We start from the raw sequence: 70,358 nt of genomic DNA on the forward strand, positions 1-70,358 counted from the left end.
GTATCATCCTAATAAAAGCAATCTTGTTCGAAAAACTATAAGACATTAAATGTGAAAACCTCTCATAGTGAGGATTCAACCCTTGATTCATCATGTTATTAGAGATGAGGCTCTTCTGCTAAATTCAACCCGGTTAGGAGGTGGAGTTTTGACTTTTGACTAGGGAAGCTAACGTTTAGTTTGTTTTTGTAATCTATTTTGATTGCAGATATCCAATATTTATTTCCCAAAAAAAAAAAATCGCATTAAAAAACCCCTGAAATACCAAAATGAGCACTTCAATAAAGAAAATTGCTTGAAGAGACCAGATCTTAACTAGAAATTATGAAATGTTGCCTAAAAGACCAAAATGTCATTCTTCTCTTCTACAATCATTCCGTCTATTTCTCTTTCCTTTTTGTCTCTCTCTTTGTCATTCTCCTTACTCATTGTAATATTCGAATTTTAGGCCTAAAAGTATTAAAATTAGCTTGAAATGGATAGGCTACTAGACTTTTTTTTATAGGAGTTTAGAAGTGTCCTAGAAGGATGAAAAAATTCCTAAGGGCTAAATCACAAAAAGTTTTCTAGAACTACGAGACAAGTAAGTTATGGACTCTGATGAAGTCTTAAGATTCGAATATGAGAATTGGAGATAATTAAGAGCCAAAGGTGGTGTTGAGAGCGTCAGTGAGATGATTCTTGAGACTAAACTCGAGAAGGAATCTAATTTTAAATTCAGAATGTTTCAAGCTGGAAAGTAGGCCAAAAAATTTCAGAAAATTCTAAAAAAAAAATAGAAAATGAGGTTATGTGGCCCGTATAAGGCTAAAAATGACAAAATACTCTTAGAGCAAATTCATGAAATTCTCAAGATTTTGGATAATTATAAATATTAGTCGAAACTGAATTATTCAAAATATGAGGAGGCCTCAGATAATTGAAAAAAATAGGAAATATATGCTTGAGTAATTATTACATGTTTTGAAAATGATTTTGTCCCTAGAAAGTGAAGAAGTTGGCTTTATTAGAATTTAAAGCCTATTATATATTATCCAGGAAAGTCAAAATAAATTGTTTATGAGTTGACTTTTAACATAAAAAAATTAAAGAAATTTCTCATGATAAAAAGGTAGTATTGATACTCCGAAACAAATTCTTAGAGTCATGGACCGATAGAAAGAATTCAGTCAAGTTTACTTTGAAATAAATATTATTTAAATGTTTTAATGAAAGAATAAAGGGAAGAGCGTCCCTTTCCCGTATGCATGTTATCTAATGTCATGTTAGGTTATTTGAGATGAGAAAAAGGTGCCAAAAACATATCTCAGGCTTACCAAATAAGTCAGGACCCGAAAAAGTATATGATACAATATAAAATTGTAAAATAGGAGGAATAGTCAAGGGTAAAGGGGAGCACAAAGTTCTCCCTATTTTAATGCAAATTTGAAGAGGAGACATGGATGAAATAATGCAAATTGTTAAGGGGCATGTTTAGAAGCAATAGAATTATTTAATATAATATTATGTTTTACCACATGTGTGATTAGGTGGCTTGCATGTGGCATGATCTTGAAGAAGGAAAATATGATCAAGACACCTAAAGGATTTACATGACGTGGTTTAAACAAATGATATGTGTTATGGTAAGATAAATTAGATTAATCAAAATAAATGGTAACTTTTGCATTATAAATACCCCATCCCCTCCTACATCGCCAAAATTTTCGGCCCACACAAGAGAAGAGGAAGGGAGGCCAAAATTTTGAAGGAAGAAAAGAGGAAGAAGAAGATCAAGACAAATCATGCAAGATCAAGTTTCAAGACAAGGCATGACTATGGTTTTTGATGTAGTTTATCTTGCCATTTATCTTGTTGGGCTTAGGCATGGTTTTGATGGATTTTGAAAGCTTGAAACCCTAAGTTGAGATGCTGTCCAATTATATTTAAACCTTGTGAAAGATTGTTTGATGATAGATTAATGATTAAGACGAAGAAAGGAGTTGGTAATCAAGTGATTTTGTGATGAAATTGAGAAGAATCCAACTTCCCCTTATGTACTATAGTATTTCGGCCAAACCTAAGGTTCTTTATAGGATTAGATTTGCATAATTTTGATGCTTCTAATGTATTTGAAATGAAAAATTGTGTGGGGTAAATGTGAGAAAGTATATTTAGAAGCATTGGAATTGAAAATAGAATTTTTTTTCTAAGACCCAACAATGTTCGCCCAAGTATAGTTTATGGGGAAAGAGTTGGATTTTGTTTAATTTGAGCTTAAAAATAGATTCTAAATGCAAAATTATTAAAAAAATAGCGTGTGGAATTAATTTTAGAAAGATTGAAATTAAAGCTCAAAAGTTAGATGTTAAAGTATATTAAAGAGTAAAGTATGAATGTTATTGATTTCATGGCTCTAATAAATAAATGACAATAATGTGCTAATTTTATTAAGGCCATGTAACATCAAGAAAAATGAATGGGAAATGTTGATTAAGCAACCTTGGTGGTTGGAAGCAAAAGAAGCAAGAGGAAATATTGAATATAAAAAGGCTAAAGTTAGCAAACTTTACTCTACTCCTATGTGCTTGGTATTTGCTTACAGGTATGGCATGTATGTATGTTTATGTGATTTTATGAACTCATGTATTGTGAATGTGAATATGCTTAAAGTATACCATAGGCCTATATGTTTTATGATAAATGCATGACGATTTCCAAACATATAGCAAGCATGTTATGAATGTCAAGCTTGTCATGCATGTTTAGGTAGTTATCTGACCCTCTTAATCAACCCTAATAGGTACAAAGAGTATGGGAGAATAATACAATATGTGAAAATGCAAGAATGAAGGGAAGAATTGAAGAATTGAATAAGTTATTGTGATAATTTAATATGATGATCAATGTTCACATATGCCATTAATATTATGTAAAGTGTAAGAATAATAATGGCATATATATTGGCTATGATAATGTATGAGAATGGTTATTACATTGATGTAATCATGATATGCATGAAAAGAATTAATTATATAAATATTATTAAAACAAGTTAGGGGGATAATTTATCCCTAAATAAACCACGAAGTTGTGAAAAAGTGGAAGTAAGTTAAACGATGGAATCTGTCCATGAAATTTAATATGCTTAAAGCACACATCCTAAGTTTTAAAAAAAGTGCTAGATCACTTAAAATAAATATATGTGCTAAAAGTTATGCCTGTTTAAAGTTAGAACAGAGAAACCAGAAAGTATAGTTTTTACCAAATAAATAGTAAACTTCTATGAATTAACTGTGCTAATTAACAAAGGTTAAGTTCATATTTGATTTTTTTCCTTGTAGAGAATTGAAAGAACTTTAAATAAAGATTGGATCATCTCAATACGATTTTTCTATAATTAATTATGAATTTTTAAGGTTTGACCAAAAATATAAATTTACTAGTGAATAGTAACCCGACAATCAAATTTTAAATTGTTCAATCTTTAGACTTATTTCACAATCCGTTTGAATTGTAAACTTCCGGACGTATACTAAAAAGAATAAATGGAAGGATGTTTTACTCATTCTTCCTCTCACTCTGAAGCACCATAGCTTGCGGTTAGGCATGCCATCCAATTTGTGTTATTGCATCCTTGATGCTCGTAGAATGAAAAAAGCATAGAGGAATATTCTTTGACAACCGTGTACAGCATCTATGGATGCCAAGCAGATAGATTAAAGATAAAGAAATAAAAGCCCTTAAAGGGCTTTTCACTTTTTGATGATGATCGCAATTGTGGAGTTTTTGTGGGGACAATTTGGTTTTAAGGTGAGTTAGAGACAGGAAACACAATATAAAACACACAAAAATATCGAATGAAGCATTGTTATTAGAGGTTGGGATAAGACTTGCCTAACATCAAGGGGATGGGAATTTGCTTCATACCATGTTCCAACGAGCGAGGTAGAAATCAGAACCAGAAAGTCCAAATATTTCACCGCCAGACTAATCAGTCGCAAGCTTTTCTTCTTTCTTTTTTAGTTTTTACTCTGTGAGACTAACTGCAACGAATACTTTGCCCCGCTTATCATCATCATCATTCCCACCGCTACATACTAAAATTGCGTTATGCTCTGTGCCTTTCCCTTTTTGTGTTCCGGGTGTTTTTCTGCTTCCGCGCTTTAGGGCCACAACGATTCATCCCCTCTATCTAATATCTTTTGGCTTTTTTATTTAATATGTCTTTGTTTTGTAAGATTAATTATTCGCGTCTAATATGAAGAATTTAATGCTGTCATGTTACATTTACTTAAGTGCATCAAAAAATCATTGCATTTTTTTAGTCCAAAATTATAATTTGACTTTTAAAACTTATTATTTGGTATGTAAGACTTGTCATTGGCAGCTAGATTATGAAAATCATGTAAATTTCTGCTAAAATTTAAATTATTGTGAATAACTTTCTAACACTTGTTACTTTTCACACTAAACTTATCATTGATAATTAAATTGTGAAAATAATGTCAATTTATACTAAAATTTAAGTTATTATAAATAATTTTTTAACACTTGTTATTTTCCATATTAGAGTTGTTATTGGCAACTAGATTGTGAAAATAATGTTAGTTTCAGCTAAAACTTAAGTTAATATAAATAACTTTTTAACATTTGTTATTTTTCATACTAGACTTATTCTTGATAACTAAATTGTAAAAAAAAAATACTAGTTTCTGCTAAAACTTAAGTTAATATAAATAAATTTTCAACACTTATTATTTTTAATATTAGATTTATCATTGGTAACTAAATTGTGAAAAAAATGCTAGTTTCTACTAAAATTTAAATTAATACAAATAACTTTTCAATACTTGTTATTTTTCATATTAAACTTGTCATTGGTAACTAAATTGTGGAAGTAATGCCAATTTCTACTAAAACTTAAGTTACGGTAAATTTAATACTTATTATTTCTTATACTAGACTTGTCATTGGCAATAAAATTATAAAAATTATGCCAATTTCTACTAAAACTTAAGTTAATATAGATTTTTAACACCTATTATTTTCTATACTAAACTTGCTATGGAAAATTACATTATGAAAATAATGCCAATTCATAAAAAGTATCAGTCATATTTTTGAAAATTTGTAATACCCAATTCGTTGGAAAATGGGTCGAGTACGACATTATTGAATTTGAATATGGAGAGGAAATTTGAGTTTATTGCATTAAATGTGGAGCATCATAATTAAATAGTATGTCAATTGGAGGTTTAAATGGAGAAATAAATGAATAATTTTAAATTTTCATCTATTCCTTCTAAATTATGCATCTCGAATTCAATTTCTATTTGAATAAATAAAAAAATCACACTCCTATAAACAGTAAATCTTGAGCTACAGCAAATAATGTAATTTATTATAATTTTAAATCTAATTAAATATGTAATTCATGCATCGCACGAGGGAGAAATTTATAGTTATAATTTATAATGATATGTAAATTAACCAAAAAGCATTTTATAATTTATAATATACTTTTATAAATTGACAAAAACATTTTTATTATGGGTTATACTATTTATAATTTATAAAAATTATTTTTAATCTGTTTAATTTTAACCAACAAATAGTTCTTAATCTATATATCTATACAACTCATTAAAAATTAAAATACCTTTTTGCGCAAGTCTAAAATAGAAAATTATAGGTCTGTAATAGGAAACAACAAGTCTAAGATAGAAAATTATAGGTTTGCAATATAAAGTAATAAGTCTAAGACAGAAAATTATAAGTCTGTAATAGAAAATAATAGGTATGAAAAAATAGGAAATTACAAGTTCGTAATAGAAAATTACATGTCTATAATAGAAAATAACGAGTATGTAATAGAAAATTTAAATATGCAATAGAAAATAAGAAGTCTAAAATAGGAGATTATAAGCTTGTAATAAGAAATATCAAGTCTAAAATAGGAAATTATAAGCTTGAAATATGAAAAATAGGAAAATTATAAGTCTAAATAGAAAATTACAAATATGAAATAGAGAATCACAAGTTTGTAAGAGGAAATAATAGGTCTAAAATAAAAAATTACAAGTCTGTAATAAGAAATTATAAATCTTGAATAGAAAATTACAAGTTTGAACTAGAAAATTATACATCTGAAATAGGAAATTACAAGTTTGCAATAGGAAATAACAAGTCTGAAATAGAAACTTAGGAGTTTGCAATAGAAAATTATAAAGTAAAATAAGAAATTACAAGTCTAAAATAAGAATTACAAGTTTACGTTTTCAAGTCTGAAATAAGATTATAAGTATACAATAGGAAATAACAAGTCCAAAATAAAAATTATAGGTTTGAAATGGGAAATTACAAATTTGTAATAAAAAATAAAAAGTCTGAAATAAAAAATTACAAGTCTACAATAAAAAAGAAAAAAAAGACACTAAAATACCGTTAAAAATGCTAAAAAACAAATTAGAGTGAGTGAATTTTAAAATCCTAAATCAGACTCTTTGTACCATTTTGAAATTTTGAAATACTGTAAAATGATAGTATTGCCCTTACTCCCAATAATTACTTTCACATAGTTATTGACTATTCTAGCTTACTATTATTGACTACTTTTGTTTTCAAAACTTTGGTGACTACTTTAGTATAATTATTGATTACGCAAAAGTAGTAAATAACTAAAAAAAATACTCACTAGATTCTAACAATATTTAATATTTTTTTTTAATTTTTGAAAGTACATGTAGCCAAAGCTCCAGTGGCAAGCCACCGGCTAGGTCGGTGGTGCCAGAACTCCGATGGTTGGAAACTAGCTAAGGGTGATAAGGTGGCAATATTTAAAAGAAAAGGAAAAAAAAAAGACTGAAAGGGCATTTATGTAATTTTGTAAGATTTAAAAATTTCAAAATAGTATTAAGGGTCTAAATTGGAATTTTAAAATTTATCTACAATGATGTGTCTTTTAGCAATTTTAAGATATTTTATTATCTTTTTTCTTAAAAAATAATAAGTTTGAAATAGGATTAGGGGTTTGCTTTTATTAGAGTAGTCAATATATAAGAAAGAGTAGTTACCGGAACTCCGACGACCAGTCATTGGAGTTCTGGTAACATATCGCCGTAGCTTCAGTGGTTAGTAGTCGGCAGGGTCACCGGCATCAGAGCTCTGGCAGCTAGTAGCTGACAGGTTCCCCACGTCGGAGCTCCAGTAGCCAGAAATACTGAGGTGGCAGTATTTAAAAAAAATAGTAAAAAAATAGTAAAGGGCATTTGTGTAATTTTATAAGATTTAAAAATTTCAAAAAGGTACTTGGGCCTGAATTAGATTTAAAATTCACATACCTTCATTTGTCATTTAGTATTTTTCAAGATATTTTACTGTCATTTTTTCAATAATTTTTTTATTCAAATACTTATTTTATTATTTTAAGAGTTTTTTAATGTGATTTTCCCAACAAAAAAAAAAAGGAAGCCCACCCCTGCCGAATATTACCGGAAATCTTTCCAACGGTCAGCCAAATTGTTCAATTATTTAAATCGAAGCATTCTTCAATCAAATCACCTCTCTCCTTTTACCCAATATGCACAATTCGAGCTCGATGGCTTATCTCACTGCAAGTGAAGCTAGCAGCATTATCAACTCCATCCCCAACCCCCTTTCAGGTTTGCCCGACGCGTGAATTGGGGTAGAGATCTTCTCTTTCTTTTCGCCATTTATACCTGTTTTAGAGTAATCAGGTAGCCGAAATTGAGAAATAGGGTATTTTTTGAGGAGTTTGCGTCTTCGTAGTTGTAGGGCAATGCATTTCCTCAAATTAAAACCCACTCTTCCATATTCTCTGAGCAATTTGTCCAGATCCTTTCTCTCTCTGTTCTCTACTATTGTTTCTCCCTATACTCAAGCCTCACCCGAACACATTCCCATCATTGATTACCTAAACAGCAACTTCAAATTCTCCGAAGTTCAGTCCATCTATATCTCAAAGCAACTGACTAAGACTAGGTGCCCTCGCAATCCCTCGTCCGTGCTTAATTATTTTAAACAGATTGGATTTTCTGAGTCCCAGATTCAATCTTTGATTAGTCGTCGACCCCAGTTACTGTTCTCACGAATTGGTAAAACCTTGAAGCCGAAAATTGACTTTCTTCAGCTTCAAGGGTTTGAGGGATCTGAGCTGGGTGAGCTTCTTTCCAAGAATTCACTTCTTTTGACTTATGGTTTGAATGAGAAATTGGTTCCCCTTCTGGAGACTCTTAGGAAAATTGCCTACAATAAGGAAGATTTTTTTAGAGTTCTTTGCAGGTCTGGGTCCTGGAAAATGGCAAATCACCAAAGAATTTTGAACAATGCTGCTTTCTTGGAGAGTTGTGGGATCGTTGGATCTCATCTTTCAATGTTACTGTCACGGCAACCTTTTCTTTTTTCTGCACCGGAGTCCCTGGTTCGAAACTATGTTTCACGGGCTGTAAACATGGGTTTCTCCATAAACTCAGGAATGTTGGTACATGGGCTTCGGACAATTAGTGGTATGAACATTGTTAAGTTCGACAGAAAGTTGGAAATGATTCAGAATTGTGGGTTTTCTAAAGATGAGACCATGCAAATGTTTACAAGAACTCCAGCATTGCTTGACAGATCTGAGAAGAGGCTGAAGTTTAAAATTGAAGTGTTCTTGAATAAAATTATGCTGCCTAAGTCAGTACTGATTAATAACCCTGTGATTTTGATGTTAAGCTTGGAGAAAAGGGTGATCCCTCGATGGAGGGTACAGCAACTGCTGATCTCAAAAAATTTACTTGAGAAGAATCCAAGTTTTTTTGCGGTGCTAAAATTGCGGGAGGAGAAATTCTTGGAGAAGTATATTTCCAAGTTTAGCGATAATGAAGAGGCTTTACTGGAGGCTTACAAGAGCCACCATCTGGAAGATGCTTCTACATGATAATAATCATGAAGTTCTGTTTCACACGCTTCTCTGCTGGAGCCTTTGGATACTATAGGATATGTTTGGATTGAGAAGAACAGAGAGGTAGGTGATTGAAATTAATGCTGACATTTTATTATTTTAGAGTTAATTTTAACAATTTTAACTTTATATATGACTTTTTCTGTATGCTGGCGATGCTATTCCTCAAACATATGCTGGAGGGAAACATAGACAGGTTGTTAATTATTTGATGATGTTGAGCTGCGCAAGAAAATATTGTGAAAATGCTCTGTTGAAGAAGGTACAGATTCTGGAAAGATTTCTCCCTTTTCTACTATCTCTCTAAATTTGGTGATAATGAAGTTCAGTATCCTCAAACAATAATCTCGTGAAGCTATCTGACCTGGAATCTTGTGAAAGATAGTTACATTAAGCTTGTGATAATTGTATAGTTAAACATGCATCTTTCTTTTGATTTTCTGGTTTGTTTTCATATTTAATCTATAATTCCCCGTTTGGTACATTGGAATTAGGTTCATGAAAATGGAAATGGAGTTAAATTAGATGGCTTTAGGTGTTTTTGGTACAGCTGAGGAGACATGGAAATGGTTTCCATGTGGAAGCCAATTCCATCAAAATATATGGAAATGACTTTCCATCATATATCCTACGGATTTCTAAAAATTCAATAGAATTATGCTTTTACCCCCCCCCTTCTAGCTTCGTTCTCTCAAGTCCTCAACCCCTGGTGCCATTCAATCCTGCCGCCAGCAATCTTTTGCGCCGGCAATCTCCGGTCAAGCTATGGCAGTGTCGTCATCGAGAGCCACCCCAACGCAATGGCAACGATGTCGAGCAAGAACAACCTGTGTCTTCTTTTCGGCCTCCCAAAAGCGCAACAACCTTTGTCTTCTCCATTTCTAGTTTATGAGACTGATTGTTTCGGTTTGGATTTTGGAGAGCCAGCCTTCAAGATTCATTGTTCCAGACAGTGGTGTTGATGTTATGTTTTCCTAATTTTTTGTGTGGCAACGTTAAGGTTTTCTATATGAAGAAGGGCATTTAAGAATTTTCATGTAAAAAGTTACAAGTAAAAGAGAAAAGTATTTTCCTATTATAATTATAAATTATAAACATTGAATAAAGATCATACACATTTCGATGCGAAGAGGTTTTATTGGCGGCTTACAAGTGTCACTGTCTATCATCAGTTTCTATTTCATCCGTGCTGGTGGCTTTGGATACTGAAGAATATTTTTGTGTTGAGGAGAACAAAGAGGAAGGGAATTGAAATTTTAGTTGCTTAATTTAAATTTAGATATATTACTTTAACTTCTTTGACCCAGCAAAATTTCTCAAGTACTGCAACCCTACAAGGAAGTTAATACTCGGAATTGTCTAGTATTTGTTGATTTTAATCCACTCATCATAATATAATTGCATAAAAATGGATATATGAAAATGGGAAATTTTCAAGCTGGAGATCATAGAGTTTGAGGATGCAAAGAAGTTGCAGAAAAAGTATGAAAAAGAGGAGTGAATAGAGTACTAGGTATTAAGTTGAAAAACTAGCTTCTGTTTAGAGAGTGAGCTTATAGTTAGATGCTATTTTAGAGAAAATGGCCAAAAGAAAAAGAATAGCTGTTGAATTCCCAAAAAAAAAAAAAGTTATGCTAACTACTCTTATAATGATTTTGACGAGTCAAAACTTATTAAAATTACCTATTTGTCATTTTAAAATTCAATAGGTATTTTTCTGTCATTTTTCTTTCTTTTTAAACAATTTGTTACAAGACATAATATCACACATAGAACATACAATGAACACTCATGAATTTTATATGCTCACTAAAAATGCTATATTCCTCAAACATATGCTGGAGGGAAACATGTAGAAATTGTTAAGGATTTGATGTTTGGGCTGTGTGGGAAAATACTGTGAACTCCTTGTATTTTCATCAAACATTACATCCCTTTTTTATTGAGATATTGCAATCAAGAGGGTTATATACAAGCTACTTGCTTTGGATGTAGTATAATAACCAATAAAAATGCTTCTTTCAATGTTTTCATCAAGCTTCTGACGAAGGTGTGAATTTACCAAAGCATAAGCAACACAGTGAAAAATTTGTAAGTGACTTGCGTTTTCATCTGGCGTCCTTCCATGCCAAGCCTTGTGAGGAGTTATATATTCATGACAACCCTTGTTAGTTGAGAGACTCAACAGGTAAACGAGGGTGCTGCTACAACTTCCTCCTAAAATTGATTTGTGAGTTCTCTTACTTAGCTTGTAACATGCTTGCTTCTTACCATCCCCGCAACGGTTCAGTTCTCCCACTCAGACATTATTTTGCTCCAAAGTATGAGGAGTTAACTCCATAATGATGTCATTTTCTTCACAGAATAAGTTGAAATAATTGGACAGAAACTTTCCTCCTCTATCTATGTGAAGAACTTTGACAGGATAACCACTTTGATTCTCCACCAAAGCCTTAAATCTTTGCAACTTCTCCCCCAAAAAAAAAAAATTACTTGTTTTCTAGAAAATACGCTCATTATGCTACTATAATTATCAGTAAACAACAAAAGATAATGACTCCCCCCTAAGGACTTGTTTAATTTGCATATATAGGACCATGCATATATGTTAGCATGTATTAATTCTAAGCATTTTAGAAGCTCTCCATGCTTCTTCAACGAGATAAGAGTTCCTAGTTTGTTTTTCATAAATGCACTAGTCCAAAAAGAACATATCTTTATAACTTGGCAGTTTTAGGTCCTTCATGTTGAGATGCTCTATCTTGAACGCGGCAACCTTGACTCATCCTTTAACGTGCAGCGAGAGCAAAATTCTCCATATTAGAACCATATAATTAGAACATCTTGTTTGGAATTATGTTGATATGAACCTTTTTGCTGGACTTCTTGTTTGTAATGGTACATGCATTATCATCAAACACAACAAATCATCCAGCAGCGCCATTAAATGCCCAAAGCTCAACAAATTGCATCTAAATCAAGTAAAATGTAAACGTTAACCAACATTATTTTTACTATTCCATGTTAATATCAATATAAGCCATAAAAAGCTTGTTTCTTCTTCGAGGAGCCTCTACTATTATTTCCTAATCTACTTCATCATCACTGAAGTCCTCTTCTATTTCATCATTCAGACCAGCACACATGCATGCTTCAACTTTCATAAGAACAAGAGATATATTACTTAAAGGAGGAGGCAAATCACCTTGAATAGATGTTTCTCCTTGTTCCGCTTCTTGCACTTGTGTGGGTGCCTCAAGTACGGACATTGGAGATTGGATTTGCCTTTCATGTGCAGTAGTGCTTGGGGCTTCTTCTAGATTTTCTTCTTTCCTGAGGCCACGGTGCTCCAAATTTGCCCCTTGATCGCCCCTATAATATGTGGTCCTCATACTCAGTGAAGAGAAATTCAAGTTCTCTTGCCTCCTTTTCTAACTCCTTGGGACATCCATACGTTACCATTTCAACTTCCAATCTATCCCATGCTCCTTTTTTTTATCATAAAGCTCCTTCAAAGCCTTTGTTTATCTATCCATAGTTGCAGTGAGATTCTCATTTCTAAGACGGCACAATCCCATCCGAAATATTTAGAAGAAAATCAGTGCATTGGTTTCTTGAGCGGTAGGAAAAAGGTTCCTATAATTCATATCATTACTTGAAAGATCATGAGAAAACAAAGAAGGATGGGGGTCAAAACTTTCATCATTCCAATTTTAAGTCATGAGATGAATGCAAATTGAAACTCAAGGACACAACTCAAAATCATGCAAACAATGAATAATTTGAATGAGTGCAACAAGTTCTAATAAAATGCAATCATTTAACAACTCCTTTCATTCAAAGAAGGAAGCAGAAATTTGTTAGATACTTAATATATATACCATAAAAGTCAAAGAAACCAACAAAAACAACAAAAGCAATTTCGTAATTAAAGCCGTCAAAATTTGAGAAAAATTCCAGCACCTTAATTCGCCGTCTTGCGCTTTCTTTATTTCCCGAAGTTTACTTTTTTTCCCATTTTGCCCCTGAAATTATTAAAAATACTAAAACAATATCAAGGGTCACACATATCAACTTTTTATATTATTTTTAGTTATAAAACTCTCTGACCACCCATAAAAATATGTAAATAAAGAGCTTCATCAATATTCGTATAATATTCTGTGTCTGCTGTGCAAATTGTTAATGATTATTAGTCTACATAGTATTACGTGCATCAATATAAACTAATACTACCTCCGGTCCTTAATATAAGATCCTGTTTGACTTTTTGTTTGGTCCTAATTATAAGACCCCAATCCATTTTGTCTCTCATATTTATGTATTTTTTTCCAAGATAGTCCTTCTAATAATGATAGTTCTAGCCAATATACTTAATTAACAAGGATATTTTAGGAATGACAACACTTGTTTATTACAAATAACTAACTTAACTTACTTTTTTAATCTCCTCAAATAAGTCAACTGGGTCTTATAATTAGGACCGGAAGTAGTATGACATAGATATAATGTATCATACTATATTTTGCATACTATTTTAATTATTAAGTTTTATTATTAAGAGTAAGATTACGATAACACCAACAAGCATGAAACCAAGATCAATTACATTAGCCAAACAAGTCCCAAGAAATAAGACTGAGGTAACATCACGAAAATTAATCTTTAAAATATTTTTCAAAAAGAAAGTCAACTATTTTTGGTTCTACAAAAGTTCGAAAACAAGTATTTCTCATTCTCCAAGTGGTATCAGCAAATAATTTCTTGATAAAGGACTTAACTTTCTAAGATCTTATAACTGGCAATGGTGATAGTATTTTGCCTAAAAGTATTTCTATCAACAAGCCTCCAGGATTTAAAGGTAAAATAAAACCTTTTTGGCCGCTGATTTTGATCATTTATTAAAAGTCATGAAAAATAATTTAATAGAGACATTTCAAAAAAAAAATTACAAAATTCTAAAATCTGTATTATAAAAGTTGATATTCAATTGGTGAAGATACGAAGGAAGTTGTTTGATCACAAAGGGAAGTTAGACTAGGATCCTTACTCTCCTTACCTTTTTATTATTGTGGCAGATGTTCTCTCTGCTATGGTATAGTATCGTGTGTAATCGTGAATTAAAAGGCTTAAGACTAGAGGATGACCAATTCGATCTCATTGTTTTTGGCTATGATGCACTTTTTTTTCATAAGAGCTCAATGAAAAAAGTGCATGGTTTTAAAGTCTATTTTGAATATGTTTAGTGTGACAACCGTTCTTTTAAAACCCATTTAGATCCAAATTTTCAATCTATTCGAATGATTAAACATGATAAAAAAGAAGAAATCTTAAAATTTTAAAATCGCTATCATGGTTAAAAGAAATAAACTTATATTATGAGCCACATCAATCGTTCACTTGGGCCTTGGACTTTCAAAGTCCAGAAATATCATTCAACCGTTAGTCCAAACCAAACTTACACTTTCAAACACACGAATTGATAAAACATTTTAATATAAGTCATAGAGCTTATTAGTCAAAAGTCAACACTATCAAATGAGTGTAATACGCAAAGTCTTAAATATCTCTGGCCTTCCAATGACCTCCCATCTCAGATAGCAGTAATTAAAAGTATTAGTTTACAACATTAGAGTATATGGGCCCTATGTGGCAATATATAACAAGTCAACACATAAAACAAAAGCAGGGAGGCTATACAAGCTACAACAGCACACTATGCCTCCGGAGCCTTCTCTGATGGGCCACCACCTGAACTATCACCTGAAGATAGTAAAAACCACGGGGTGAGACAAACGTCTCAGTAACCAACTTTCCAACTCATCATACATACTAACATGTGCTCGTGAGATGTCAAGTGGGATAATTATTAAATCTCAATATATATATCAATGAAAATACAAATATGTATATTCAAATAATCTCAATCATCCAAACCCTCATTACGGGGGCTAACACACAAGCCACATAAGTCTATCCCTCACTATAGGGGATCAAACTGACCTATAGGCCTATCCCACACTTTGAGGAACGATTAAGTAGTCACCAAGGTCTATCTCTTATTATAGGCCTATCCCACACTTTGGGGGACGAATAAAAAGTCACAAAGATCTATCCCTTACTCGAGGGATGAAGGAAGAAGCCAACCAATGTGCACCAATGACGGCCTTACCACGTGGTAGGATAGCGCTCAATCCAAAATCCAAATAACAACCAACCATTCACAATATAACAAAAATGTTTCAATCTTTTCCCAGTATAATCCATAAGATATAAACCATATATCTTTTCCAAACTTCTCAATCACAATTCCAAAAATCCCATAAGACAATTTTCATAGCTCAAAAGATATAATTTATCTCCTCGAGTTTCAAATAACAAATCATTATACCAAAATAGTAAAATACTCACAAACAACATATTAGCACATATAACAAGTGGAAAGTGGTTACCTCTCGTCAAAGCAATACTAAGGATTACCACAAGGTCAATCCTTTGCTCGACCAATAATTAATCTACACAATTAATATAACCACATATTAATATAAACTAATTAATTAATTAATTAAACTTCTCTATATTATTTAAATTTCTAATTTAATTAAATTTTTACTCTAAATTCCCGCAACTCTCATAACTCAAAAGTTATTAAGTATTTTAGAAACAACTTAAAATTCCTAAAAGCCAAATTATTTATTTACCACCTCCAAATTATTTACCTTAATAGAAAGGATTTTCCACAATTTCCTAAATATAAAATTATTATGTTCTAAATTCTAAAAATCCCATTTTAAGTTTAAACCTCAAAATCAAACTATCAAAAATTCATTAATACTTGAAGTATTTATAGATAAATAATCTAATCAAAACTTTAATGGTATAACTACCATATATATATATATTTCCATAAATAATAAACTTTTTAGCTACAATAATTATTTTAAAATCTCCAGTCACCCAATAAATAAAACTAAACCGATTAAAATCTTAATAATATGGCAAATGACCCAAATAAATTACTTAACTTGATTTAATCGGTAAAAATATGATATATCCCATAAATAACAGATTTTCAACTAAATAATTTGATTTAAATACTAAAACTAACAAATAGAGAAATCTAAACCGATTAAAATTAACAATCCATTTACTTCTAAATTTTTATAATTATCTTTTGTCAAAACTCAATACTTATATCATATATAAGTCTCAAAATTTTCTCCAATCACTACAATAATAATGTAAATAGGAAGCTCAAAATATACAGGAAATATTCATAAAGAAAGTTTAATAAAAAGAAGTAATTTTATGTACTTAAAATATCTTCAAAGCTTGCCCTCTCCTTTACCGGTATGCTCCTTTCTCTCACACACACTCCAACTCTCTCTCTCTCTCTCTTTTCTTTTTGAACCTGCCGGGGGGGAATGAATTGCTGGGGGTGTATTTAACACCCCCCGCACATTTATTGGGGGGAGGGGGATTTTCAAACTTAACCCCCAACCCCCACCGTCCCCCCCCCCAACTTTCCACCGAAATATCGGTGGAAAGTTGGACTTTTTTTTAAAATAAATATTATAATAAAATATTATTATATTATATCATATCATATTATTTTTTAATTATTTTTTTTGAATTTTTTTTATATTAGGATATTACATTTAGTGCAGCATCTAGTCAGGAAATGAACTTGCATAAATCTTGCATTTATTTTTTCAGCAAACACTACACTAAACGAGGATAGAAATTGAAGAAGCTCTTGCAATGAAGGACACCAGTGAGCTTGGAAAATATCTAGCACTACCAGTGCTTTGGGAGAGATATAAAGTTGCGTTTGGTATGATGTATCAAAAATAAGAGGTAAGGATTATGATTGGGATTGAGAAAGTCATTAAAGAGTGTTTAGTATGAGTAATTTCCTGTTACATAGGATCAGATAATTCCATGTAAGTGGGATTGGGGAATACCACATGCCCCCATAGTATTCTCCAATCCCATATATATGGATTTGTCTAATCCTAAGTAAGAAGCAATCACTCATGATGCTGAATGAATGGGGAAAATGAAATATCTCACTTTCATTACTTGTTTAATCAAGTATTTATACAATTAACCAATACATAACAAAAATTAGTTTCTAACTTAATAACAAGTATTAATTCCTTAACACCCTCGGCAAGCTGAAGCATGAATGTTTTTCATGCCTAGCTTGGATATGAGTTCATGAAATCTAGCTGGATGTAGGGGCTAGGGAAAACATTTGCTAGTTGGTCTGAGGTCCGGACTAGAAGTAGATGAATGATCTTGGCTTGTAACTTTTCTCTGACTAGATGATAGTCTAATTCTATATGTTTTGTGCGATCATGAAATGTAGGATTGGAAGCAATCTGAATGGCAGATTGATTATCATAGTAGGGTAGTGCTAGATCTATATGAGATAAATGGAAATCATTCAATAAGCATATATATAAGCCACTATAGCTCACAAGAAGTTGAGGCTAGGGCTCTGTATTCAGTTTCAGATGAAGATCTAGAGATTGTGGATTATTTCTTGGCTTACCAAGAAACTAAAGAAGAAACAAGGAAGATGACAAAGCCAGTAACAAAAAATAACAAGTGTTGGGACAACCGGCCTAATCAGAGTCACTAAAACTTTTAAACTTCAAGTTTGATGTAGAAAAGAAAAGGAGACTTGCACCAGGAGATTATTTAATATATCTCAAGACCCGATATGCTGCATGAAGATGAATGTCAATTGGGGAGGATATGAATTGACTCAATTGTTGAGTGGCAAGCCTTAGATCAGGCCGACCAGTATTAAAGTACTAAAGTATGCCAATGAGTTTTTGATATGACTGTGGATAGGCTAAACATCGACCCTTGTCTTTGAAAAGCTTTAGATGTGGATCCATAAGAGAAGATGTAGGTTTACATGCCAAATAACTAGTGTCCTTAAGTAACTCTAAGGTAAACTTACATTGAGATAGAAAGATACCATCTATAGACTGTGCAAGCTCAAGACCAAGGAAGAAACGAAGTTCACCAAGGTCTTTAATGGTGAAAGATGCATCTAAACGTTGCTTAACAAGATTAATTTCAATCAACATATACTAGTATAGTAGTGAAAGAATCAAAAAATGCTTTAAAAAAGAGGGAATGGTTAGAAGCTAACTGAACATAGCCATAGGAAATCAAGATAGATGATAATTTTGAATACTACTATCGGCTTGCTTACTTTAAACCATAAAGTGACTTTTGTAGCTTCCACACCAAATTTGGGGAAGAGCGTATGAAGCCCTTTGGAAGCTCCATATACACTTCTTCATGTAGATCTCCATGGAGGAAGGCATTATTAACATCCAATTGGTGCAAAAACCAAATTTTAGCAGTTGCAATGGAAAGTAGTAATCAAAGAGAAGTCATCTTGGCTACTGGTGGGAAAGTGTCGAAGTAATCAATACCCTCTATTTGTGTGTAGCTTGTTGCTACAAGTCCGGCCTTATATTGCTCAACTTCACCATTGGCTTTAAACTTAGTTTTGAATACCCACTTGCACCCAATGGTTCTCTTACCAGGTGGTAAAGTAGTTAAAATCCAAGTCTAATTTTGTTATGGAGCATGAATTTCTGTATTCACAGCATCCCTCCATTTTAAATGTTTAATAGCTTGACTATATGTCTTTAGATGAGGGGTGGAAGTGATAGATAATACAAAGTTATGATATGTAGAAGAAAAAAAAGAATACAATAAAACTGAAGATAGAGGATATCTAGGTGAATTACCTTTGCTTGATGATTGGTCAATAGTAGAGATAAGGGCACAGTGATAATCCTACAAATATGATGGAGGGTTATGAAGTCTAGTAGAACGGCAAAGAGGATAGAAGATAGTGACAAGAGAAGGAGAAGAAATGGATGAATCGGTAGAGATAGAGGAAATAATGGTTGACAAAGTAGAGATGTCAGGTTTAACAGAGGCAGAAGTAGAAGTGGATGAATCAGTGTTGGGAATAGACACAGGGGAAATAGGGATACTATTGACATCATCCAAAAAATTAGGAAGGTCTTGAATTGTAGGATCAGAGGGAGAATTGGTAGGTGAGGAAAGGGGAGTGACCTTGTCAAGTTTGGAGGGAAAAATCAACTCATGAAAAAGAACATCCCTGGACCAAAAAATTTGATTTGTAACCAAGTCTAATAAAATGTAAGCTTTTGCTCCAGAGGGAAAACAAGAAAAATACATTTTCTAGCTCTTGAATCAAAATTTAACCTATGACTGGACAATGTAGATGCAAAACACAATGATCTAAAAACTTTAAAATCAGAATATGAAGGTTTAGTGTTGTATAACTTTTCATAGGGTGTGAAATTATGAAGTATAGGACAAGGCAAACAATTGATGGTAAAAGTAGCATGCATAACAACAAATGACAAATAAGTAATAGGTATGTTAGATTGAAATAACAAAGCACGAGCAACGTTTAAAATGTGTTGATACTTCTTCTCTACAAGACCATTTTGTTAAGGAGTCTCAACACAGGATGTTTAGTGTGAAATTCCTTTAGAAGCATAGTAATCAGGCATAGAAAACTTTGGTCCATTATCAGAACATAAAACTTTAATAGTGGCAGCAATTGTTTTTCAATGAGAGCAAGAAAATTTTTAAGTTGTGTTCTAGCATCAGATTCAAATTCCAATAAAAATAGCTAGGTAAATTGGGAGTAGTCATCAACAATTGTAAGGAAGTACTTATGTCCTTGAATAGAGGGGACAGAGAAGGGTCCCTAAATGTCTACAAGAATCAAATAAAAAATCTTATTGCTTATATTGGAGCTTACAGGAAAAGATAATCATTTTTGTTTGGAAAAATGACAAGTGTCACAAACAAGGGAATAGGGAGTACAAGTAATGTCATAAATTTTCTTATGTAAAATAGATAAGGTTGAATTGGAGAGATGACCAAGGCAGAGATGCCAAAGATTAAAGGTTGATTCTGATTTTGTAGTGGCTTGATGAACCTGAGAAGTAGGAAAGGATGGAAGCATATCTGCATTTAGAAGATAAAGCCCTTTGAAAATTTTAGTTGTACCAATCATCAGTGAAGGTTGGAGCAAGTGTATTTGACATGAGTGAGAATAGAAAATTAGAAAACAACAAAGGGAAAAGGTTAAATGAGAAACTAAGATAATGTTGAAAGCAAAATTCGGAAGACAGAAAATGTTATGCAAGACCAAAGTAGAAGAAAGAACAATAGTACTTGAAATAGAAGCTATAGAATGAGAATCAGTAGGAAGACTCACAGAAATGGGTGAAATAGATTGATAAGAAGAAAATAAATCCAAAGAAAAGCAGACATAATCAGTAGCACCAGAATCGATTATCCAAGTACTAGAATGTTGAGAAGAAAATGATTGACAATTACCTTTAACTAAGAAAATAGAGGTGGAAAAATGATTAACAGAGGCACAGGTGGAAGGTTGAGAAGGACTTAAGAGTGTTAAAAGGTGTTGATATTGCTTAGATGAAAGTTGAGGGAGAATGGATGTTGTTTGTGTTGATGTATATGGAGGAAGAGGCTTACCAGTATGAATTTCTTGAATAGAGGCAGAATCTTGAGTCAAAAAATTATTCACTTTGGCAGGGGAACCATTGCGAAACTTGAAGCCTGGTGGAAAACCATGCTTTTTATAGCATGTTTCTTCAGAATGTCTTGGTTTTCCACAGTAAGTGCATTGTTTGGTGGTGCTCGGTTTGGAACCAAAGAAAGAACTGAGAAGAGAAGGTCATGGAGCCTTGGCAAGCATAATCTTGGACTTAGGTGTAATATGAAATTCATGTTCTTGTTGCAATACAAGAGACAAGGCTTTATTAATGGGAGGCAAGGGATCCAACATCATAAGATGAGATTTGATAGAAGCATATTGCTCATTGAGGCCTTTAAGAAATCTGATGATGTAGTCCTCCTGTCTCTGTTTAGCAGCAGATCCACCAGAGTCACATGCACATGGCTTGGTTGGACATATACTGGAAAGTTCATCCCAAAGAATCTTGAGCCTAGTATAATACTCAGTAACGCTCAAATTTCCTTGTTTCAGACTATGTATTTCCTCCTAGAGGTCGGTAATGCGAAATATATCATACTAAGAGTAATGAGAGTGGAGATCAGTCCAGATGTTGGAAGTGTGATCAAACCAAAGAATACTCTTCAGATAGTAGGAGAGAGTGATTTGGTGATCTAGCCTTGCCCGAGGTTGTTACAATGCTCCCAATACGAAAACATCAAATTGAAAGTAGAAGGGGGAGAAAGAGATCCATTGATGAATTTGGGTTTGCTCTTGGATAGTAACGCCATTTGCATCGCTCGTGCCCAGGTGTGGTAATTCGAGCCATCAAGCAACGGTGCAACTAAAATTAGAGCGGGACTTTCATTGGGATGTATATAGTAAGGGCTGTTTTGATCAATCGAAGGAGAAGTGATAGATTCAGAGATGGTAGAGTCGCCATGGAAGCTCAAAGAGAAGAAAAAAGATAGAATAGGGCAAAGGGCAAAGAGAGAAAAAAAAGGAAGAAAAGAAGGGGGAAAAAAACAGAGAGAGAGTGTGTTTAGGCTTTGGATACCATGATACTGAATGAATGGGGAAAATGAATATCTCACTTTCATTACTTGCTTAATCAAGTATTTATATAATCAACCAATACATAACAGAAATATACATAACAGAAATTAGTTTCTAACTTAATAACAAGTATTAATTCTCTGACAACTCATACTAAACATTCTTTTAATATAGATTTTTAATTATAATCCCAATTCTTATTCTTATTTTCAATACTTTATACCAAACAGGATCTAAAGTTACTGCTCTTAATTTTGTGAAAAGTAAGATGACTAAGAAACTTCAAGGCTAGAAGCGCCAATTGCTAACATTTGCAGGGAAAGAGGTGTTAATCAAGGCTATGGCAAATTCAATTCTTGCATAACCGATGTCGGTTTTCTCCTTGCCTTAGAAATGATGCAAAGATATTTGTCTCCAATTTTAGGTGGGGACAAAGTGAGAAAGAGGAGGCACGCGCGAATTCAATTCATCGGAGGAAATGGGAGATATTGACCAGTAGTACAGTAAAAAGGATGGTGATATGGGTTTCAGACATTTTCAAGCTTTTGATAAAGCTATTCTTGCCAAATCAGCTTGGAGAGTTCTTCAAAATCTTCATGAGTGCAAAATTCTTAAGATATTTCCATAAAACTGATTTTAGGAGTGCTAAGAATGGGGTAAGGCTTCTTGATGTTTGACTAGCATTTCAGAATCCGCAATCTTGTTTGCCTTAATTTTAAAAAATATATTTTTAGTCATTTAATCCTAAAATTATTAACCAAAAATAATAACATGAGATATTGAGTATGGACAGAACATTTTTAAATACTAACATATTAAGTTTAATTTTTAAAATAACTATAATTGTCGTAAAAAATATCATTTAAGACTAATAATTTGAGGATTAAAGGATTAAATATACCTTTCAAAGTTAAGGGGTTAAATAATATTTAATTAAGAAATAATTTTTAAAAAAAATTCCAGTAATTGTCCGATTTTTTTTCCCAAAACATGCCAATAACAAAGTAATTGGTTGAATTACAGTGTTTGTTCCTTAATAACAGACGCAAAAATTATTTCTCCTATACTATTTGTACTATATCCTATATGCAGTTATGAAAATGAATTTTTGACATACTGAGGCGACATACGTAGCTTCATGATGACATTATTCTTTCCACACGTATATAATGCCATACTCAGTATCTTGGTAAATGCATAATTCCTTTTGCTTTTTGCTATTTTAATTTTGTTCCCAATAAAGGGCAAACGTCCGTGCATATAGGGAAAAGCATGGAAGTTATCCAAAGGATTTTGTTTGATCCTTTCACGTTGATACTGAACTCCCACAAAGAGTATCGGCCTTGATGAGACACAGGGAGGTAGGTGATGATGAAGATGGTAACTTGGCAGCCACATCATCACTTATATTAATTTACATATAGGTGTACTAATTGAGTTGGGTGATGAGGATTATTTTCTTAAAAAAACAAATAAAAAGATAAGGACTGAGTTTTAAGCAAATTGAAAATTTAGGAATTGAGCAAGACTGAGTTATACCTTAGGAACGGAATTATAAGTGGATTAAAAGTCAATGGGCCAAAAGACTAATTTTCCCTATATATTATTCCTCAATTTTTTTGGACGGAAATGCACTTTCTTGAACATGAAAAACAGGAAAACTGAATTTTATATAACTAATTATAAAGAGAAGAGGAAAAATATCAACTTCGTTGATTGCTTTTATCTGCAGAGAAATTTTTGAAAGAAGTGACCAAAATTGAAAATTAAAATTGGACATCACTTTACTTAACATGTTAATTGTCGAAGATCTTCAAATGACCAGAATTTAATCTATCAATAAAATATATATATTCTTTTGGTCAATAAAACTTTCCACATTAAATAAATTAAAAAAATATAGAAACTGATTTTTAAAAAATAAATAAATTTCTAGATTGTCTGCTTGTACCTACTGGCTTCATGGCATTATATTATTCTTTCTACCTACGATAAGTTGGCGGTACATAGCTTCAATTCATAGCATTATTATTCTTTCTACCTACAAATACCAAACCCAGTTGGCATCTATACGCGCAATTCATTTTTCTTCTCAATTTTATTTTGGGTATGTTCCAAAATCACATGTCAATAGGGTCAAGGTCCAAATATTATATGTATATTATTAATCATTGTTCACAGACCTCCATGAACTCAAAACGAAGTAATAATACCTTTCAGAAAATGAAGTAATAATAAACAAATAATAGAAGCCCCCAACTTTGATAGCTTGCTAATTAGAGCTGGCACTAAGCTTTCAAACGCGTCTTCCTTCCTTTCCTATAACTATTTATACACTCTACATCTACAATAATCTCTCACACATCAGCTAATCAAAACACAATCTCTATCTCTCTCTCTCTCTAAAGCGAAGATGGCTGGTACTACTGGTAAAGGGTTTTACGTGGGTATGGTGCTTGGGATGGTGATGATGAGTTCCATGGCGGCTTCATGTGCTGCAAACTTCTTCCAAGACACAGAACTGACATGGGGTGGTGATCGTGGGAAGGTACTCAATGGAGGCCAGCTTCTAACTCTTTCTCTGGATAAATTCTCTGGCTCTGGCTTCCAATCCAAGAAGCAGTTCCTTTTTGGGAGGATCGATATGGACATCAAGCTTGTTTCTGGCAATTCTGCTGGCACCGTTACCACTTTCTACGTATGTTTCATATACAAATAATATCCTTCAATTAACTTCGTCACTTATAATGTGTGCTGACTTGATTTTATTCGTGTGTGTGTAGTTGTCTTCAGAAGGACCAAATCATGACGAGATTGACTTTGAGTTCTTGGGAAATGTAAGTGGGGATCCTTATATTCTTCATACCAACGTCTTCGCTCAAGGCAAAGGCAACAGAGAGCAGCAATTCTATCTCTGGTTCGATCCTACCAGAAACTTCCACAAATACTCTATTGTCTGGAAGCCACAACACATTATGTAAAGTCCCACAAAACCATAAATTCATGTATTAATATTTACCTATATATATATATTTATGTTTCATCTTTGATTTACATTATGTTAACTGCAGATTCTTGGTAGATAATATTCCCATTAGGGTTTTTGAGAACGAGGAGTCTAAAGGCGTTCCCTTCCCTAAGGACCAAGCCATGAGGATGTATTCGAGCCTCTGGAATGCTGATGACTGGGCCACCAGAGGTGGTTTGGTTAAAACAGATTGGTCTAAGGCTCCTTTCACAGCTTATTATCGCAACTTCAAAGCCACAGATCTCATTTCTTCGTCTTCTTCCTCAGACTCGTTCTCTGATTCTAAAGTGCAAAGCAATGAGATTGATGCTAATGGCAGAAGAAGACTGAGATGGGCGCAGAAGTACTTCATGATCTATGACTATTGCACCGATCTCAAACGATTCCCTCAAGGCCTTCCTCCTGAATGCAAACGTTCCCGCTTCTAAGTCTCTCACATTTACTGCTTAATTTGTTGATGCTTTTTGTCAATATGTTTCGATTTAATAATTATTCTTTTTCATGAAGCGAAATAAATTTATGTATTATGTACCTATGAGGGAATAAATAAAATTTTATCCTATATATGTGGTTGGTATTGTGTTTATCGCCTGGATTGCTTGAGTTGATTATGTCCGAATTCCTATTTTTTTCTTCCTCATTATGTATGAAGAAGTAATTAAATATTTGGCACTTGGATTATTAGCAACAAAATATGGAATCAATAATTTGAATGTGAATAACTGCTCCCTTTACGTAGCGGCATAGATACGAAAGACACACTTCTAAATTGTGTATTTGAGATCGGTAGGGAAAAAAAATGGGTTAGTATAATTTTTTTCCTCTAAAACTTCAGTCTATTATGGTTCTAATTCTTTAAATTTTAAACTCATAATTTTAATCTCTAAAATTTAATCCATCTTAAAATGTTAATTTCTAGAGGTGTGATAATACTGAAATCTGGTGAAATTTCATAAATGGTATTAAAGTGGTGATGTAAACTCATCAAATGACACTTAACTGAATCTTATATGGTTAACAAATTATATAGAAAGGAATGAGTTCTCAAAATACAATGCAGTGAATAACTCCTCAAACTAACAATGACGAAAAAAAAAAGGGGGGGCTAAGTAACTACATTTTGAGAACATGTTCTTCGGGCTTTTTTTCTATTATCCATAGAACACAAAAGATTTAGCTAAATGCCATATGGTGAGTTTACATCACCACTTTAATGTCATTTATGATACTTCGGGATATTTTAATACCGTTATGACTCTAGGGACTAACATTTTAACACAGATTAAATTTCATGAATTAAAACTATACGTTTAAAATTTGATAGATCAAAATCAAAATATGTCCAAATTTTAGAGACTAAAATTTATATTAACCCAAAATAATTTAATAAGTGTGATGGATGACTTTTTTGGAAAAAATATTTCTGTTTGGGACATTGGAGATCCATTGTAATTATAATACAAAATCCTTTCTAATTCCTACATCCCATGTTTCTAATTTAATAACATTTAGTATTTTGTTTTTTTGGGTACAAGTGAGAGTATTCTCAAGTCATTTTAGGTCTGAGACTAATTTCTATTAGACCTGGAGTGTTAAGGTTAAAGCTTCCCTTACTAAAAAAAAAAAATCAAATTAGCGATGGAATTTAGTGACCGAATTTCCGTCACTAATCAAAATTAGCAATGGATTAGTGACGGAATTAGTAAAGAAATTTTTTCCGTCACTAATTCCACTGTCACTACGGAATTCAAAATTCCGTCATTAATTAACGACAGATTATTGATGGATTAGCAACAAAAATTAGTGATAGAAATTTTCTATTCCGTAGGAGGTGACAAAATAGAGATTAACACTAATCTCTATTTTATTTTAATAATAAGTTTAAAAAATAATTATTATATATTTATATTATATTTTTTGCAACGGATTAGTGACAAAATTGCGACAGAAATTAGTGACGAAAAAGTTACATCACAAAATGAGAGTTAGTGACGGATTAGTGACAGAAATTAGTGACAGAATTTTTTGTCACTAATTTCCGTTACTAATAATTTAAAACAAAATTAGCAACGAACTTGTGACAGAATTTAGTGACAGAATAAAATTCTGTCACTAATCCTTCACTAATTTAGCGAAGAAAATTGTTTATCATTAAATTCTATTGCTAATTTTAATGACGGAATTTGTGAGGGATTAGTGACGAAATAAAATTCCGTCGCTAAATTCTGTCACTAATGTCCTGTTTTTTTTTTAGTGCCTAACAGGTATGCTTTCTGGGATTCGAATATATGCTCTTCTCCTTATGGGTTGACACTGCATAATTACTATTTCAACCAATAGCACACATGGTTTTAAAGATGAGTTACAAATAACTATGATTTATGAATAGTACTTTTTTAAAAATTACACACACACTTTTTTTGTCTTTACACGCATGTGTCCTTCTGTTAAAACCAATATCATATATGTGTGTATGCAAAACAGAATAGGTTAGGGTTTCCTTTGGCAAAAAATGACAAGTTTGTTGATGATAGATTTTGCCTTTCAAGTTTTTCTTCAAATCTTGATCTTGTGAACAAGTTATTGATTGGGATGGTAAGTAGTTTCACCCAATAAAAAAGACAACAGATGTTTAAATCCTAGAAAGTGCACTTGTTGGGGGGAGACAAAAAAACTCTTTACACTTTAAGCCTCGAAAGGAAATATCCATAATCAAATAAAAAAACATTGGTCTTTATAATTCTATAAACACTTAGACTATTTTGCCTCTCTATAGGTCAATGCCTGTGATCTGAAACTTGAATGATGAAAATCAAAATGAAGACAAACTTAAGACACCAAAAATTATATTAACCCGTTTTTTAGTAGCATGCATCTTGAAGTACTCCTCCGATTCTTAATATAAAACTCATTTAACTAATTTGATTAGATTAAGGAAGTTCAGTAAAATAGTTAATTATAAGAAATGTGACACATTTTTTCTAAAACACTATAATTATCTTTCTTAATACCTCCTTTCTCTCTTTTACTTAATTATAGTTGAGGGAGTATCTATAAGGGTAATTTAAAGACCAAAAAACCAACTCAACAATTGGGTCCTATATTAAGGATTGGAGGAGTATTTTTTTTTCCAAGAGCACACAATATTCTAGAATAATTTTTCATACATTCAGCACTCTAAAATATTTTTTAAGAAGCACCCATCCCGTGTCCTAAAATAATTTTTGATGCACTATGCACCATAAAATATTTGTTCATTAATATATAATATCCTAAAATAATTTTTGATGTATCTAGCATCATAATTGTTTTTTGGGAATAGCATTTAGTATCCTAAGTTTAGGATATTTGTTGCTACTCAGAAAAATATTGGGTGATACTGGAATCTGAATTCATTTTAGGATACTACAAGGTGTTGCTAAATATATTTTAAGGTGCTGAGTGTATAAAAAATTATTTTAGAATACTGGATGCACGTTTCCGACATAAAATATTTTAGAATAATGAGTGTATCAAAAATTATTTTAGTGTATTGGCTACCCTTGAAAAAATACTTAAAAATACTAAATATTATTTTAAGAAAATATTAAAGTACTATTTGGCATGAGGAAAATAGAGAGGAGCGAAGTATCACCCAAAAAAAAAAAGAAATGGAAGGAAAGGGAGGACAAAAAACAATTTCAACGAGCTTCATTTAAAAAAAATTTAAAAAGTGTCGATTTTAAAATTTAAATAAAAAAATTACAAAAGAGTAATAAAAATTAAGCTAAAGTATATATTTGGTTCTTTAACTTTATACAAGATTTCAATTTGATTCTTTAATTTTAAAAAGTATACTTTTAATCTTTTAACTCCAACATTCTTTTAAAAAAATGATAAGATTAAGATCTTAAATATTAATAAAATATTCTTAAATACTAACATATTAAGTTTACTTTTTAAAACATATATGATTGTTATAAAAAACTATCATTGAAGCCTAATGATTTTAGGGTTAAAAGACCAAATGTATGTTTTTTAAAGTTAATGAATTAAATTAAAATCTTCTACAAAGGATCAAATGGATAATTTAGCCTAAAAATTAATTAAAAAAATTTACTTCATTTCAAATTTTCTCTCCACTTTCCCTCGCCTTCATTTTCCTTGTACCAAACGGCCCCTAAGCCCGCTTTAGGACTTGTTTGGTTGGAGGGAAGGGTGCGGGAGGCTGGGGGAGTGAGTCTCTTCCCTTATTCGGTTAAAAATTTTAGAGGGAAGGGAGGCCAAAATGTTCCCTCTCCTCCCTTCCCTCACCCCCATGTTAGCTCTCCCCAAATTGGAGATTTTTGGAAGGAAGCTAAATTTTTAGACCATCATATGCTTATATTTTTTTTATATTTCACTACTACTCATAAAATATATTATTATAATATTTATTTCAAATAAAAATATATTATCCTAAGTAAAAAATAAAAAAATATAATTTATTATAATTAAAAATATATTATAATAAAAATCAATTAAAAATAAAAATTATTTAAATAAAAAATTATAATATTATAAAATTAATTGTTTTTTATGAATAGATTATTTATTAAATATATTTTAAAGCTGGAAAAAGCATAGCCTAAAGAGGATAAAATTTCAATTTTTTTAGAGCATATAAAATTTGTTAATTTGATTATTTCAAATATATTATTATATTAATTAGAATTTAAAAAATAATATACCAATTTTTTAATACACATATTAACATGATAAGACTGAATTTTTATTAAATTATATAATTTAAATTAAGATGTAACTTAATTTATATAATGTATCAATAAAAAATATAAATTAATATGTAAGGGTAAAATAGTAAATTGATTATTACTATCTCTCTCCTCTCTTTCTTAAGCCAAATAAGAGATCATTAAACATCTCTCCCTTTGTTCCCTCCCTTTTAATTAAACCAAACAAGACAAAGATTAGGACTAGTAATATGAGTCAATCAGTGGGTTGCAGGTTGGCTCGTGACGGGTTAAGCCCACGACGAGTCGGGCTGAAAAAACTTGTTTGAAAGTGGGTTGGCTTTTAGCCAACCCTAACCTACCAAGTTGGGTGGGTGGGTTGACCCGTTAACACTTGTTTTTTTTTTTTTGAATTTTTTTTTACTTTTTAATATTTTTTATACAATATATAAAAAAATAAGGAATAATTAATCCGCAGCTCCTTATAGTTTCAACTAATTTTGAATCAGCTCCTTATAGTTTTTTTTCTTTTTATCAGGTCCTTATACTTTCACTTGTTTTTAATTAGGTCCTTGTATTTTTTTTTTTATCAAGTCCTTATAAGTTCACCTTATTTTTAATTAAGTCCCTGAATTTTTTATTTTTATTTTATAAATTCTAATAGTATTATTATATAAACATAAAATAGTATATATTATTTAATATTAGTTTATAAACAATAATATTCTAAAGATATTGAATTATTATAATAATTTTAATTTTTTCAGCAAAAAAATTAATTGTTCTAAAAAATTTTCCTGAATTAATTAATTCTATTACTATTTTATTACATAATTATTAATTTAATTTAATTATTAATATTTTATATTTTAGTATTAATCTATTTAATTAAGCTTATATTTAATTAATAAATAAAAATTAAAACTACATAGACCTGATTAAAAATTTAGTGAAATTATAAGGACTTAATTAAAAGAAAAATAAATACAAGGACCTAATTAAAAAAAGGTAAAAGTATAAGGACCTGATAAAAAGGAAAAAAAACTATAAGGACCTGATAAAAAGAAAAAAAACTATAGGGACCTGATTCAAAATTCGTTGAAACTATAAGGACTTGCGGATTAATTAACCCAAAAAATAATAAATTTTTTGTTTTCTTTAAAATATTTGATTGAAAGCATCAAATAAATTATATAAGTATTTTTTTAATTTTTTAGATAGGATATAATATATAATAATATAATTATAATAATTAAAAAATTTTAAAAAATAAATACAGGTTAGCCAGCGAGTTTGCAGACTAACTTGTGACGGGTTGTAAGTCTAGCGGCACGGGTTAAAAAAACTCGTTTACTGATTGACTTTTGACCAATCCTAACTCGTCATTTTTGACCCGTTGATGGGTCTACAAACTCAACCTATATTACCAGTTTTAACGAGATTAAAGCACCTCACCTTTCCCTCGTTTCCCTACCCTTCCCATCAAAAATGACATTGTTTCGGGTAGAAGAATGCCGCGGAGAGCAGCCGTTCGCCTCTCACGCGTCTTCCCGACGGCCGAAGTCGTTGCAGCGCCAAATCGCCGAGGCACTTCGCACTGCAACACAAGCTAGCGTCTTGTTTCCGTGGAAGCTCCGACTCTATTCCCTCTTTCAGGTATGTCGAATGCTTGAATGAGGATGTGGATCTTCTCTTTCTTCTCGCCATTTAGACCTGCTTCAAATTCATGAGAAAACTGAAACCGTGAAATGGGGCATTTCCCGTTAATGAGTTTGCATCGTTTTGGAGCAAAGCATTTTCTTAAATTGAAACCTGCACTTTCATATTCTCTGAGTAATTCGTCCAGATCCTTTCTCCCTCTGTTCTCTACTGTTGTTTCTTTTCCAACTCAAGCCTTTCCCAAACACATTTCCATCATTGATCATCTAAGCACCAACTTCAAATTCTCTAAAGCTCAATCGGTCTATATCTCAAAACGACTCTCTAAGGCTAGGTGGCCTCAACATCCGTGGACCGTGCTTAATTATTTTAAACAGATTGGACTTTCTGAATCGCATATTCAATCTATCATTAGTCGTCGACCCCAATTATTGTTCTCCCGTGTGGATAAAACCCTGCAGCCAAAAATTGAGTACTTTCAGCTTCTAGGGTTTCATGGTCCTGAGTTGGGTGAGCTTCTCTCAAAGAATGGAATTCTTTTGGGTTGTAGTTTGAATAAAACTTTGGTGCCCTCTGTGAAATGTGTAAGGCAGATTGTGAATAACAAGAAAGATTTAATTAAGGTGCTTCAAAGATATGCGGAGTGGATAATTCCAAGGCAACAAAGGGTTTTGGACAATGCTGCTTTCTTCAAGAGTTGTGGGATCGTTGGTTCTCAACTTTCATTTTTAATAAAGAAAAACGCTCGCCTTTTTGCAATGCGAGAATCCCTGGTTAGAAACTATGTTTCACGGGCTGTAAACTTGGGTTTCTCCGTAAACTCGCGAATGTTGGTACATGGGCTCCGGACAATTAGTAGTATGAGCATTGTCAAGTTTAACAGAAAGTTGGAAATAATTCAGAGCTGCGGGTTTTCCAGAGATGAGGCCATGCAAATGTTTAGAAGAACTCCAGGGTTACTTGGCAGATCTGAGACGAGGCTAAAGTTTAAAATTGAAGTGTTCTTGGATAAAATTATGCTGCCTAAGTCACTACTGGTTAATAACCCTGTGATTTTGATGTTAAACATGGAGAAAAGGGTGATTCCTCGATGGAGGGTACTGAAACTTCTAATCTCAAAAAATTTACTTATGAATAATCCAAGTTTTCTTCGGGTGCTTCATATGCGGGAGGAGAAATTCTTGGAAAAGTATATTTCCTAGTTTAGAGATAATGAAGAGGCTTTACTGCTGGCTTACAAGGGCCACCATCTGGAAGATGCTTCTGCATGATAATAATCATCGTGTTCTGTTTCACACGCTTTTATGCTGGAGCCTTTGGGTACTATGGAATATACTTGGATTGAGGAGGACAGAGAGGAAGGTGACTGAAATTAATGCTGACATTTTGTTAATTTAGAGTTAATTTTAACAATTTTGACTTTACATCTGACTTTTTCTGCATGCTGACTATGCTATTCCTCAAACATATGCTGGAGGGAATCATAGACAAGTTCTCAATGATTTGATGAAGTTGAACTGCGCAGGAAAATATTGTGAAAATGCTCGGTTGTTGAAGCTACAAATTCTGGAAAGATTTCTCTCTTTCCTTCGCGAGTTTATGGTTATGGAGGAACAATTATCTGTTGGTAACTTCTGTAGTTTGTTTTCATATCTAATCTATAAAATCTTATGTCTTGAAAAACTCTAGTTATTGGAATCTCTAGAGATCCTTTCACAGCTTATTATGGCAACTTCAAATGTCACAGATTTTATGTCTTCCTCTTCATCATACTCAGTCTCTGATTCTGAAGTGTAAAGCATTGAGCTTCATGATCTATAACAATTGCACTGATCTCAATCGATTCCCTCAAGGTCTTCCTCTCGAATGCAACGTTAACGCTTCTAAATCTTTCTTATATAGAATATTCATTCTTACTGCTTGATCTGTTGGTGCTTTTGTCAATACGTTTCAATTTAATATTTATTGTTTTTCAACAATTGAAATAAATTATTTATGTATTTTGATTAAAAAAGAAGTTGTGTTATTCCACTTATTCTTTACCTATGAGTGAAATAAAATCAACTCCTTTAATTGTATCAAGCATATAAAATTTTGTTTTTTTTTTTAAAGGAAAATAAATAAATAAATAAGAGTTTTGAATTAAGCATTTATTATTAAATCAGAGTTATCACTATATTGGTTTAATTTTTGGTGTCTTTCAAACATGCCTTGGGTGATGGCAGACAGTTCTATTTCCTGTGTTTCTTTGTGAATACTTAATTTTGATCCTTTAGCATTTTAGGCATAGTAGTTCATTTGGAGTAAAACTAGGCTCACCCAGTTTTGATCTCCTGATTTGTTTTCTGAATATATTCTTTTATTTAGATCATGCCGAGTAAAATCTCCTGCCACAGGGACAAGAGCATTTTTCCCCCATAGACAAATTGTGGTGTTCTTAATAGGCAGATTATATTTACAGGTATTTACAGCCAAGACAAAGAAGTAGGCTGGCTTCCATTGTTTTTCCCCCCTTTTGCTTGCATGGTTTTATCTTTTCGCAAAGTGATATCTTTTCAGAACATCTTAGCATTGTTGAATAAGAGTTTTTGTAAGTTATTCATATAGTTTGATGTCCAATATCTTAACCAGAAAATCTTGAATATATCATCCAGTTACTAACATGCAACAGCGACGAGGATCTGGACAATTTTTGGCTCGTGTAATATGAAAGCACATTGTATGGGCCGTTTGGTAGGAAGAATTAATTATAATGAAAAAAAAAATGAGAAAGAAGACAATAGAAAAACTTTGACTTATTTGATATGTGGTATGCATTGTAATGAAAAATGTTGATAGAAAAATTTGTGATAAGATGAAAATGATAAAGTGATAGGAAGAAGTGAAGAATAGATCACTTTAACACCCTTCATTTGAAATGATAATAAAATAATTGATTTTTGAGTAAAATATTTTCACTACTTTTCTATTTTGTCTTAATTACACGAATCATTTTTTTTTATTTTGATAACATAAAATTTAGTTAAAATCATTAACATCATTAAAGAATATTCTAAGTATATTTTTAGTTAGAAAAACATATTAGAATAAGGGAGTGTTTGGTTTTTTCAAAATTATTTTTAAAAAATATTTTTACGCAAGTCAAGACAAAATTTTTCTTACACATTTATTTTGTATATTGTAAAATTATTTTTAAAATCACAGTTTGATTTCTATCCAAATATCATCTAAATCTTGTTTACTATTGTATCTCTCATTATATTAAATCTCTAGTTTATCTTTTAATATTAATATTTATTAATAATATATTTAATATTTTTTTACTAAATTTACTAAATTGAGACATAATTTTATAATTTAATTGAAAATACATATATAGAACTACAAAACATTTTCAGCTAATATAATCTACCTCCAGTTCTTAATATAAGAACTAGATGACTAATTTAAATAAATTAAGAAAGTTAGTTAAGTTAATTATTTGTAATAAATAAGTGTTATTTTTCTTAAAATATCCTTGTTAATTAAGTGTATTGGGTAGAATTACTATTATTAGAAGGATTATCTTGAGAAAAAAATAGATAAATATGAATGACAAAGTAAAATTTTATATTTATGACCAAAATAAAAATCAAATAAGCTCTTATATTAAAAACTAGAGGTAGTATTTAAAAAATTACATCACAAGTAAGTTTGAATAAATAAACAAGATTAAACATTTAATTTTATTGTAAAATAAAAATTTGTATTTATAAAATTAATTGAATTTATAATATGGTAATAGTACAACAAAAAATAGTAAAATACGTATTAAAATTATTTTTTAATTTCATGTAAAGATAAATCATGTTATTATATGATAACGTTAAAGGGGGCATTTTAATCAAAATAACGAATCAAGCTGATGATTTTATCGTCAACTAATTGTTGGGTGAATGGAAGTTGAATTTTAAAACTAGAAGAAAAGTTTGTATAACATATATTTTGATTTTAAGGAAGATCTATATAGGTTTTGAAAATAAAAGAAAAGTCTCAGTAATTTAAGTTAAATAGAGGGGGTTGATGTATTTTACTCATTTTTTTGATATCATTTATAAAAAATATTAAAATAATTATTTATGATTATGTTTATATTAATGGCCTCAATAAGTTTCATTTAATCTTTTAATTGAAAACTTATTGTTCTACTTATACAATAGGTTAAACTTATTACTTTAAATTCCATTACCTTGTTCTGTCAAAAATTTGTTAGTATCTTCAAACATCTACATTTGCTCCTAACTAAGATTTTTTAATAATTTTTTTTATTTTTTATTAATATTATAAATTAATACTACCTCCTCCGGTCTTAAATATGAGAGTTATTTATAGTGTAATACATTACAAACTAAATTTTTATAATACAAACTACTTTTTATATTTAGAACTAGAGCTAGTAATAAATAATTAACATAAGTTTATAGTAATATCTCCTACTGCCCCCTCACATCTTCTCCCTTTCATAATCACACTTATCCACCTTACCTTATGTTCATCTAATATAGTTAGAAGGTGAAATCTGCTGATCTGCTGATAAAAATCAGATGACGTTATCACCTTGAGTAAAATAGGTAGGCCATAGAGATGACTAGATGATGAAGGAACAATGAGAATAAAGAGCTTCAACATTTTTATAATATATTTTTAGTTGCTTGATTTGTTTTTTTTTAAAATTAGATTCTGATGAGCATCTGTTAATTTTAACTTGATCTTCTAGAAAAAGATAATAGCCATGAACGATGCTTCCACAGTAGAGTTTTACACAATAAAATGGTTGATAATAGTTAGTATTTGGAGCAATTTGGTAATTTTCACAAGATTTTTTCATGGAAGATCTTATTTTCCTGAACTTATTGGAAGTATTTTCCCTTATGTAAAGTAAAGATCAACTCTTGAAAGAAATGAACAACAATTTTTCCATGAACAGTCAAACACATCAACCACCAAAAAACAGCTGACTTTTTTTTCCTGATGGTCAATTTTCGCTGGATAGTGGTCTTCTTTGTATAAGGAGTAATTACTACACCTTTTATTCAGCTAAACCTTAATTCTTATTTTATAAAGAACAAGCCAATCTAATTTTTTTCTTCTTGTTTTTACTTTTCAAAAATAAATCTTCATAGTCTTTAATTCTTTTTTTTCTTCTTTTTCTTTTTTTATAACAATTCTTTTTTCTCTTCTAATAATATGTTGCATGTTTATTTAACCCATAAATTCCATTTTTCTTCAGAGTTTTCCCAAGAAACACTTCTAACCCCTTGTTGTACTAAACATAGAGAAAGTGGAATCAAATTCATGATATCCAACAAGATTTCACAATAACACCACAAAGATAATGCAAAACACTACAATATGTTTAATTCAAGATTCCAGAAAACAAGCACTACTCATTAAAAAAGAAACTAAACGATTCTTTTTATTTAATTTGTCCAAAATAATATGCATAAAGGAGTATTTATAGAAAGAATAAGGAGAAATTTTGACTCGAACAAACTATAATTGATCTAAAAGCCCAAAACCCCACTTGAATTGATGAAATAAGAACAAGTGGCGTGTTCAAATGGAGGAAGGTGGAGGATGCCACTTTTAATGAATTGGATGGAAAATAGTATATTCGAAATTAATTCGTAAAATATACCGACAGGAAGGATAATTAAATTATTAAAATAATCTAATATGAATATGGTTAATGCTTAATGAATGAATATTTAAAATGAGGTGAATCAGATGAAAAGAAAATCTGATTATGTGGAGGTTAAATGATATTAAATAGTTCTTCTGGTTCTAAATATAAGACCTATTTTATAATATAAATTATATTATAAAATGAGTCTTCTATTTAAAACCGAGTAATATTTTTGGATTCTTAAACTGCAGCATATTTCTAATAACTCAAAAAAATGTCTGATATGCTCTAAGTGGGTTTAAGCATCCCAACGGAAAAATATATCAAATAAATAAGTCATTAAAAAAAAAACAAAACGTTACTAGGCTTCCTCATTTGATTGCCATATTGGCAGAGTTGAATTGGTTACCCAGCGATGACTCATCGATTAGTTCATTTAAAAATGGATTACGAGTTAGAGTATGTTTACTTTCATATTAAAAACCGCTTAAACCATGATTTTACCTGTAACTAATTTGTCATGAAGCCAAACCCAGTTATAATCTTCTTGACTCGAAAAGGGAACTAATCTCATGCAATGCCTATCTTTCTTAATTGCTTAAGTGCAATGTACAAGTCAAAACATTTACCTTATTTTTATATTTTATTTTATAATCAAATTCGCCGGAAATTTGAGGAAATTAGGCACCGGATCCAAATCCCTTAAAGAGGGAACCAAAATATCACAATAATGTCCTTAGCAGATAGTATTCAAGTCAATTAACCTTATAGCTATTTTATAATGCTGAGGCCTAAATGCAATGAAACCTTCACATAAAGGATGAAAAGAACCACTTAAAAAATACTCAGTGAAGGATATGTCTAATACCACTGCACCATATACAAAACTTCTCAAGAGGAACTATTACCAAACTCCTGCAGTGACTAACAAAAAAATGCACTATGCAACCCAGAGAGCATGTAAGAATAGCTATATAAATTAATCCAGACAGAGAACTCAAAATTCAGATCTGGGAATGAATAAAAAGGCAGGGAAAAAAAATGGGACAAAAACCATCTCTCATCTGCTTTGCTGCTGACGCAAGGAAAACCTCAACATACATTTTCGTTACCCTTTCTTCCCAAATCACCCAAGACTCTGACATACTTTTGAACCCCTCTTATTATCTCTAGGGAACAGCCTCGATCTGAACCCTAAAGAATTGTGTTTGTGATTTTCTTTCCTTTTTCTTCCACTGGAATGGGCTCTAACCCTCTCTTTTGAAAACAAAAGGAAAGAAAGCAAAATAACTGAATGGAACAGCACAATGCATGATATACCCTTGGCGAATTTAGCTAATTGAAGTCCAGAACCTATAAACAGTGTCAGTCTATACTATCATCTGCTCTTAAGATTGCACAGCCAGCCTCTGAAGATGCTCAAAAAAGACTTGAAGGCTCACATCGTCAGTAAAGATGATATCTGAACCAGCGGCCATCTCATGAGCGTTATTGTAAGTTGCAGAGGGATTCAGCTTTGCTAATAAAAATCTAGCCTGTTCATCATCAAAGACACCCCCAATAATACCCATGAAGAAAAATCCAGACTTTGGAAAGCATAATGGACAAGTAGAAGATATTGAAAATTGTCCCCAACAAGACCCATGTTTCATACAGATCTTTCTGCATACTAACCTGGGAGCCATGTTGATCACATACAACCAATCTAGGGACAGGGAAACGATCTCTAATGATCAATTGAGCATCATCACGTGGAGCTTGCAGTAGTTGTGCAAATGCCTGGGATTATAATAAATATATTAGGTAAGAAGGAATAAAATACAGTGCCACATGCAAGCAGGAGACAAGCCAAAAAGTAAAGCTCTTGCCTAAAGCATGAACTTCCATTATAAATTAACTAATAGTCCCAATTAACAGACTGCCTTCAAGTATCTGATTAGTTAAATAAGAATTTTCATATGAATATCATTTCACTAGCCAATAGGCCAAGTCCAAACACATACTTGGTGTTCCGGTTGGTTCTGGTATCCCATGTTGCGCCACTGAGCTATTGTCATCCCGTGAAAAATGACAACACTAAAATATGAATCTAACAACAAAATCCGGTCAGCAGAAATGGAAGCCACATCCAACAGTGCTGGTGCAGGTAGTGAATTAAATGAATATGATATTAGAGATGGTTGAATCATAACAGCAGCATTACTAATATTTTCCCTGTTTAACAACATGCGGAAGTAGGCAGTCTCATCTGGACTGTTGTTAAAAACCTGACAACAAATTTCATCATTCACATATCAGAGTTAAATAAGTTTCATAAGTGTGAAAAGAAAATAATCTCCAGACAAAGTACCTGCACAAATTGTGACCGTCGCAAATTGAACATAAACTGAGGGAACAATGAGAATGATGGATTCAACGTAAAAGATGATGGATCATCCTTGCGGTAGTCACCAAATTTAGAACAAAGACGAATGAGGTATCGATCCAACCAACGTGTGGCATCAAATGTTTCCTGATCAAACAAGATTGATGCTTTTAGCTAGAAGGTTGAGTATGACATATCCAACAGGGGCATAAGAAAACTGTTATTAGTATCACATTACAAGAAAAATGATATTAAAGAAACATAAATTGCTCTCAGAACAGGTAGTTATCATTGCAAAAGAAAACACATCACTGTCAAATATCAAAACTTGGCTAGAATAATTAAACGGACAAATCGAAATAGTCTCAGAGATACTACATTTACCAAATCATTCCAAAAATATATAGTCCCACTAGTGAAGGGTTCAACAAACACAATTAACATAAACATCAGTTCAACATAACCACTTCTCCTAATCTCCCTGTAACTCTAAACAATAAGCTTTCCGTAGATGAAAATAACACTTATTGCAACATTAGAATATAATTCGCAACAATGATGATTTAGAAATATTGAATTAATCACTATATGACAACACAATTTGTGATGTACCTCCGTCTCCATTTTCAAGGAAGCTAATCTAGCCATCACCACAGCAGCAGTTTCTTGATCAAATCCTTGTACCAATTCCTGAACAGAAGAAAATTTCTTCTTTAGTGAACACATTATTTATATATGAACAACGAATGATGATGATGGAGAAAAAATTAGAACCACCAAATGTCCATATAAACACAGCAATAGTATTTTCTTTGGATAAGAAACAGCCAAAAAACAAATGAGCATCACTAACAGCCTGTATGGTATCTGATGGGGACTAAGGTAGAATGAGATGCTCAATGCAGCATTGAAAGATGCTGGTACTCTCACCTCAATAGCTAGCTTTTGAGGAAAAGTTCCTCATCTCACTCAAGTAACTATCAATTGGTTTCAAAGCTTAATTATTAGCCAGCCTTGGAAAAGGCTTTTTATGGAGGACTTTGATCAATGAAGAGTTTGGACTAGTTTGGAACTAAGTGAAACATCTTAAAGTGTAGCCATTGGGACAAGTGAGACTCAACACAACTGTAGAATATTACATTTGCCAGATAGATTGCAGGGACCAAACAGACCAACAATTTTTAAATCAGAGAAATAAGAAACACTAATAATGTAGAGACAGACATAACTAGTATGTACACAGAAAACAAAAGGATTTTCTTCACCAAAAAAATTAATGGAATTTACCTAAGCGTATGAACACAATTTGACAATCAAAATTGACAGCAATAAAAAAAATGAATTCATTGAAGCTTCTCAAAGTTATGATAAACTACATCAGAGCTGCTCAAAATGAAGGCAAAATTAAAAAGAAACTCAAACTACCTCAGAGCTAACAGCACTATCTACCCATCTTCTAGTTACAGTAGTAACACGAAGCACTAATTGACCATCTGGGCCCTGGTAACTGCAGTCCAAAAGTGACCCATTGATATCTGATACCTACTAAGAAAGACGAAAGAAGCACGCAGTTGTATGTTTAATTAATTTTAACTGTCAGTATACATCCTCCAAGCTAACCTTGTCAGGAACTGCAGGTACAACTGGGGATTGACAGCTCCTGAAGTGTTTGAACGATCAGTTGTTGAAAGATCAAACACCACTGTTAGGCATGTACTCTTGTCAAGGCCACACATCTTCCATGCTGTTGTGTTCCCCTCTCCGATGACAATGTCGGCAACAGAAGGTCCTTTCTGCAGTAAGTGATCAGCATTATAAAGGTCCAGGAAAGTTCTAAATGATATCACTCATCCAGACCCGACAAAACTCCTATCAAAATATCATAAAATGACGGGAAATTGAGGTTTGAAACATTAAATGGTCTAACCTTTTCCAATGATGTGCAAGGTCCAATTATTCCCTGAATTTTTATTTCCTTGGAACAATTTATCTCTAGGGTTCCACTGAAGCAAAACTTAAGTGAGAATGTTTGACGGGAAAAGAGGAGGACGCAGATAGATACAGACAAAGATAAATAAACTCATAAATTGAACTAACCAAGTAGAAATGATATTTAAGCATCCCAACAACAGCAGAAAGATACAATCAATAATAATCCTTATGAATATATAAAGTCCAAACAGATCATTACTTGTGTAATCACACTGTTTATTAAAACCTAGAGCCCCAAAATATACATCCTCAAACCAAACTAGATTGTTTCTAGGTATAAAGCTGATTTCATGGGAGAAGCAGGGGAAGGAGAGGTGGATTCACCATTCAATTTCATTTATTAGGTATATGGCTGATGATTTTGTTTCTCTAAAGAGAATTGCCTTTTCTAGTCCCCCCTCATAGTTCATAAGTTAACTAAGTTCTGATAATTGTTCTCTCCATATTCATCCTCTTTCTCAAATAATGCAACCTGTTTTGAGTAAAATTGAAATTGAAACCGACAAAGCCAGAACGGAGAAAATATACAATTCAACATATATTATTATAGTGACCAAAGTAATATAAAATACCTAAATCTCACATTGACTGGTATGGGTTGCTCAATGAGGTTCTTAAGTATAGTGGCTCTCGTATCTCAACAGCTAACTTTTGGAAAAGGGTTTCTCATCCCACTAGGGTACCTACCATTCTAACAGATTTTCCAACACGTGGAGTTGTTTTAGTTGCAGTGAAAAAATGCAGGAGGCTTTTATGTCATTTTTCTGACTTATATGCGTTGCAAAAGGGTAGAGAAATATTGTTTAAGAACCAAATGAGCTATCGTACAATCTCTTCTTTTATTTCCAATGAAATTAAATGTGATTATTTAGAGTGAATATATAGTTGAATTAGTTGAGGATATACTCATTTATCGTACAATCACCTTGTATTAGTTTAATTGCTTCCCTACGAGGGAATTAGTTGAGAATATACTTAGTATTGTGAATGTGCTTTCATTTATTCTGTTCCACATTTTAAATAAATAGTTGAGATCATCTCAGGCTTTTATTTTATAAATGCGGGATATTTCTTCACTTTAGAAAATATTGATTTCACAATAAGTGGGAATGTCAAAAACTAAAAATAAACACTAATACCCACAAATTGAATTAATGAAAGCAACCACATCCAAAAAGAGACTAAGATACAGAATACCCACTTAAAACAGAGACCAAGAGATTGTTCACCATCCTCAAAAACACGCTTAAAGGAGTTCTTGAATACTGAATGACCAAAGCTTTCAGACAGAACAACAAGGCCACCTGTCCTTTCAACTGCAACTTTCATCTCCGCAACTCCAACCTATAAACTCCAAACACGCAAAAGTGAGAACAAGAGGTAGAACCAGCACATACACTTATGATATGGTATCATAACAACGGAATAGGTAGTTATAGTTAGTTAATAAAATAGAATAAGAGGCTAGCTGTTAGAATGATTGGGCTTATAAATAGATGTAACAACTTCAGTGTCTTGAAGTGGAAAATTCAGATCACAATATCAACAATAATTCAAGCACATAAAAACTGCATAAGCGGCCCACTGTCAGAATTCAAGAATGATAAGCCATGAGCATGTATCTAGGAAACAAACAAGCATCACAATCATCATAACATCAATATGATCACAAATGCTACACAAACTTGACCAAATAAAATAAGTGAAACAAAATTCTATTTTGTTTCCTTCAACCGAAAAAAATGTAAGAAGCAGATTAATAACAACATTTAATACATTCCTTTAAAGGGGAAAAAACAACTAATGAGCAGCTAATGCAAAGCATCAACAGCAGAAAAATGATAAGGGCATCAGCCCAGAACAGCTTCCCCATCATGAAAGCTCTACCTTTAACCGGGGAAAAACAACAAAGGAAAGAAAGAAAGGTAAAGTCACTAGGGACAATAACATGTCGACCTTAAAAAAAATACTCATCAACATTGATTATTAAGACAAGAACTAGTTAAAACAACTATAGAAACGTGAGAAAATAAGATCCCGAAACACACCTGATCAAGCGCTGATGCAAAAAGATCTAAGACATGGCCCTGGCTAACCAGCTGTTTTGCAAGACTGTCGTAAAATTTCACTGCCTTCTTGAAGTATGGTGCTGCATCTTTATCAAGATCTTTATGTGAACGCACTGGATCAGATAGATCTTTTGACACAATCTGAAAGGAATTATTTTATCACTTCAGTATTGAATAGAACTTTATCTGTACCTATGAATATAAGCAAAAATTTTGAATTCGTATGCCCTTGTATCATATTTTCAAGAGAGAGAATGAAACAAGACGTGATTTCTCTGCTTTGGTTTCTCTTACAATGCTTGGCCCAAACTGAATTGAGGCTTGCAAATTAACTATATATCATACATCCTATGATGGAGTTATACCAGAAAATTAGAGCAAGCAGTTCAGAATCCTTCAAAAGCATCCCCTTATGGACACAAAAAAAGACCACGGGTGATGCCAGTGCAGCACTACAAAAGAATTTAGCAACCAACTGGCCAATGATTTGCTTTGAACTCTCACTGCCACATTTTACTCATACTGAAGTTTGAAAATATTCATTATACCGATTTATTGACTGATAACATAAAACACAAATTATACGATCAGTCAACTAAGAAAACAAAAAAATTAAGGACTGTTTTACCGTGCCAGGTCCTTCTGTGCATGGACCGCCAACCAAAGCTATGATTCTTGCCCCAGTCCCAACAGTACATGCACCCAGCAACCCCGCTGCAACACTTAAAGCAACTCCGGTGCACCGTGCTGAACGACTGCCAGGTGGAACAGGCCATTGATCTGTTTGCAATTCATCCAATAGCTGGAAACCATAACAGTCGCAACCCATTTGTCAAAATGCAATTCCAGAACTAACCATAGGAAATATATAAATTGCAACAAAACCCACCGAATTGAGAGTATATTCACATTCAGATGCAGGAAGCAAAAATCGCAAGACACCTGAAGTAGGGGGTCCACTTTGGACTCCCTTTTGATAAATTCCGGCAGTTCTCCTCCCGGAAGCACCTAGACCTAGCTGTTCCAAAATCTGATCCTTCGTAATCTCTTTACTGCCACGGAAAACATAAACCTTGGACATCTCTGGAAAGCCCAATTCATGAACTTGAACCTGGGTTCCAAAGGTGACGAACCCCACAAAAGCATTGTCAGGTAGCAACTCAATCGCTTGTCTAAGCGCGGACTTAGCAAACTCCATCTCCTCCTCGATCATACATGTATCAAGCACAAAAACAAAAACCGGGGATGGCTGCAATTGATGATGGGGATCAAGAGTCTGGTTCCCGAACGTATTAGGGTTCGTTGATAGCGGAAGAGCGTATTCAACAGTGGTGTACTGTGGGTAGAGCTCGCCGGGAAAATTGGTCTCCGAGATCATCCCATAGTGAGTAGGAAAATGGTTGCGCTGATAGCAGAACGGACAGATCCAGATCTTGGCAGTGAAGTCGACGCGCGAGAAAGGATTGAGCACGGAAGAGCAGGTTTTGCATCGAAGAGGAGCATAAGGGAGCCTTGGGATATCAGGGTGAGAACGGATCAAGGCGATGGAGGCAGCAAGTGGGATCACACACTTGCTAGCTTCGACCTTGGTGCGAGGCCACACGTTCCATGTCATTCGGACTCCATCGACTCCCTCAGGATCTGTGTTGGCCATTTCCGACATCGTGGTCTGAATCCCGACGAAGATGACAAAGGAATTGAATTGCGCGAAATCTCTGCTTTACCTTGCAGTAAATACAATCAGATTCCAATTTTGTTTCTTTCTCGGAAAAAAAACAGAGAGGGGCGACCCCGGAAGAAATGACGGAGAAAGGGTCACCGCGAAGGCGAGGGAAGAACGAGATGCGTTTTGGAACGGTGATTAAAAAAAAACGTATAGGAGTCATTTACAGATATTTGTTTTCTAGAGGATATATTGAAGTATGAACACTGCTGATCAAAGGGAGGGAAAAAAAAAAAAAACAAGTATGAACACTGAAGTGAATGGTGAACCATGATTTTAAAAAAAAAATGATAATAAAGTTGTAACAAAACTGAAAAAAGAGAAGATGAGTAAAGAACAAAATTAGAGAGAATAGTGTCACCAAAAAAAAAATTAGAGAGAATAGAATGTAAAAGTATTCCTCGTTCCATTTAAAATATTGAATACATGTTCTTTTTTATATAAGGATAACTTTATATCTTCAGTAGAATCTATAAATTACATAATAATAGGAGATAATTATAGGATATAGAGATGATAAGAAATATTGGAGATGATAGGAAATATAAGAAATAATGAAAATATATTGACATCCACAAAAATATTTTTATATTCATAATACTCTCCTTAGATGTCTATTATATATGAATGTGTCTCGTTAAAAAATTTCAACTAGTAAAAATCCTGTGAAACAAAAACCTAATAAAAAAAAAGAGTACATCATTTATTGGTACATTATACAGTACTACTTCATTAAAAACCTTACTAGAAAAATCTAATGGGATAAAACTATAGACAAGGAAAAAAAAACGAATACAATATGCATCAACTTCTCATCTTGGCAACTTCAATTGACATTTTTTAGCCTGTAAAGTCGAATATAATGAATAAACCTTCCAAATATTATAGTGAGATAAAGACATCAAATATAAGCTTTATAATCTTTTGAAAATCATGAGACAAATAGTCTCCTTGTAATCTACTGACATATAGATCATGCTATGATCTTTCGACATGAAGATCACATAAGAATTCTTTATCTAGTAGCCAATAAGATTGGTCCTAGATATATTCATATAAAATAATATCACATCCGCAGTATTCTTGAAGTAACAAAGAACAAACTTAATTTCATTTTAATGTCATGTTAGTAAAGAACTATATCATGCTAATTAGGAAATGATGTGTTAAGTTTTGTATGAGTAGTTAGATACATAAGTACTTTAGTGACACTAAAATATAATACTTTTGGACCAAGTATTTATTCATTACCTTCTACAGGTCTAAATAGATCTTTAGTTTACATCTAAAAATTTTGCAACTATCTGAACACATAATATGTAAATAGCAATGATAACAAACTCATTTCTGATCTTTTTATATATGGGCAATTTAAAATATTTTAATATCATTATTGTAACTAATATTTACTAAATCAGTTATATTACATACGAGACTTATTTAACTTAATTGAATAGTATTTTTGAAAATATAATTGTATACTTCTAGAAACTTAAATCCTTCAAGGATTTTTATATATTGTGATCCAAATATATCCATATGTTGGATCATTTTGAACTTACACAGCAATTCAAATCCTTGTGAGATTCACATAAAATTTCGCTATATAATAATTCACTATATTTCTTAGACACATATGAAATATCTTCTTTTTTTTTTGGATTACTCCATCCGGTATCCTAGGGAAATAGGCGTCTTTCAGCCGTGACAACGTCCCCAGACTAATCCGGATTCGGGGGCTTGCAAGGATCCATACCGACGGCGCCCCCTGGCCCCTTGGAGTGCTGCGTTCCCACGTCTCGAACCCGAGATCTGTGGTTAAGCTAAGACGACCCCAGCCAGTCGACCTAACCCCGCGGGATTAGACACATGAAATATCTTTATATATTATCAAACTGTCATATTAATAAGGTACATAAAAATTTAATCTGCCACAAGACTACATTTCTCTTTCTTTTTTTAATACAAATGGTCATTTATATAAAACTAACATTACATTTCAAGTGCTTGGTCTAGAAATACATAAATTCCCCTTATATGTTTTTTCTTTTATGTTGGCATATTGTTTTTTTTTTTGTCTAGATCTCATACGAATTTGCATATAAGATCCTCTTTTGATCACGTGATATCATCACTAAAATTATTGTTGACAATTTTATTCTTTTTTGGTCTCCTTTTCTTTTATAACATAACATATCGGGATCTCTTTTTCAAGTATTTAAGCATTTTTAATGGTCAAATAGTTATGTCTTAGCCTCTTTCACAATTCATGTCTTTTTAGTATAATCATCTTCATGATTTGCTCCTTTTACTTTTCTTTTATAACCGATCATTTTCTCATGCTGTAGGCATGTCTTATAAAAAAAAAAAAAAAGGAGCCCCTATAGTTGGAATTTGAAAATCAAGAATTTTCATTTAGGTTAATAATTACATTTGGCATATATTAATAATATTTTATGAAAGCAAGTCTTTATGAATTTATAGTTCATACTACTGTACCTGAGGATCTACATTTGATAATAAAAATGCATTCTATGTGTTTTCTTTTCTAGCTACTCATTTTCTCCCTTTATATTGGGAATATGCAGTATAGCTCTCCTAAATTCATAAGTTTCCTTTAAAAATATTCTTTTGTTTCATTCAGAGACAAACAAGAAGAATGAGGTTTTTATCTAACATTATTCCCAACTCACTTTTAATATCCATTTATGTGCATTACTGTGAAGAAATAATAGATATTGCACATTCGAAGATGAAAATATGTGACTCCTAACCAAAAGCCAATTATATTAGGAGAATTGGTTGGCTTGATGCATTTACATGCGAAAATATATACAATCAATTATTCCAATACTAAAATAGAAATTTTGCTCTCACAGACTTGGCTATTTATGGAGGCTTCCACTAAACATATAGTTATTGATAAGCTGAGGAACAATCATTAGCAATTTTAATGGGAATCATATTGATTGCATAATCTAGGACTTATGTACTCAATTTAATTATTTGAACATGCTTGCAAACTTCAAATTGCAAGTCGATCATGAACACCTATGTGGCCATTTTATAAAGGGAAAATTACTGTAGAGTCCCATAGAAGAGAATTTACTACCAAAAGGTCCCATGAAATCCCCAAATTCCTCCTAAGTCCCTAGGGACCTCTGGGTAAATAATTTCAATCGTGATATTACGTACTTGCCCTCAGTCATTGATAAAGGAAAGAAAAGAGAGAAAGACGCTAATTGGTTTCATTTAGTGTGCTTGTTTGTTATGCATGCGCGAGGAAGAGAAGCTTCTGAAAGAAAGAAGGGAGGTATGCGTTAGTACTCCACTGCAGACAAGCCACATTATTTCTTCATCTTCTTGGTAGGTCTCATCATTAACAACATTTCTCTTCTTTTGTACACAACTAGTGTCAAGTTTAATGTTGGTCTAAAAAGTTGATTGGGTGTGGATATGTGGGTATTAAGGATGTGATTCAACTCACTAGAAATATCAAGGGAGGCTCATTTTAGTCATTTGTGGTTTTAATCATGTTAGGTGTGGTTTTACTATGTGTGGCTAGGGTTAGAAAGCAATGCTCTGTTTTTCGGTGAATGATGCTTTGTTTTTGGGTCATTGATGCCGTGTTGCTGATGAAAATGAGTGGAAAATAACATATATTTATTATTGTAACCTTTCAAATGCAATGGTTAAATGTGTTGTTAATGGGTACATCGAAGATTGTTAATATAACTGTATGACTTGTTATTAACAAGTGATTGTGGCAGGTTGATATCAAGGATGGCAACTTCCAGTGGGAAGCAATTGTTTTACTACCTCCATATAGGAGGATAATTTATTAATGGTCTAGAAGGTGAAACACAGTATGTTGGAGGTGGTGTGAGAACTGTTGGAAATTATGCCCTAGGGGCCAATCATTTTGCTATGAACATTGTTGATTTATGAATTTATTAATTACGTTATCATATTATTTGCATGTTTACTGTGATGACTATCCTTGGATAACTCATGGTTTATCCTAAATGTCCCTGGTCGGTCATCTATGTGGGAGCATAGATGAAATAAGACCAGTATGACTTTAAAGATATATAGAGATATAAATTAAAGTCATAGGTACATGTAAGAGTACAAGGTGTTGGACCGACCCGCTATGAGAGAGCTGCATGGGTTAAGTCATAAACTTCTCTCATATATAAATCATGTCACTGTGCCCTTTGACCTGAGATCATCATGGATTCCTACATGAGAAACACTTAGCTTTGACCTAGTCAAAAGTCACTTTTGACCGAGTGATCATAAAGACTATGTTCAGGCTTAGTGGTTTTTCATGCGGAGGAATGTGAATGGTCAAGATGGAATTTGTCCCTCACATTCGTAGAGAGATATTACTGGGCCCCTCGATGAGTGAGTCTGAGAAATGTATGGCCATACTATAATGGAAAGGTAGTTCCGTTTCTATACTCAGACTACTCAGGGATCGAGAAAGTAACGGTCATGAATAGGAGGATGACGTTCTCTATGCCTCATCCATGACCAAAATGTCGTGTGACAAAAGGGACACGATATGGTTGTATGAAAGGTTACATCGTTCAACGATCCTCATATGATTTGGGTAGTCGTGATGTCTTGCTAGAGACCGCTTACGACTTGTGAGTCATTATAGTTAATGGCCCACTACCAACTTCATATGGGCCTACAGGGTCGCACACAAAATAGCCCAACACGAGTTGTGATGTCCAGATTCATTGAATCTAAGATATGTCCAGATTCAATGAATAATATAGGGTGGACATGTATATATATATATATATATATAAATTCGTATATATATACATATTATATAAATATAAGAGATATTAATTGTTAGATTTAATTTATAAGGATAAATTAAATCTATATAAATTAATTCCGTCATATCTTTATTTTGAATTAAATAAATAGGTGAATTAAATCTGTGAGACAGATTTAATATAAACCATATTTATTTAATTGTTCTCTTATCTGATTAGGCAATATTTGATATTGTATTAATTTCGGAATTAATTTAGGATTAATTTCGAAATTAAATATCATTCATAAAACCTATAGCATCCTATATATTTGATATGAGGAGCTAGGGTTTTAAGCGTGAGAGTGAAAGCACTAAGCAGATAAGAGACGGCCAAAAGGAGAGAAGGGAGGACGGATTCTTTGAAAACCCTAGACGGACAAAGACACTAGCACGTCATTCGAGATTGAGAGGTATTCGTGTGGATACCGGTAGAGGAAGTCGACCGGAGTTGTCGACTTCGAACGACAAAGGAGGCGAGCAGAGGCATCCTGAACAGAAGAATCACCGAGCTACCAAGAAGTCGAACACCGAAGGTAATGCTTCTTACTTTAAACACAATCGGTAGATCCGGGCAAGGGATTGAAATTTTTAATTTATTTCCGTTGCGCGTCGTCTTTCAATTCCTTCAAGAACAAGAGTGATAAAGGAAGGGACATCATATGGAGAATTTAGAACAATGGTAGCATCAATTGTGGGAAAAGAAAGTAATGGAATGGTTATGAAATTCACAGTAACCTTTGATGAGTGTACATTTGTGGACCTTGTAGATGATGAAGGAGTAGAACATTTGATTAACTTCAATGGCGACAGTGGACATGTATATATAGGAGAAAATGGAGATCAAAATTCACAACTAACAAGGGATGTTGTAATAGAAGAGCAACATGTGTAAGTTGTGTTATTTAAATTTCAAAGTAATATTAGCTATTGTCAACTGTTGTGCATAAGTTGTTATTATAGTGATCGAAGGTTGTCATTAACGACCCCTTGACCTGTCTGTTATGTAGGATGGAAGACTTGTTCAGAGGTTCAAATACATTGTCCATGTCTCCACCTAATGTGGTTAGTGAAGACCCACTATCATTGCCATGTGGTTCAGAAATGATGCCAACTCCAATTCTGAAAATGAATTCAACAAAGTGAAAGGGTTTGGTTATTGGAGAAGGAAAAAATTTTCTTAATGCAGTGGCCCTTAGGCAAGCACTATATAGGTACAGTATTGCTGTGAAGTTTTCATACAAGTTTGTAAAGAACAATTAACAAAAGATCATTGTGAAGTGTATGGCGGAAGGATGCCCGTGGTATATGGGTGCATACTCAATGGGACAAAGACAAGATTCTGAGTTCTTAATAATTAGAACCTTAAGAAGTGAGCATGTGCATTATGCACAGGACAGTTTGGTTGTATCTCACTCTGGAGGGTCAAACTTAACATCATCAATCATGATAGATTCTTTGAGGTGTAATATAGACAAGAATACTAATAAAATTAGAAGAGATTTGTATAGAGAATATAGGGTGCGACTGAATTATAGTCAAGCATACAGGGGTAGAGAAAGAGCATTGAGGGAAATACATGGTTGTGCACAGGATTCATACATGATGATTCCTTGGATTTGTGAAAGGCTTATTGAAACTATCTAAACACAATTGCTCAATGGTAAGGGTTGGATAGTAATAGATTTGAGAGGGTATTCATTGCTTATGGATGCTTAATTAATGGATTTTTAGAAGGGTGTCGACATATACTTTATATAGACAGATGTCATCTAAGTGGTCCTTACAGGGGGACATTGATTTTAGCTAATGCATATGATGTGGACAATGAACTGTTTCTATTAGCATATGCTATAGTCAGTGGGGAGACATATGATGATTAGGCTTGGTTTCTCCAGAACGTCAAAAACATCACAAGATCAGTAGAGACAACGATAGTTTCAAATCGGAATAATGCCATTATAGGTGCTGTGCGGACAGTATTTGGTGGCGAGAGACATGCTTTTTGCTACAGGCATGTGAAAGAAAATTTTAGTGCACATTATTTAAAAATTAACCGAGGCAGGGGATGAGTTTCAGGTACTTCAAAGGACGTCGCAGTGAAAATGCTAGATGGAATCGCCTATGCAAGGATTGAGGATGAATATGTTGCTGCAATGGGGAAACTTAGATCATTTTATCCACAATTAGCTGATTGGGTTGACACTCAAGGAGATGTAGATCGGTGGGCTTTAAGCAAATTTCCGTTTTAACGATCGGATAACATCACCACTAATGTTGCGGAGTCATTTAATGCCTGGATTTTGAAGGAGAGGAAGCACAATGTGTCAGTTCTCATACATGAGCATATGGAGAAATTAGCCAAGAAGATGGTTGCAAGCAAAATGGCAATGGGAAATTGGACAAATGGCATTGGGCCAAATATTGAGTCCAAGTTGTAAGAAAAAGTAGCAAGAGCAAAGAATATGCATAGTGTATATTATGGAGATAACTGAGTTCAAGTTCATACTACATCTCCTACTGGAATAATTTGTGTCACTGTTGATCTCACAACACACAAATGCACTTGTTTAGCATGGCAAATGAGCGGAGTACCTTGTGTTCATGCTTGTGCAGTGATAAAGCTACTTCATGGTAGTGTTTATGAATTTGTAGATGATTGCTATAAGCTGTCAACCCAAGAAAGATATATGCAAGTAAAATGAGGCCAATTACGACACATGATTGTCCTCATCTTGAAGCTTTCACCGTTACGCAGATGATGACAGGAACATTTTTACAGCCACCAATCACTAAAAGACCCTCAGGGAGGCCAAAGAAAAGAAGGATTGAATCTCAATTTCAAAGCAAAAAACTTTACCACTGTGGAAGATACCATGAGCCAGGCCACACTGTGAAGACTTGCCAGAACCCCAATCCAAGTTGAGCTTTGCTGGTGGCTTGTTGATATTTCATTTTGTGAATGCTTGTGACAGCATTTTTTTGTAAATGTCATAACCTACACTTCAAGTTATCTGGCAGTATCCACACATGCAACCCGTATGCTTTTTTGAATAGGTTGTAAATTTGGTGTAGTTACATTGTACATATATATATATATCAAGTGGTAAATGACACCTGGTTGTAATCTGATATAACATCATTTCTATATTTTTTATGTACTGGTCAATAGGTTGTAATGGACTTGTTATCAGACGCCATGCAGGTTGTCATTAGCAATCTCAATTATGTTACTGATATAAAGTGACAATTTCTCCTACTTCTAGTGTTCAGTGATTTCTTAAGACATTCGAGTTGTGTTAAAGTTATAATATGATATGATTTGGTTAGAATTTGATGTTATGTGGAGGTTGTGGTATCCCCAGTGTCAATTGTCAGGGGCAATGCGAAGGTTGTTAACCAATTCTATTCGGGTTGTCAACAATCCTTGTTGAGGTTGTAAATAAATTGCTGTAATAAAAATTTACCGTAATCATATTTGGTTCAATTAAAGCGGTTAATGACTTTAAAATGCTTTCAATTTTTGTTATTAAGGTCGTTATATGTGCTGATAATATAATTAAGAGTTGTGTTATCCCCCCGAGTGAGTTGTCAGGGGCACTGCCAATGTTGTTAATCAATTATGTTACGGTTGTGAACAACCCCTGTTGAGGTTGTAAATAGATGTGGCAGAGAGGACTATGATATATGCCTATCATGTCACCATGGTTACCATTTGTTTATCCAGTCTTATTCAGTCTGTATTTCTGGACATGATAATAACACATGAATGCCTTTACAAAAACTTGATAACCAGTAAAGGATATCAAAACACATTAGCATATCTTAACATCCAGCTGTCATTACATGGTCAAAGAAAAGAATAAAATGTGAACTTGACGTTCAGATGTCACTATGCTGTCAAATAAATAAATATAAATACAATATATGCTCGTCATTTATTTCTTCCTCTTGCTTTGGGGGTATTCTCGCAGCAAAGACAGCACTTCATCGCCATCCAGGTTGTTTCGATGAGTCACGAGCCACCACAAGCATCCAACCTTCAAGTCATGGATTTCTTCAGGGGAGTACTTAGGCATTGTGTAGCCGTCGTCACCATACTCAGTGTCATCCCATGTTTGTAACCAACTCAACACATGAACCCCACAAGAGTCCCTACAAAGGAAAAACAAGTACTTTAGTCAATGAACATTAGCTCCCAAAAGCTGAGACACAAGTACTTGTTGTGCAGAAAAATAACTCACTTGTCAGATTGCACATGAACTTTTGCCCATGTGACTTCCTTGTCCATCTTGTCCTCCTACGCAAACAGTGATGGCTTCAGCACACGAAGCACTTGGCAGAAACAATCTCTTTGCAAAAAAGGGACAAACAGAAGAAACAAGTTTGACAATTGTGAATGACAAGTTATCAGGAAGCATTAACAACCTTCATAGTAGCGAATGACAAGTAATCAGCAGGCATTAACAACCAGGACAGTTAAGCAGACAAGCAACCATAACGCATTAACAAGTTATAGAATGAATGTAAACTTGTGCATATAATCCCTCTTGCCATGAATTGCTTAGAATCTATTTGTCCTTTCATTTTCCCTTGCTTCCTTTGTGGTTTCTTCCTTGTTTTCATTGCTTCTTCTTCCTCTCTTTGTAATCTCAACATCGTCAAATTGTCCACCAAGGAGTCAAGGGCATAGAAATGCATGGTTCTTACATCCATCACATAACAGAACCAATGATAATTGAAAAGGGTGGGGCCAAATATGAAGTCACAGTCGCCAATGTTATATCCTATGTGCTCCAGCAAGATTTCATGTTCATCTTTTTCCAGGCTCCACCTAAGAGGATTAGCGGCCATTGTTTGCATTAACTCAGGTGAAAAAATATGCCTACTGACACGACCGTGGTTCTCTTTTTCATCTCCCACCAAGGTTCTCGCCACCATAGACATGAACTATATCACAGATACAAACAGTTAGTCATGATCATAATGACATTGCTAGTTCTCTATCTATATAAACAACTGTCTTACCCTGTCGTTCATCCATTTCCTGTCTTGGAGGCAGCAAAGCTCAGCACGTGTCAAGAAGTACACATACATCTCTACAGTGTACCTACAGCAAAAGGAACAATGAGCATAAGAGTTGTATGTGTAAAATTGTTGTCAGTCAGTTGTCCCAATTACAATCAGTCCCAACACTTACTTGGCACCTTCATCTTGATCATATCTTCTTGTGCACATCTGGAATAATTCCTCTTTCTTGTCAGGTTTTCTCTTGCCATGGACTTTTTTCACCTCCTCTAACTAGGGAGATTTGATTGCACAGCTTCTCACCCGTGTTAATCTTCTTACATCCATTTGCCCTTGTGCTTGCTGGTCCATTTCATCCTTCCCCTCCATATCATCGCCTACACCCTTATCCTCTTCTGCTACTGCTTCACTAGACTTGTCTTCTGCTTTTTCTTCTCCATTATCCTCTGATCCAGAGTGACTCCCTTCTCCTTTCTCCTCAGGTTGAGATTAACTCCCTTCTTCATGCGAAACACTTTTGCCCTCTTCTTTATCATCTCTTTCTAGTTCACTCTGTTGTTCCTCTTGTGACGAATTGAATCTTTTGGGCTTCCTTTACCTTCTTGACCGGTTTCTTCATCTTCAGTTGCCTTCTCTTTCTCATCTTCACTACTTATAGCTTCCACCACATCTTCCTTCTCAATCTCATCCGTTAACCTCAACTGCAGGGAAACCAACTCTTCTCCAATTGTCGACACCAACCCTTCAACCATGGTCATCAACCTTTCATATGTTCTCTTGATTTCCTGCAAAACAACAATAATGAAAGTTATCATTACTTTAAATTCTACACAGCACCAAAATAAGCTTGACATAATTTACTTACAAGGTGGGTTAGCTTTATTTCTGTGTTGGATGCACTTGTTAAAGCCCCACCGACACTCGGAACGCCATGCAGTATGCATTTGTCACTATTCTTTTCTGATTTCACTCTTGCCTTCACTTTTTCCTCATCCCAATAACTAATGGCATTTTCATTTTTTGCGGTCTTTTCTTTTCCGAGAGGAAAGTGTTGTAGGCAATAAATCTGCATGTAAAGTGAATGATAACTTAGATATACAACAATAACAACATGCAGAGAGACCACTAACAACATAAACAGCGGCCAATCACAACCTACACAATGTCCAATAACAACATACACAGTGGTCAATCACAACCTATACATAAGCCTATCACAACTTACATTTGCGCCATTCACAACATGTACAGCAGCCAGTGACAACCCATACTCACCCGAATGATAACACGAACAGAATGCAATTACAACATATACATAACCAGGTGACAAACCAACACAGGCCAATGACAACCTACACACAGGACAATAACAACCTTCACACCAGCCAGTCACAACATATACATAACTAGTTCACAGCGTACATTTCTCCAATTGACGACATAGAGTAGTAAATAACAACATACACAGTGTCCAATCACAACCTACATTTGTGTCATTCACAACATGCACAGCAGCCAATGAAAACCCACGCTAAACCGAATGACAACATGAACAGAAGGCAATTACAACCTATACATAACCAAGTGACAAACCAACATAGGCCAATGACAACTTGCACACAGGACAATAATAACCTTCACACCAGCCAATCACAACATATACATCACCAATTCACAGCGCACATTTCTCCAATTGACGACACAGAGTAGTAAATAACAACATACACAGTGTCCAATTACAACCTACACATAAGCCTATCACAACCTACATTTGTGTCATTCACAACATGCACAACAGCCAATAAAAACCCATGCTAAACCGAATGACAACATGAACAGAAGGCAATTACAACCCATACATAACCAAGTGACAAACCAACACAAGCCAATGACAACCTGCATACAGGACAATAACAACCTTCACACCAGCCAGTCACAACATATACATAACCAGTTCACAGCATACATTTCTCCAATTGACAACAGAGTAGCAAATAACAACATACACAGTGTCCAATCACAACCTACACATAAGCCTCTCACAACCTACATTTGCGCCATTCACAACATGTACAGCAGCCAATGACAACCCATACTCAACCGAATGACAACATGAACAGAAGGCAATTACAACCCATACATAACCAAGTGACAAACTAACACAAGCCAATGACAACTTGCATACAGGACAATAACAACCTTCACACCAGCCAGTCACAACATATACATAACTAGTTCACAGCATACATTTCTCCAATTGACAACAGAGTAGCAAATAACAACACACACAGTGTCCAATCACAACCTACACATAAGCCTGTCACAACCTACATTTGCGCCATTCACAACATGTACAGTAGCCAATGACAACCCATACTCAACCGAATGACAACATGAACAGAATGCAATTACAACCTATACATAACCAAGTGACAAACCAACACAAGCCACTGACCTAAATAGCAGCCACTAACAACCCACGCTAAACCAAATGACAACATGCACGCCATACAGTCACAACCTACATATCAGCCAATCACAACCTACATTTGTGTCATTCACAACATGCACAACAGCCAATGACAACCCACGATAAACCGAATGATGACATGAACAGAAGGCAATTACAACCTATACATAACCAAGTGACAAACCAACACAGTCCAATAACAACCTACACACAGGACAATAACAACCTTGACACCAACCAATCACAACCTATACATAAGCAGTTGACAGAGCAACCAATCACAACATACACAGCACATTGACAATACAACTAACATCAAAGTAAATGAATCATACCCACACTTACCATTAAGAAGTACAAGCAACCTCTCACATTTTTCGTCCCATCAGCTTTTCCTTTCTTCTTTCCTTTCTTGAACTCTGCAATTGAGTTGCAGAATTCTTTCAAAACTAAGCTGCTCCAATCATAGTGTCCTAAACTATCCTTTGTCACCACCATGACTTTCAACACTTTATCACTCACCCATACACTAGAGCCAGGACATAAGTGGACTCCTAGTGTATACATAACAAAAAGGAATTCAAACTTTTCTTCCTCTTTTCCTTCAATCAACCATCTTCCTATTGTTATGTATGGCACTTTCTCGTAGTCACTCCTTAATTTCTTGAACGTTTCATCTTCATTCTCCACATTTATTTTAATATCTTCCCCCTTAAATGGTAGACCCATCAATTCATTTACATCTTGGGGCCCCATTTCATGCATCTTCCCTTGAATTGAAATTTCCCTACTTACAGGGTCAAACACACGGATCAATTCACCACAAAAATCTCGATAGATTTATGAGCAGCATATGTTAACCAATTTATCAAAACCAATTCTTTTCAGTCTTTCCATCTTATCTTTACTTTTCTTTAACTTCTTGCAGACTTCCATAAATTGTCCTAGAGCACACCGTGTGTGAAAGGAAACAATATAATTCTTCCCTTTTGGTGAGACTCTCATTTCTTTAGCCCTTTCACCATATTGTTCTTTCTCCTCTTCTGTTAACTTCTCCCAAGCCTTTTTCACAGAGTTAGTGCCCTCTTCAAAAGACTTAAACTTCTTCTTGTTCTGCTCATAAAACTCTTCAGTAAATAGTATGTATCCGGAGAAATTCCTAGCCCTTTGTCCATCTTTGCTCTTACTCTTTTTAGTCATTTTGTTCAACTGCAAAAAGAAAAAACAATACTATCATCAACATATATTTTAAAATAGTAAGTATCTTCAACGCTACCAAATTATTCACTAATCAACAAAATCAAAATATATCCCTTTGGATGACAGAAAGCAATGAACGGCAGTAAACAATGCTACATATGGATCACAAATCAATCCACCAGAATGAATTTCCCTTCATTGGTTATAGTATAGAGCCAATAGGTGCTATATCCAACAAGCAATTTCCTTTCTCACCTTATCGCCAAATTATTCAGACATTCCACCATAGAGCCCACCATAAAAAGCCAAACAAAACCTTTATTATTTTATTGTCAAACAAATCAATTACATAAAGTTCTCCCTTTTTATTCAGTAATATTAACAATAACTGATTGCTGCATTTAAAAAGCTCTAACAAATCAAATTTTTGACAATTTTAAGCAGTGTTCTTCAAACTGATCTCTAATATAACTTAGGACCAGCCAGCCCCAACTTTTGCCCCTAACTTTGATTCGCATGTCAGATCGTTGTAACATCAACACACTTCACATTTCTAATATCAGAGTGAAAATACAAGTCAGGATTATCACTGGTTCCATATATAAACACACGAAAGAACAAGATAAGCAAGAAGCTTGAAATTGTTAAATATTCTAACACACTTCAGGTCATCGAGCAGCTATTTACGAACAATCAACAATTCAAATATTCAAACATTCAAAACCAAACATCTTTCAAAATATAACCAAGAAGCTTAAAATTGTTAAAAATTCTAACCGAGAGAGACTACTTGTCTGGAGATTGAGGGCGTTAGTAGAGAGACCACCGGACCGTACTCGAGAGTTGACGGCGTCGGAGCAGACGGCAACAGAGTGCGGAGCAGAGAGGGATGGAGTGCTGAGCAGAGTCGGCCGGACCGTGCTGGAGATTGAAAGCGTTCAATGCGTCGGAGCAGAGGGCGACGGAGTGCGGACCAAAGACCGACGGCTTGCAGACCGGAGACCGATGGAGTGTGGACCACAGACCGACGGACCGCGTAGGAGATTGAAGGCGTCAAACCAGAGAGTGACCGAATACGGAGCAGCGAGCGACAATGTACCAACCAAACACTGACAGACCTCACCGGAGATTGAAGCTGTCGGAGCACACAAGGATGGAGCACCAACGACACGGCGGCAGAGTGTGAGCGGCGGCGGATTTCACAAAGATGACAACCGAAAGGAGTTTGATTGTGCTTCGGTTTCTTTCTTTAATCAGAAGGGCAAGAAAGTAATTGCACGTTTCAAATTTTTTGCTATAAAGTCCCTTAGGACCTCATATACATTTTATGATTTCATGGGACCTTCCGGTAGTAAATTCTCTTCTGTGGGACTCTACAGTAATTTTCCCTTTTATAAATGCCCATTTCATTCATAAGGTATTAATTTGGTTCATATGGTGTCTAAATCCATGTGCCCATTTTGTAGATACACCTTTCATTCATAAGGTATTAATTTGGTCCATAAGGTGTCTAAATAGGCCCATATATATGAACTTGATGCATTATGTACATGCATGCATCCAATTTCAAGCATACTTAGTGATGTTCTCTTATTTAATTCTTTTGAGAACAAGTAGCACATTTTATCAATGCACATTCTTAATATTTTGCATCATTATATCCAAGATGATCTAACCGGTCATGCCAAACAAAAAACATATGAATTTCGGGTTCATTGCAATATTATTCTCAAACATTGATAAATTTCTACTTATCAATGGATATCATAAATCATGATGTAGCATTTTTGGAGCCTTATATCCTCATCTTTTACCCAATAGGAGAAACTTGCACATTGTCATATTGTTTTCAACCATCGATGGGGATAATAAACTATAATATGACTCATCTAGAGCCTAATACTTTTACGTTTCATCCAATGAGAGAAATTTACACACACCCTTGCAGATTCAAATTGTTCACAACCTTTTATTTAAGTCAAGATTTAAGCAAATATTTTGTGTTAGTTGAATCTTAACACTTTCAACTCTTCTAAAGTTGTAATCAATATGTGAATTTTATTATTATATTTTTACCCACATAAATAAAAGAAAAGATTATGTTTTTTATCAACTTAAAATTTTTTAAGGAGATTGTACAGAGAAATTCATTATAATAAATAAATAAAATTCAATTTACTTTTGATATTTTCTCTCAAAATCTAATTATAGGGATGAAAAGATATCTCTATACCAAACAATTTCATAGCTTTTCTCTTTTGTAAATAATATTGAATAAAATAAATTATATTGAGTGATGAGGTATTTAATTAAAATTTCCCCTTAAAGGATAAGAGAAGAGATGCAGCAGGAACCATGGTGCAAAAAACAAACATACTATTAAACTGGTTAAGGCAGTTATTCAAAACAGACATAACTAAGATAATATTGTCTACTTAAAATGTATAAAAATATTTATATTTAACTATAACAAATAAATTTAAATAAAAAAATTAATTAAATTGTCATACTAAGTAGTCAAAATGTATTGTAATGTCTATTTAGAAGGGAAAATGGGGAAACGTAAATATTTTGTCTGCCTTGAGAAGTAAAATCTTTTTATTGAAAATTATATAAATGTCCTTTACCTTTTTAGGAACACAACCTGACCAGACATATGGCCAGTTCACTGATTTTTTATCTGAACCAGCAGGTCCAATCTAGTTTTATGTTGGAACATGAAAATGGGCCTTTGAACGGAATGTTCTCTAAAAATGAATAGGGTCTCTAAGGGCAATTTATTTTTCAGAATTTTTAAAAAAAATATAGACTCATTTAATAACAAATTATAATATTAAAATATATCAAATTGAATATTACAAATATATAAGAATAGCAATTTAAATTTAAAATCAATAAAATGTAAAATATAAATATAACATAAAATAATAAAATAATAAGAAAAAGTAAATTCTCATGCATCCTCTATTAGGAATATGAATCTCCATTGCAGCATCATGTTTCTTTTCAACAAATTGAAACTATATGAAATTATTATAGATGTTAGCTGCTTTATTATCGTGCTTTCCAATATGTTAAGTCAATTGATATCAAATTAAAATTATTATAATCATAAGAATAAAGCTAAGATTTTAAATAAATAAAAGTCTAATAAAACTAAGGAATATAATGTATATATATACCTTTACTTGATGAATAAAAATCCCTTATAGCACGTCATCATTCATTATAGTCAAAAGTTTCTTGTAATATGAGATATTTGACTAATAGCCTTTAGGCTATATTATTAATAGTCTTCAACATGTCTAATTGCCATAATTTTTTCTTTTATAAACAAATAAAAAATCAAGCATATATTATAGCTTTCGATCATTTAATCTCAAAATAGAAAATCATATATATATATATATATATATAGCTTTTGGCCATTTAATCTTAGGATAAAAAATTAAATATATGCCTTATGGTCATATAAGATAGAAAATTAAAGTTATATGACCTTTGGCCATTTAATAAGATAAAAATTCAAAGTTGTATGGCTTCTGGCCATGATATAGAAAATCAAAGTTATATGGCTTATGGCCATTTAATGTCAAGAAGATATATTTTACATTAGAATTATATGGATTCTGACTACTTAATTTCAAGGAGACAGAAATCAAATTTATATGGAAAATCTATCTTTGATCTTAATAATGAATCCAATGGTAAACTTTTAAAGAGACTGCAAGTAGCAATTGGATTTACATTAATTGGTAGCATTTGAGCTTCCAAGGGTTTTTACCTCCACATTTCGTAGCCTTTTGGCTTCACAATAAATTTTGCCTTTATTGCTAGCATTTTAAACTTTCTAAGGGTTATTTCCCCATCTTGTAGCCTTTTGGCTCCATAATAAATTTTGCCACTTATTTTCCAATAAATATATTCATAGAGCATTTGCTTGAATATGACTTTTAGCTATATTGTAACCATTACTCAATCAAATTCTTAATTTTGGACATTGGCTATATGTAATCATAAGTATTAATTAGAACTCTAGGTTTCATCAAAATGAGTGACATCAAGTCATTGACAGATGTATAAAAATATCATTTGAAACTTTAGGTTCCATCAAAGATAGTGACGTCAGGTCACCAAAAAATAGATAAAAACAAGGGAAAATTTCACTGTAGGACCGCAGAAGACAATTAATCTCAAAGAGCCCCCAAAACTTTCTGAAACCTCACTGCAGGACCAAGGGGCCAATCTGATATTAATTCCACAAACGAAATGACGCCACTGCCCCTAGTAAAAACTTATTTCCTCTGAAAATGAGACATATTATCAGCGGGTGTAAAAGACGGAAGAAAGACGGAAAGGGGGGGAGATGGTGTTATTTCCTGCCTCTCCCATGCAGCGCGTCGATGCAAAAAGGAGATAGCTGACAACCATGAGCTGAGAAAACGCAGTGGCGGAGCTTCACTTTTGCAGTCCGTCCCTCCGCCGTCTTTCGAACTCCAAGCTAGAGTTGGTGCAAGAGAGAGAAGTCGCAAGTGTGCCCTACAGTGTTGCGTCTTCTCTGGAAGTAGCGTCAGGTTGGCGTGGGAGGTAACATTTGTTGTTAAAATTTTGGTTTTGTTGGTGTGATTTGGTTAGCACAGTTGGGTTGTGATGGGTGAATGAGGAAGAAGAAATGAGTATTTAAGTGCATGGGCATGATAGGTTAGGTTGGGAGTGAGTTGCAAATCTTACGGTTTTATGGTTTAAGAAATTCATGCTCATGCTGTTTTAAGTTGTTAAAGATGTGGGTTTGTGATGTTTTGAAAAGTGGGTGCATATTGAGAATAATGCACTGTTGAAGGAACTTAGGTAGGCGAAAATGAAAGGGAAATGGGTGTGTGGGCTGGAATGGGTTATTGACAGGTAGATGCGCAGAGGAATGGTGAAAATATATAGTACGATGGTAAATTTGGTAATTTGGTTGTGTGTGAGAAAAAAGCAATATAATGTTGTGAAAATACTAATTCTTGTTGTCAATTGTCAAATTGCTGATTTAAACGTACATTGTGTCATACTTGAATGATGTGCAGCAACAGAGGATAAATGGCTAGCAGTAGTAGGAAACAAGTATTTTGCATCTTTCATGTTAGAGGGCACTTTGTAAAGACCTCAGAAGGGAAATTCATTTATGAAGGGGGCATCATTACTGGAAGATTGATTAGAGAAGGGATGACATATGAAGAACTACAATGCATGGTAGCTCATAATGTGTGGCCAGGGACTTGTGAATATAAAACGAAGTACACAGTTAGCTTTGACCAGGACACATTCTTGGATCTTGTTGATGATATTGGTGTTGGACAAGTAATTGAGTACAACAATAGTAGTGGCCATGTTTATGTTTGTGAGAATGAGAAAGACTTCACACAAGTGTCACAGCTGGACAGTGTACAAGCGTAAGTTGTTTTCAACTGGTTTTATTAAGATTGTGTGTAGGATAAGAAAGAATATGTCCAATTTTGATAAATTGACCTGTAATACTCAATAGCTGTATTTGTTTATGCAGGTTAGATGATTTGGTTGGCCCTTGTGGAATGTCAGTATCTATAATTGAATTGGATCTAGACACAGACAACATAAACATATCTTTCGTACAAGATGTGCCAACACTGATAGGAAGTGTAGGTATGGAAACGTTGCCAACCCCAATAGCAGTGATGAATTCATCAAAGTGGGCAGATTTGTTGATGTCAAGAGGGTAAACCTTTGTTAGTGCTGAACATTTTAGAGAGGCATTATATAAGTATAGCCTTGCACACAAGTTTGGTTACCGGTATGTAAAGAATGATAGGCATAAGATGATTGTGAAGTGCTGTGTAGATGGTTGTCCCTGGGAAATTTCAGCATATGGTGTAGGTGAGAATAATGGATTGCTAGTTGTGAGAAGATTTAACCGTGAACACTTGCATTATGTACAAGACAACTTAGTTGTCCCTCAGAGAAAGAGGTGCAAACTTGCTTCAGCAGTCATAATAGATGAGTTGATTTCTTACATGCACAAAGCTCCAAATGACATTAGACGAGATTTGGAAAGAGAGTATGGGTTGAGCCTCAACTACCAACAAGCATATAGGGCGAAAGAGAAAGCATTGGCAAAAATTCATGGTTGTCCGCAGGAATCTTATATGCTAATCCCTTGGATATGTGAAAGGCTAAAGGAAAGTGATCCAGAAACGGTAGCAAAGTGGGTTGCATAATCAGATAACAGATTTCAAGCTGTATTTATTGTATACGGTTGTTGTGTAGAAGGGTTTTTAAAAGGTAGATAGACCTGTATTATATGTGGATGGATGCCACTTGAGTGGTCATACAAAGGAACGTTATTGGGAGCACAAGCATATGACGCGGATAATGAATTATTCCCACTTGCATATGCGATTGTTGGAGGTGAGACGCTTGATGACTGGGCATGGTTTCTTGGTAACATAAAGGATATTATGGGATCATTAGAAGTGACAATAGTATCGGATAGACACAACTCAATAAAAGGTGCAGTGCAAGCTATGTTTGGAGGAGATCGACATGCGTTTTGCTACTGTCATGTGAAGGAGAATTACAGTGCTGAGTTTTTGAAGATAACCAGGGGAAAGAGGAGGACCAACGGACAGACAAAGGAAGTTGCACTAAAATTACTTGATTCTATTGCATACGCAAGACTTGATAGAGACTTTGATCGCAGTATGGAAAAGCTAATGGCATTTTGTCTAGAATAGGGACAATGGCTTCAAACAAATGGAGACATTGAGTGTTGGGCACAAAGCAAATTTCCTTACAAGAGGTGGGACAATATCACAACAAATCTAGCTGAATCCTTTAATGCTTGGCTTGTTGGTGAGAGGAAGGACAAAATAGCTGTCTTGATACATGAGCACAGGGAAAAATTGGTAAACAAGATGTACCACAGCAAAAGCCATAAGGAATTGGACTAGTGGTGTGGGACCTAATATAGAGGAAAAGTTGATGGATCATGTGGCTAGATCAAAAAGAATGGATGTGCAAAATTATGGAATGAACAATTTCAGGGTCAGATGGGGAAACCTAGATGTGCGGGTAAATCTTGTGTTACGTGAATGCACCTGCAAAGGTTAGCAATGTTAGGACTACCTTGCCCACATGCATGTGCTGCAATCAAGAAGGTATATGGTAATATATATGCATATGTCGATGATTGCTTTTTACTCTCAGCCCAAAAGAAAATTATAGGCAGACTTATGATTCCAGTTAAGACATGACATCCCTAGGCCAGATTCCCTTCGATATGAAGATTACTCATCCACCATCTTCCTACAACTACCATTGACAACTCGGCGTGCTGGAAGACCCAGAGTTAGGAGGATTGAATCACAATTCCAGCAGAAGAAAGCGTATCATTGCTCAGGATGTGGTAAAGCTGGTCACACTAGAAAGATTTGCAGTAACCCGAAACCTGGGTGACTTTGTTGTTGAAAATGGTCTTTTATTTTTTGGTTCAACACACACTACTTTTATACATAAATGAGCCCCACTATGTAGTTGTTGAGTTGTTGGGGAAGTAGTTATGACAACCCATTTTGATTTTTTGGAGGTGGGTTCAATTATATTTTGTATAAGTGGTGTCAATAGTTGAAAAATTTCATATAGTAGGTGACTATAGCTGTTGCAGGTTATGTTAGGCTATAATCTGTCCACATGCGAATGGACTATTTTTAGTTGTAAATATATGTATGTTGCAAATTGTGTGTAATGTCACTTGCAAACGGGCTCTCCCCTGCCTGTCCACTGACGGACAGCTTCTTCAGGAAGGTCGTCATATATAAATGGACTGATTATGTGAATTGTATATATGTATGTTGTGCCAATTGTCTAATGTCACTTGCAAATGGTATACGAAACCATACTTGGACAACTTCTCCAGGTGAATCAGTCCACATGCAAATGGACTATTTTTAGTTGTAAATATATGTAGGTGTGTTGCAAATTGTGCAATGTCACTTGCAAACGGGCTCTCCCCTACCTGTCCACTGACGGACAGCTTCTTCAGGCGAGGGTCGTCACATGTAAATGGACTGATTACAGTTGTCAATATAGTATGTGTGTTGCTAATTGTTTAATGTCACTTGCAAATGGTATACGAAACCACACTTGGATGCCTTCTCCAAGTGAATTAGTCCACATGCAAATAGACTATTTTAGTTGTAACTGTATGTACCTATGTTGCCAATTGTCTAATCTCATTTGCAAATGGGCCCTTGCACACTTGTTCACCCACGGACACCTCCTTCAGTACGAGTAGGTCAGATGCAAATGGATTATTTATAGTTGTGAAAATATGCATGTATGGTGCAAATTGTCTAGTCCCACTTGTAAATGGGCTGTCCCACACTTAAGTAAGATGCATGCATCAGGTGAATCAGTCCACGTGTGAAGCCAAGTATGCGTCTTGCAAGTTAGCTAGTCCCCCTTACAAATGTGAACGGACTGATTCCACGTGTGAATATATGTATTTATTCTGCAAATTGGCTAGTTCCCTTGCAAATGCGCTCTCCGCACTTGTTCCCTCACGGACACATGCTTCAGCTGAACCAGTCCACATGTGAACGGACTGATTCCACGTGTGAATATATGTATTTCTTCTGCAAATTGGCTGTTCCCCTTGCAAATGCGCTCTCCCGCACTTGTTCCCTCACGGACACATGCTTCAGCTGAACCAGTCCACATGTGAACAGACTGATTCACGTGTGAATATAGGTATGTCTTTTGCAAATGGCTAGTTTCCCTTACAAATGGGCACCCTGTTCAGGTCAAGGACGGCACATGTAAATGGACTAATTCCAGTTGTGAATATATGTATCAGAGTAGCAAATTCCCTAATTTCTCATGGAAATGGACACCTTATTCAGGTGAAGGAAGGCACTTGCATATTTAAGAGGACACGTTGTTTAGCTGATGAACGACACTTGTGAATGGTCTAATTATTGTTGTTAACTTATTTGTCTCTCTTGCAAATTGTCTAATTGTTTGTGCAAAGGTCTAATCCCTTATGTAGGTTGTTCAGTTGGAAATGGACGAACATTTGGTGTTAATTCCTGTTTTGTTGTTGCAAATTCCCTAATTTCTGTTGTCGACCGTACATCTAATGAAAGTAAACAAGTAGTGATAATATGAATCCATCAAAACAGTCTTTATTAACATCTTTTGTATGCACAACATTTAAGTCCGCATAAAGTGTTCACAACAACAATTACAGTGCTTATCAGCAAAAACTACAAGGTAGGAATTTGATCAGTCATCGCTTTCTCTTGTGTTGTCTGTTAATGTGGTCAAGGTGTTTGGTAACAGCATCTGACTTGATGTTTCTTTGATGAGTCACAAGCCACAACAACAGCTCACACAGTATAGATGGTATTGATCCTATGGGACAACAATAACTGTTCTCAGTAAGTTGACACAAATGCATGATGTCATTAACATATAATTCAACACCTACCGTTGTATAATAAGGCATGGTGAATAGAACTCCGTCTTTCTCTTGTGGGTTAGGCCACTCTCTTAGATATGTGATGACATGAACCCCACAATCATCACTGAAAAAATAACACATCACTATGCTGGCTTATCTATGTCGATTATAATTTATGACAAATAAATTTAGTGAACAAAAGACTCACGTATTGTCTTGAACATGAACCGTGGGATACAAGATGTCATGTTTGAATATGGGTTGGCCAACCCTCCAGCTCAGGCTTCACTCTCCTTAGTATTTCAATGAAGTGTGCCTCTACACAATTACAAATGATTATCACACAGGGGATACTATAGTTGTCCATAAAAGTAGCAGAATAATTACACCACTTACAAAAGTTGTGCGCCATCATTTGCTGTCCCTTTAATGCTGGATCAGACTTATTCTTCTTCTTTTGGTGCTTCATTGTATCCTCACCATCACGCAGAGAGTCCAGCACATAAAACTTTAGTGTGCTTGGTTCAAACACAAAGCAAAACCAATGCAGTGCAAACACAACAGGTGCAAATATGTATTCACATTCAGCCAAATTGTATCCCAGGTGTTGGGGAAGTATTTCTTTCAAGTGTTTATCTACTTGCCATGCTGTGTGTGTTGCTACACCATCCTTGCCTATTACAACAGCAAATTGCACAACAATGCAAATTGTCAGTGAAGAAAAAACTGTATCGATAACTGATTGCACAATTTAAAGCATTCATCCATTAATAGGGGATAGCACTAACCGTGAAATCTGCATCAAATATGTGTCTTTTAACTGCAGAGGCACTCTCCTGTTGGTCAGCGTTCAAGGAGTGGGCAATCAGAGTCATGATCTGCTGAATAAAGGAGCAGGAAAATTAAATTAAAATTGTGGCATATTTCATATATGGCCACTTTGATATACTTGAATAGGTGACGTAAACTGAATAGGTGCAGTACCCTGTTGCTTATCACCTTCTGGGACCCAGTGCTTGTAGGTCTGATCGTGTTGCCAAATGCCCAAACATATCTACCATGACCCTACAACAAATATGAAAGTGAAAATAAGTAGTCAGTGTTGCATAGTAGTATTATTCACAGGCTGTCTTTTCCATAATAACTAACTATACTTACTCTTGAGCTCATCTGGTGACACCACTTAGTACACACAGTATAAAATGCATCCCTGTCACTCATTTTCACCTTTCTGCCATAAGTAGAAATGTAAGGAGATTTAACTGTTGGGACTTTACGTCTACTTGACCTCCTTGTGGGTAGCTGCACTGCTTTGCCCACCATTTTGCCTTCTTCGTTTCCTTCTTCCGTTTAAGCTGCCTATTCATCTTCAGTATCCTTTTCTGCAGCTTTATCTTCTCTCACATTGTCGTTCTCGTCTTCATATTCCTCTTCTTCTTCTCTGTTGTCATCATCATGCGATTTGTCACCACTTTCATGTGTTTCTCCGCCCCTACAGTCATAACTCATCATGCTGTGGCCGCTCATTTTCATCCTCCTCAGTGTGGTGTTCTTTTCCTTATTCTTCATTGCCTCCCTGGTTAAGAAGTTTGTTTTCCAGCTTAACTAATTTATCACAAACTAAGTTTTGAATCTTGGCCATCTCATTGTTCAATGTATTGTTGAAATTGACCCAAAACTCCTTAATGTCCTGCACATTGTAAATGTATGTCATCAAACAGATATTAAGTCTGACCAACAGACATTACCACATTGGTATTACTCACCGGATGATGGAAACTTCTACTGCTCCCCGGTTGTGTTGACTCGTTCACTTCAGCAGCGGGTGGACTGTAGAAAATGCCATGTTGACTCTCCTTTTCCGCACGCATCAATTCTCCTCTTCACAGCCTTATCATCCCAATGTTTGACGGCGTCTTTGTCTTTTGGTTTACCTCCCTGCAGAGGGAACCTTTGCAGGAAGTACAACTACAGAGAAAGAAAAAACATGACTCAAAAATCAAATTACATAATACATCAACAATTTAATAGTCAAAGCATATCCAACAGGGCATATTTGTAAGGAAATATGCAAGTACCAATAAAAAAGTAGATGCACCCTCTAACAACTCTGGACACTCTCGGTCTGTCCTTCCTTACTGCCTATTGTACCGTTAATTTCCTCACTGAGCTCGTCAAGCACAAAGGAAGCCCAGTCAAATTTTTCAAGTTATTTTTTGTGCAGGCCATTACTTTTTAGCACCCTTGTCACTCACACTTATACTTCCCGTGGACAAAGAAGAGTGCCCACTGTGAAAAGAACAAAATAGAATTCAAAGTTTCCATCTTCTTATCACTCTTTATCTTCTCCGCAATTTGAGAATATGTCAGTGGAGTATAGTCCTTCTTCAGCTCATTTACTTCATCCTTGAAGCCATCCAACTTCACTTTGGAGCCCTTATCTGGTAACCCAAGAACCCCCGTAACATCTGTACTAGTAACCTTCTTTGTCTTCCCCTTATGGTGATTTGTTTACTTAGGGGGTTCATATGCATGAATCAACTCTAGACATAAATCTCTGGGCAGCTTATTCAAAGTAATA

General features: G+C 34.0%; 4 protein-coding genes and 1 long non-coding RNA gene across 9 annotated transcripts; 4 read left to right on the plus strand and 1 right to left on the minus strand.

The window, feature by feature from the left end:
- The first annotated feature begins 7,628 nt into the window (after nt 1-7,628).
- Nucleotides 7,629-16,693, plus strand: LOC114749030 (transcription termination factor MTERF4, chloroplastic). 5 transcript variants are annotated; one of them, XM_028937498.1, is made up of 2 exons: nt 7,629-9,206; nt 16,661-16,693. In XM_028937498.1, the coding sequence occupies exon 1, from the start codon at nt 7,781-7,783 to the stop codon at nt 8,918-8,920; it is 1,140 nt and encodes a 379-aa protein (XP_028793331.1). In that variant the 5' UTR covers nt 7,629-7,780; the 3' UTR covers nt 8,921-9,206; nt 16,661-16,693. The 5 variants fall into 5 exon arrangements, with proteins under 5 accessions (XP_028793331.1, XP_028793329.1, XP_028793330.1 ...); XM_028937496.1 differs by lacking the exon at nt 16,661-16,693 and adding an exon at nt 9,439-9,981; XM_028937497.1 differs by lacking the exon at nt 16,661-16,693 and adding an exon at nt 9,677-9,980.
- Nucleotides 16,694-23,970: 7,277 nt separating this feature from the next.
- On the plus strand, nt 23,971-25,106 carry LOC114749033 (xyloglucan endotransglucosylase/hydrolase 2-like). Its single transcript, XM_028937502.1, has 3 exons — nt 23,971-24,255; nt 24,341-24,534; nt 24,629-25,106. The coding sequence occupies exons 1-3, from the start codon at nt 23,971-23,973 to the stop codon at nt 25,011-25,013; spliced, it is 864 nt and encodes a 287-aa protein (XP_028793335.1). The 3' UTR covers nt 25,014-25,106.
- A 5,679-nt stretch (nt 25,107-30,785) lies between these two features.
- Nucleotides 30,786-32,158, plus strand: LOC114749029 (uncharacterized). The gene is made up of 2 exons (XM_028937495.1): nt 30,786-30,953; nt 31,418-32,158. The coding sequence occupies exons 1-2, from the start codon at nt 30,786-30,788 to the stop codon at nt 32,156-32,158; spliced, it is 909 nt and encodes a 302-aa protein (XP_028793328.1).
- Nucleotides 32,159-32,215: 57 nt separating this feature from the next.
- Nucleotides 32,216-32,795, plus strand: LOC114749032 (uncharacterized). The gene is made up of 2 exons (XR_003740522.1): nt 32,216-32,318; nt 32,444-32,795. It is a non-coding gene; the product is annotated as an uncharacterized LOC114749032 (long non-coding RNA).
- Nucleotides 32,796-37,343: 4,548 nt separating this feature from the next.
- LOC114749031 (protein transport protein SEC23) lies at nt 37,344-44,881 on the minus strand. The gene is made up of 12 exons (XM_028937501.1): nt 43,937-44,881; nt 43,676-43,849; nt 43,027-43,188; nt 42,180-42,322; nt 40,914-40,989; nt 40,607-40,779; nt 40,412-40,493; nt 39,599-39,676; nt 38,972-39,133; nt 38,625-38,888; nt 38,296-38,400; nt 37,344-38,156 (listed from the first exon to the last, which is right to left on the minus strand). Exons 1-12 carry the CDS (start codon nt 44,708-44,710, stop codon nt 38,010-38,012), a joined length of 2,340 nt encoding a protein of 779 aa, XP_028793334.1. The 5' UTR covers nt 44,711-44,881; the 3' UTR covers nt 37,344-38,009.
- Nucleotides 44,882-70,358: the final 25,477 nt, after the last annotated feature.

This window comes from Neltuma alba, unplaced genomic scaffold (genome assembly GCF_004799145.2).
Source record: "Neltuma alba isolate B1F8T4 unplaced genomic scaffold, ASM479914v2 tig00005928_pilon, whole genome shotgun sequence".
Taxonomy (NCBI): Eukaryota; Viridiplantae; Streptophyta; class Magnoliopsida; order Fabales; family Fabaceae; genus Neltuma; species Neltuma alba.

Coding starts and splice junctions, on each gene's coding strand:
- LOC114749031 (XM_028937501.1), bottom strand. CDS start 44,710: ATGTCGGAAATGGCCAACACAGATCCTGAGGGAGTCGATGGAGTCCGA. Junction 43,189..43,675: donor GCACAGAAGGACCTGGCACG/GTAAAACAGTCC, acceptor AATTCCTTTCAG/ATTGTGTCAAAAGATCTATC. Junction 38,157..38,295: donor GTGATCAACATGGCTCCCAG/GTTAGTATGCAG, acceptor GATGATGAACAG/GCTAGATTTTTATTAGCAAA.
- LOC114749030 (XM_028937498.1), top strand. CDS start 7,781: ATGCATTTCCTCAAATTAAAACCCACTCTTCCATATTCTCTGAGCAAT.
- LOC114749029 (XM_028937495.1), top strand. CDS start 30,786: ATGACATTGTTTCGGGTAGAAGAATGCCGCGGAGAGCAGCCGTTCGCC. Junction 30,954..31,417: donor GACTCTATTCCCTCTTTCAG/GTATGTCGAATG, acceptor AAAACCCTGCAG/CCAAAAATTGAGTACTTTCA.
- LOC114749033 (XM_028937502.1), top strand. CDS start 23,971: ATGGCTGGTACTACTGGTAAAGGGTTTTACGTGGGTATGGTGCTTGGG. Junction 24,256..24,340: donor GCACCGTTACCACTTTCTAC/GTATGTTTCATA, acceptor GTGTGTGTGTAG/TTGTCTTCAGAAGGACCAAA. Junction 24,535..24,628: donor TGGAAGCCACAACACATTAT/GTAAAGTCCCAC, acceptor TGTTAACTGCAG/ATTCTTGGTAGATAATATTC.